The sequence below is a fragment of the Athene cunicularia genome (assembly GCF_003259725.1).
Source record: "Athene cunicularia isolate RWA chromosome 3 unlocalized genomic scaffold, athCun1 chr3_part1, whole genome shotgun sequence".
NCBI classification, from domain to species: Eukaryota; Metazoa; Chordata; class Aves; order Strigiformes; family Strigidae; genus Athene; species Athene cunicularia.
The window spans coordinates 52544332-52616420 of record NW_020799097.1 but is presented as its reverse complement, the minus strand read 5'-3'; the positions used below and the strand labels follow the sequence as shown (position 1 = coordinate 52616420).

General features: G+C 38.0%; 1 protein-coding gene across 1 annotated transcript; it reads left to right on the top strand.

Moving 5' to 3' along the window:
- Nucleotides 1-22702: 22702 nt before the first annotated feature.
- On the top strand, nt 22703-58888 carry HDAC2 (histone deacetylase 2). The gene is made up of 16 exons (XM_026845444.1): nt 22703-22708; nt 29165-29168; nt 37804-37814; nt 42726-42847; nt 43305-43422; nt 44322-44396; nt 44621-44759; nt 46786-46927; nt 50608-50700; nt 50813-50921; nt 52357-52497; nt 54311-54419; nt 56371-56501; nt 57376-57531; nt 58243-58300; nt 58512-58888. Exons 3-16 carry the CDS (start codon nt 37805-37807, stop codon nt 58540-58542), a joined length of 1434 nt encoding a protein of 477 aa, XP_026701245.1. The 5' UTR covers nt 22703-22708; nt 29165-29168; nt 37804; the 3' UTR covers nt 58543-58888.
- The last annotated feature ends 13201 nt before the right edge of the window (nt 58889-72089 follow it).

Here is a 72089-nt window from a genome sequence, read left to right as displayed (position 1 = left end):
CTCTTCAATTGCCTGCCAAACTGGGTTTATAATTAGGTCACTTTGAACTGTTACAAAGGCAGGTAGTCCTAATTCAGAAGTAATACATCTCTAATTCTAATAATAATAGCAAGAACAACAGTAGTCATGATAATGAGAATGTAAAACCTGGATTATCCAACAGAGCCAGTAGAGAGACCTCTCTGCTCATTGCTCAGAACCAGAGATGTTAGTTTTCTATTCAGAGGCCAGAGTCATAACTAAGATGAAAATCCATAAGCAACAGGACAAGCTACGGAGTGAGACAGTATAACTCACAAAACAAAAAATAAAAACGGTTAAGACTTCAAACTATGATCTTATCTTCAAACTCCACTACAGAAATGTACTGTAATGCTCTAGGATAAAGGAACATTTTTTGACCCATGACCTGCCACAGAGCTTCAGATCATTCCTAGTCATACAAACTTGAATATTTTGAAAGTTAGAATTTCAGTTAGCAACATAAATACTAATAATAGTAGTTGCAATGGGGCACTGCTGTGTATCTGCTTCAAGCCACCAAATCTACCTAGATAAAAGGATGGATGTTTCCTTAAAAATCTGTTCAAAAATTATATGGCAAAGTAGTACCACAGCTCATGATTCTGGCCAAGGGCATTTCTCCTGGAAAGCTCAACAAATTGAGCATAACTTCTGTGGTGCATTTTTTTTTAATATGATATTTTAAATACACTATTATTTAATAATTAATTACATTTTTAAACACAGAAAGTTCAATGGATCCATGATACTTAATATTTTACCAACATCAATGAGCACAAAAGTCTTTCCCCAACCATTTCCAGTTAACATAAAAATTGGTGAGAGAATAAATAATCAGGAAGTCAGCTACTGTTACCCAATGATTGTATTTTATTGTCATTTTGACCAAAAATACATCACTGGTTTATTGAACCTGACAAAAAAAAAAAAAAAAAAAAAAAAAAAAAAAAGATTAAGATCAGTTTCTATGCAGAATTTTTCCATCATTGTCAAGACCATTTACATTATGTCTCCTTCAGTATAACTCTCCCTCCTTCCAATTTTGTTACCTGATAGTAAACAAGTCCCTTTTGTGTCATCTGCAGGATGAGTTATCAGGATGAAAGGTAGTTTTCATAGCTGTCTGGGGGTTACTATATTTCTGTTCTTTTTCAAATATCTTCAGCATAAGAGATATCTTAATGTCCATGGCAGTTACACTGACAAACATCTCCAAACATTTCCAAACATCTGGTGGCTCTACTGGCTTAGGCACAACAGCTCCACCTGGCATGCTGGATATCCCAAAACCCCAACCCAATGACTAGGACCGTTAAATCATGGCTGGGTCAAAATTGCTTGTACTGGCTTGAAATTTCTAGGCCAAAAAATAGTGCACATGCTCTAGGAGAATAGCAATTTCATCTCTTTCATGAAGAAGCCTCAGAACTTATCCCACAGAGCACATGAAAAAGGTTCCTTTGACAGCTGGGTTGACTGAAAGCTGCTGTGAATAGGACCAAATAGCCAAGAGCGGTGTGAATTTCTCTATAGTTACCAGTAAGTGGAAGACAAAGCAGGACAAGAGAGACTGATCTAGTCTTCATGCCCCTTTCAGTCCTTTGCTTTTCAGCTGATTCATGTAACAGGGTCTCCTGTTCATAGAAAAGAAGACTTTAGATTCTCAAACATTTTATTTCAGTAAAATGAGCCAGGAAAAAGGGCATAAGATGTCATAGTCAAGGTTTTTAAAGGTAACAGTAGTTATTAACTGGTGAAATTTTGTGGTAGTTTTTTAAAAAAGATCACTGAATAAAAGTTCAACAGAGACCCCTGAAGACTGAAAATTGTCCAGTTTAAGGTCATAATTAAGACAAAATCCTGTGAGTATTCCAGAGATTATAGAACAGTCAGTCTAACTTCTTTTTCAGTAAAGCATTAGGTACCATTTTTTAGAGATCAGGTGGGAACACTTTAAAAAAAGGAAAATGTCTTGATTTAAGGGTAGGCAGACTTTCTGAAGAGAAGCACAATCATGTTTCATTTAGAAAGGTAATAAGAGGCAGTTGACTCCCATTAATCTTGAGTAGATCAAAAGGATACAGATAGCATAATTAAAATTTCAGCAAATGCATAATGAAGTTTCACAGTGGTTGTGAAGGCTAAGAGTTGTGAGAAAAATGGAAGAAATTTGTCTGGTATTAATATAGTACAGGCTTTTGGCAACAATGATACTTCTGTGAATATCTGTACAAGTTTGCCTATTTAAAGCTAGAAAACAAACAGTTCCACAAGATTGATATTAGTGTCAGTTTCTAAATTGCAAACCAAAACATAACAAGACTATTTTTATATAATATATTTTAAAACTTAGAGAAAACATCAACAAAAATCTCAAAAGAAGCAGCAAGTCAGCAGCTGAAGAAGCAGCTGAAAAGCAAGATATTTATGAAAGTACACACAAATACAGATTTATGTTTCTAACCTTAGGCACTGAAGATAGAAATTACTGGCTTCTAAGAAACATATATGATCTGATAAAAATGAAGGCTCATCTTACTATTAACTCTCTGCCTGAAAATGTAGGCACTATGGGTTGAATTTCTGTCTCTATCTCACTCACCCTGTATGACCTTTGGCAGGTCACTTGTGTATCAGTTTCTTCTCAACAAAGTGGGAATCATGTTTCTGTGCTGTGCAGAGGTTATACCAGGTAAATTCACTAACATCTGAGGCTGACTATGCACAACAATAAGGAGCAATAAATTAGACAAGTAGCAGAGAAGTCAGTGGCTACAAAAATCTGTTAGTGTAACAGAAAAACAATTTCACAAATAGGATTTATAATTTTTTTCCTTGAAATTTAGAGTTGCTGGACTTTTACCAAACCGCAAAACATCTTCAAGCTTCAGTAGCTTAGCTTCAGCCTGAGAAGTTAGCAGATGCCACTTGAGAGAAGGCACCTGTTCTGCACCCTTGTTGCATTAGGTTAGGTAATTATGTGCAAAACAAGTTAGATATGCAATCCCTGAAAGTCAAACCATTACCTCTATCAACATCTTGAGCTACCCATGGAGGCAGTTAGAGTGTGTTGAACAAATTTACAGTGAACTATAACTCCTTGATAAAATTTGTGTGTGTCTACAAGTGTGTGTGCATCTGTTTCTATGTGAGTCTATAGATTTTTTTTCCCTCAAGAAACTGGTGGATAAAGCAGTAACAGAAAGCTCATGTTTGTGTAAATTATTTGGAGCCAGATGGTGAAATATTATGAACTGAAAGTTCATAAGGTCAAACAGACATATGGTTGTAATGCCAAAATGTCACATAGGTCAGAAAGTGTCACCACAAAAAGAAATACACAGGAGTATTTCTGCTACTTTGCAAAAGGGATAGGAGAGAGATAATGGTCCGTCACTGATACCTTCTGCTTTCTGTTCTTACAGGTCCCAAATTACAACTGGCTCTAGTCAATAGCATTGATTTAGCTGGGGGGCGTGTGACTGACTGGAACAGTTCATAGAACAGAGATAACACTTTAATTTTTTAGCTGAGAATTCACACTCCTGATAAATTTGTAGTAATCTCAACTTTCTTTCTCATCAGCTTGTTTTACCAATGTCAACCCTTCAGTCACTTGTCTATCAAAAACATCTGGCTTCCCCAAGGCAGAATGCCATAAGCTACACAAGTGTCATGATCCCCTCTGCTTGTTGTTCTACTTCAAGAATTTAGGAACACATCCTTGTATTCTCAGTCACAGTAGTCAGTGTTTTAGAAGAATCAGATTTGAAGAGTATCAGGGTCAAGAGAGACTCCATTGGTGCTTAAGGCTTTCTTTCCCATCAGGCTTCTTTTCCATGTGTAATTGCAAATGCAATAGAGTTTCTATAGTAACTCTGCCACCCCATTGGGGACAATAAAGAACAAGATTATAAAGTTTTTGTGTTTGCAAGTAAGCACTTGAAAATTCTTTGGGATGCCAAAGGCTTTATGGCTCCTCCCAAGCAAAGATGGTTTGGTCATTATTGTGTCATCTAAAGCAGATAACTTGAAACAAAGAAATGATCAAGGTGATATCTAAAAAAAAAACCCACATGAGTGCAGGGAAATTTGGAAAACAAAATATAATTATTAGCAAAGGAACATGCAGAATGTTAAGTGTTGCTCTGATACAGTAATAATATTTTAGCAGTTGCAGTTGTGGGATCTATCCTTGTATTTTCTTTCTTAGTGATAGGATGAGGGAAAATATCTGGAGAAATTCTGGGGACCAAACTGTGGGAAATATAAGAGTAAAGGTACAAATTTCTGATAAAATGATAACAAAGACAAATGTTGATAAAAATCAAAAAAAAAAAAAAAAAAAAAAAAAAAAAAGGATTTGTCACAAACAGATTTACATTTAAGAAAACCCACAGCAGCAAAAGTCCAAAAGTCCAACCAGAAGTGTTCTAGCTTGAACTATAACGTAAGTAATCTCTGCAAAGAGGGTCTGGGAAGAAATAACTAACATACACTATCAAAGAAGTTACACATATATACTGAAAAATAAGTGAATTTTTTATTGAATGAATCCTGTATGAATATACAGACATCACCTACCTCAACCCCAACACCATATCCAGAAATATCAGGAAAATCAAGTTAATTTTCTGCTTATCTTTGAATGCTAACAGCTAAATCTGAAGACTGGCAGCAGTCATAACACATGGAAAAAAAGCTCAAATATTTTTAGAAGTCTTGTGCGATGTGACCAGTGTATATTTTCATGAGGAAAGTACTAATCCACAGAAAGAATATATGTTTATACTGAAAGTAAAAGCAAAGAAATATTTACATTTTTCATATTTGCACATTTAAATCTAATTTGTACAGTATGCCTAATAAACCATACATCTGCAGAGAAAAGGAACAATTCAGCTCTGCAGCTGCCTTTTGTTTCCATTCAATTTATGTTTGTTTGTAAGTGATACTAGATTCTCAATCGCTAGGTTTATTGTTTATTGATTTTTGCTATTATTGGGCTCTACATAAATACAGGAATTCACAGTCCAGATATTTTTACTAACTGTGCAGTGAGAACTGTACACAGGGACCTTTTTCATCAGTCAGTGAAATAGCAGGGAGGTAGGGCCAGATCCTAGGCATGCCCAGCACTATGGGAATGAAGGTGCTCAAAGGTCTCACAGGTGAGGTTATCAAGCTGTAATTATACAGAACCATGGAAATAAAGCTGAAATCTTGTCTGTGTTGCCTATGTACCACAGGATAAAAGCTCACAGATTTCTGAACGCGGTAGCCAGCCCTACTAGTGTGAGCACTTAGTCAGCATTAACACGCTATTTTATCTTCCAGCCTCCACCACAGTCAAGACAAGACTAAGTCTGGCTTTGCATTGCAAGAACTGTAATGATGTCATCACAGAATCATGATTTTACTTATAGAAAGTTGTAGGAAATTTTTTCCATTCTGTTATACCCATGGAGACAAATATCCTAGGCCTATAAAATGTATCGCCATTATAACTGCTCTGAAGGACATGGTTATCAAGATCTTTCACTAAAACTTGATACTTTTAATGGAACTCATGTTACTGTTCTAATAACCTGCACAAAATACATTCAGAATTTTGAGGATGGAGAAGACTAACTTGCCATTTTTTACAGCCTAGTAGTCAAATGAAAAGTCTCAGAGAGGTTCATGGGTGAGGAACATGAAAAGGTTTAGATTACTGATAATAAAGTTTCCAAGAGTTAGATCACACAGCTACTCAAGAAGATAGTTAAAGAGCAAGCTAGACAAGTAATTTAAAGTTGTTCATTAAGGAATAACTGATGCCAGGAAATACTCACAAATGTGGAGGAGCACCAGGTTCAACAAGATACATCCTTTAAAGGCAACATCCTATCCTTATGTGATGTAAAGGGCAGAAGTCAGAAAAGGTCATATAGGAAAAGGTGACAAACTACCAATACAGACGAAGTACCATTTAAATACAGTTTAAGGGGATAATAAACCATTATACATTTATACTTAATTTTATTTAGATTCTATAAATCTAAGAATAAGACTGGGGAAACAGAATGCCTCAATTAAATGAGGGTATTGATAGAGTAATAGGTGTATCAAGAACTCATTAGAAGGAAAACGACCTGTTGAGCACTGTGGCTACATCTTTATCAGTAAATGAATCCGGGTCGTGTCTTAGTCTAGAGCACTGCCTCACCATGGTCTGTATTGCTAGCACTCCTCATAGCAAGGCAGTGGTTTGTAGTAACGAGCACTCTGCAGACATCTTATTTATTAGTATATGTGTAGACTGTAATACCAGATTATGGAAGCATACAGAAAATCTAGAATACGCTTAAGTGAAGATGTATGTCACATATACAAATAAGGACGTTCTCAGCCTTTTTTCTCAGGTGTAAGCCAAATGGATTCTCCCTCCACTTTTGCCAACTGCAACTTTGCCACTTTACATTCCCTAACAGATGAAGTAGAGAGGGATCAGCCTTCTCCCACACTCCAGTCACAAGAGTCTGTTGGCCATACCAAAAGGGAACACCAGAAGCTTCTTTATAATTAACAGTAGTTCAACATAAAACAGATGGCAGAGCTAATGGAAGGAGCTGCTTTGGAGATGGAAAACCAAGAATCCTTTGGTGGAACCATCCTGTGATGAAAAAGAAGGATAAGTAGCAATAAGTCTACCTTCATTCAACACCAGGCATATTCACAGACCTGTGTGAGCCACTTCATCCCAGCTCATGTTCAGTGAGACACAATTAAAGCCTAGAAACATGCTGCTATTTATTATTCAGTGCAAAACATCAAGCTCAGACAGCTACAGATCAGTGTGGGGCTATAAAGTCTACACAAAGCTGTCTTCAAGGTTTTCATGTCAATTAACACAGTGCTATCCCTCTTCCTGTCAACACTGGCAACATCCACCACACTTGGAGTGTATGTTATCCCTTAGCTGCATGGGCACAACTGACAGCATTTGACCATCACCAAGCTCACCTTTAGAAAGGAAACAGCTGCATTCAAAGCACTTGCAGGACCTTGTCAGTGACCACTGTCAAAACTGCAGCAAGCAGCTGCTGATGATCTGTTCCCCTTCAGGCAGTGGCTTCTGCTCCCACTGAGCTTGGTTGGGAGGGAGCTACAGCATTGCCCAGAGGGGAAATTATTGCTGTAGCAGGATGCAGCTTGCTCCATGATGAACTTCATGAATCCAGCAGGAGCTGGGAACTGCTACCCCAGCTATACATAGTGCCTGTGAAAGGCTGCCATTGAGCAGGTGGGTGGCTTTTGATTCGTGCATAGGCAAATAAGCATTTTGCTTTTCCTTTGCTTCTCATTTTGGGTACACTTGCATAAGAAGCAAGATTCATGATGTTTGGTAGTCCTGTAAATTTGGCCTGTTTTGGCCCAGCAACCTTCCTCTGCCCCTTGTGATAAAGCCTTCCTCATGACAGTGAACCACTGTGGTTTTGCCTTTATGCTCCTCAACAGGAGAATGGTGGTAAAACACATCTTTAGACTAATGACTGACTTATCACTGCACAACTCCCTTATGTTTGTGTATGGAAAGCAAATGAAAATGGATAAAAGTGTAATACAGCATATTCAGGGGGTGGGGGGGCAGGAGGAAATCTCTCACAATAAAAGATACTGTTCCAGGAAGAAAAATTACAGCTGGGAGATTTTATCTTACTATAAGAACCTTTAAACCTGCATCTTAAAGTACTACATTCAAAAATACCAGGATTAGGATTGCATAGAGAATTTGTAGCACATTAGTACCTTTTTCTGAAAGGCTAAGACAAATAACATTCCTTAAAATATAAAAGATTTAACTGATTTCTCTTTGTGTGTCATAATTATTTTTATTTTTTTTTAAATTTAATGTACTGGAAACTTTTATTCCCTGTAGAGTAGCTGGGAGCTCACCAAAAAGTAATATATTCGCTCTGGGCTGGGAGAGGCTCATAAATTCTGTGCACACAAGGAGCACGAGCTGAGAGTACAGGAGACAGTTTGACCACTGTGCTCCCCTGAAGATGACACAGAAATCCTTGTTACAAAACTTTTACTGTGTACGAATCGAAGGGAGACAGCTGGAAAAGCAGTGTATCAGCTAGAAAATTAAGATTGTTACATATGAGTGAGAGATTTGTTCCATCAATTGGCTTATTATCATCTCTAGAAAATATTCGTTTACTTTGTAGGTTTTTTTCTTCAGTGAATTTCACCGAGTCATTTTCATTAACTGGAGCTCCCCCTCAAGGAATACAATGGGAAACTAGTTTTGCAATAAAAGACAGATTTCTCATTTTGACTAAAACAATCCTGATATCCTAACCTACAAAATCTTAGAGATTTCCTTCAGTGTATTCCCTCGCTTACACATGATATATAGTTTGCTAAGCAATTTCATGTAGAAGTGAGGCTGTTCTTAAATAAAGAAACCTAGTCCAGAAAAGATTAGAACATTGATCTGAGTGACTTTGGGGACTTAAGTATGATTTTACTCAAACTACAATTCTTGTACCATAAAATGGCTGATACCCACACTCTGCTGTAATACAAAAAGCCTGTGTTTTGACTTAGCCCTTTCCTTCACACTTCAGCAAATCTTAAATGAGACCTGCTAGATGGGTCACTGCATGCAGCTCTTAGGAGAGCACCTCTCCAACAGCCCCACTGCCCACTGTGTGCCAAGGCAGCACATGCAGACGAGATGATGGGCCAGAAAATAGCCAGTGGCAAAAAGGGAGGACACAGGAGGACAAACCGCCCACACTTTGACAGGAAACTCTAGGCCATGGTGTCCAGATATGTTCTCTAGGTTTCGTCAAAACTGTGGAAGGAATTCTTCCCAACACATGAAGACCCTCATAAATCTTACAGCCTTAAGTTTTGCATTTCTTCAGCCTTGACATTTTGCAGTGTAGGTAAAGAAACCCAAATCCTATCAAAACAACTATATATATCAAACAAAACACAGCACATCATGATTATTTTTTATGTGTGGCAGTTTGGACACTCAGGCTCTTGGCTAAATTTTGAGTGGCAAATCAAGGGGACAGCAGAAGCTATACTACTCCACAACTGATAATCTTTCCCTGCCCACCCATACTTTTCTGAGAAAAAATCAGCATTGCCAATCTTTTCTCAGTGCTATGGCCTCTAGGGTATGGCATGAGAAGTCCAAATACTTCAATCTATGCAAAGAGAGATGGAGGGAATGTTCAGCAGCAGGCATGTCTCTACTCAAAGCCACATGAAGCCATACTTCACACTTGGAAAGCAGTGCCATTGCAGTAGGAATTTTTTTTTATATGTAGATTAAACCCCTCAAGTAAAGGCATCCATGTCTGGCCTCAAAACAGTAGAAATAGCCTATATACAGCAGCACTAAATAGATATATACTTATTTTCTAGAGAATGCTTGCTCAGATTCTTCTTACTCTCTTCCTGTTAGCTAACTAAAATCTTTTCTTCCTCACCTACAGCTTTACTCCCATAGACATGCAATGTGCAGACTTTGCAAACAATTCAGTTACGCTGTCATTATATTTATACCCCATGTCCTCATTACCGCTAGCCTCTGATTTGTCACAAACAATGTACAACTAAGCAAATGCAAGATTGTAAAATCCAGGCTGCATCACAAATTTTGATTCACACAAGAAGAAATAATTCTGTGCCCTGTGTCAGCTGGCTTTGTTGTTTGCAAAGGCTGTAGTATCACGGGCTGGTTAGAGAAGAAAGGAAGAATGCAGAAAATGCAGTTGGTTTTGCTACTGGTACCCCCACCAAAGCGAGCGCTTCTCATTTGTCTCTGTAATGAGAGGGAGCCTTCCTCAGCACCAGATACATTTAGAAAGAATGTGTGCATGGGGAGTCCCCACTGTGAGGTTATCCTAATGTTTTCAGGACTCTTCAGATGGCTCACTCTGAATTAGATGCATAAAGGAAGAGCTAATCCTGCTGAATCAGGAAATGAGACAATGGGGATAGTCCATATGATTCCCATTACCTTTATATTATAGTCTGCAAAGGCTACAGCTCTGAATATATGTTACTTGTCTAATTCTCACTAAATTCAATGTGAGTTTGGGGTACAAGTTCAAACAAACTTCATGGGGAATGTGGAGGACCCTGGTGACCAGAAAAAGAACATTTTCTGAACATTTACAACCTTGTTCTCTAACGTGCTTCTGGTGGTGTACCATTAAAATTAAGAAACACAAGGAAAAAGTTCCATTATAGAGCAACAAAGTTCATTTTAACTGCAGACCATATGTTCCAATATCACCTATCTTTCCATATTGTTAACTAAACTACTGGCATCAGCTTGATTTGTTGAATACATAGATAAATTAATCTAAGAGATACATGGTATGCATCCCCATTATCTTCCATTCTGCGCCCAAAAAAAGAACAATCATGATGTGCACTTATATTAAATTTTGTCAGTAAAATATGCTTGCTTGATATTGTAGGCATTTGCATTTTATATACTTCAGTTACCATCTGCTAATGGTAATTTAATCATTCAATAAATAACACTAAAGAGAGCAACATTAATGAAGACTGGATAATTTTTTAATATAATGAATAATTTTTGGTTTATTTCTGAGAACTGCAACTGCAGCCAGCAGTAAAAAGGATAATCCATTAAAACTAGAGCACAATAATGAAAGCTGTTGTTATGGTTCTGGCATAGTGGACGACCAAAGGGGATTGTAAATTCCCAGAGTGATGACTTTCCCTACCCTTTACGAAGGAATAATGTGTGAATCATTATGCTATAGACAGATGGCACTACTCCAGAGAGGCTCTGATTGTATGCTAGCCTAGCAGACGTTCCAGGAGGCATGCGTAGCTTGGGTAAGCACAATGTCTCCAGCAGGGCAGGAGGAACCTGGGTATGACCAAAGTCTTTAAAAGAGTGCAGGCTTTAGATGCCAGCTCAAGAAAGAATGTCTCTTGGGGAGGGCACTTCAGGCCTGCTGAACAGTTAAATCAGCTTGATGAACAAATAGGTTTAAATATAAGCATTTGTTTATAAGCTTTTCTTAATAAATGTATACTGAGATATGCTTTTAGGTATTTCTTTGCTACCCAATTTTTTAATTTGATTTTTAGCTCAACACATCAAAGCATGAAAAAACTTTTGCAAAGTTTTAAATGTACATCGAATTTGATCCTGTTTCCTGAGGTAGACCCTGAATTTCTTCTTAACTGAGACTGTAAACTATTCTCTCAATAAAACGGAAGCAGGCTTAATCCCAAAATACAGTGCTCCAGTGTCCCCCAGTAAATTCCAGTCCATTAGAGCCTGTATCTCCATGCACATATCTTCTGTGCTGAACATAATTTGTAACTGTAGATGTGATTAATTAATATTGTAGCTTTTTATTGCATAGGCCCCCCTCCATTTCTACATTCAAACAGCATATACGTAACTTTCTGGCAGATCCATATCTGAGTACACTGACAATCAGCAGAAGCCCACAGTGAAGTACCTTGGATACTTTGGTGTGATATCAGATGAGTCCATGATTCAAAATCATCCTCAGAGTCACAACCAATACTATTTCCATGGCACTAGCAGAGTGATGTAAGTGGCAGTTATTCAATGCAAGGAGAGGCTGGTTTTAAAAATAAACAAACAAACAGCTCTGTTACCATGAGACCAAAGACAGCACAGGTGAATGCAGCAGCTCTCCTTTTTCTGTGACAAATTTCATTGTGTACTCAATATAGTCTGATTTGTCAAGCTTTTTAAGACATTTGGGTCTAGTTTTCAACAGAGGTTTCTGGGAAGAACAGCAAAGATAGGAAACAGAAGGATCAAAGGACTTCAGACAGGTTATATGAGTGGAAGGATTACAGTGAAGGATTCAGGAAATGTATCAGAACCACAGCAGCAGTAGTGTTGCAGTCAAGAAATAATAAGAAGAATAAATGATAAAAAACCCCACATGTCCTGTGGATCAGACCAACTGCTCATTTGCCAAGTATTTTTCCTTTGGCTATGTCAATAGGAGGTGCTACTTAGGAAGACATCATGAACATAGTGTTATCCACTACTCCCTTTGTCCACCTCCAGCATCCATAACCATCAGGGATGCTAGAGGGCACATCCCTGGCTACTTCCTTACTATTTGTTTATGGACATACCTGCAATGGATTTTTTTAATCCTTTTTTGAATTTGCTGATATGGTCCACATCCCTCAACCCCTTCAGCAACAAATTCCAGAACTGCATACTTCTCAATAATCACAGATTATTGCAGGTTGGTCAGAATCTCTGGAGGTCACCTCGTCCAACATGCTCATTGTAGGGTTAACTTCAATGTTAAATGAAGTTGCTCAGGCCCTTGTTCACCTGAGCTTTGGAAATCCCCAGTGATGGAGATTCTGCAGCCTCTCTGGGCAATGTATTCCTGGATTTAACCATGCTCATTGTGAAAAATATTTTCCTAACTGGAATTTCTCTTGTTTCCATTTCCTCAGTCCAGTTTGTCAACATTCCTCTTACATTTTTTATATCCACTATGTAAAAACTACTTCCTTTATTTGTTTTAAAGCAATCTCCTGCTAATTTTAGAGATTCCCCCTAGTTATAGTATTGTCATGTGGCGAGAGAGCTGCCATTAATCTTTTTTTTACATTATGAGTGAAATTTCCACAAAAGTGAGAGGATTTTGCTCCTTTAATGAATGTTAAATGTAGTGAAGTGGTATTTGTTTCCATTGAGCTGGAAATGTATCTCAGGTTTTGGATTATCTATAATCCAAGATGCACTATGACAGTAAAATTAAGTATGTAATCAGTGATTTATTCTTAATTGAATGTAAACGATTACTGCTAAAAAATTTATTCAAGTTTGCAGACTGAGCAATGTCTGCAGCTACAGTATTATGTAGCAAACACTTTGTATGAATGTCCTTCTTTTGTACAATTTTTGAACAACCTGTGGTTGTAGCAAGTACAAAATACTTAAAAATTACTTTGGATCTGGTTGGTATGTGGTTCAGTACTTGATGGTCAGCTGTCTCAGACAAGAGACAGTTGAGCCTAGCTCAGCATCCTACCTATGCCAGTCACATCTGCTTTATTTTGCTTGAAATGTTTTTATACGAATAAGCTTTCACCAGGGGAAGAAATTTCCTGTTATCTTTTCTCACTCACCCTGTAACTTTTTGTCTTTTAGTCAAAGACCTGCTAAGTAATTGCTTGTCAATGAAATTACTTTTTCCCATTGATTGATGCTGTCCTACTATAAACCCAGAAAATGATCTCTCATCTGTTGTGGAATCTTCAGAGGTAAATAATTTCCTGCATCAACTGCCACACTAAATAATCTATGGTTTATGAGCTTCCAGCACCTCTGGACTCAGGCACTATTTTTTCATTATAATTTTAAAATAAAACAAAATAAAATATTTTATCATTGTCTTCAGTAAACGATGACCTGTCAGGCATGTGTTTCTGAGACGCAGCAGAGAAAAGATGAAATACAGATAATAAATACAGACAATTGTAGGTAGCTGAGAGTGCAATAATAATGCAAAATGCTGTTGAAGAGAAACTTACCATTCTTTCCAGTGGCAAAGACCAAAGAAAGAAAGAAAGAGAGATGGAATTACGTGCTGCAGGAAGCGTGCTTAGATTTTGGCTCACATGTCAGACCAGAGGTGGACAAGGATAGAAGAGTAATGACAGTTATGGCCAAGAAAATCTGCCTGGGTGCCTGTAGCATGAGCAGGTGCCTGAAGGCCTGGGGATACTTAGAATTACTATGTCTGTAGTGGGTGAAGGTGGTGTGTTGAGGGAGGAGCAGCTGCAGTAATTGCAGCTCTTCAGTGGCCGTTGGTCTCTTAAGCACCAGCACAACTCACTGCAGTCTGTCCTGGCAGCAAAGTCCAAGTCCAGCCCAGACTGGGCTGACAGACATATGATGGCTGTGGTGACTTCTTAAGGCTCATTGCCATGCTGTAGTGCTGGCTTTTCCTTGGCTTCTGGTGATGTTCAGTACCTCACACCTAAAGCATCCTGCTGTAGTGTACAGACCACTGGCCAGTTCAGAGGGTCCTGTTGAACCTGCAGACCTCCAGCCTTGTCCTGCTAACCCTTTCCTTTGCATGTCTCAGCTTGCAGTCTGGCTGCTGTGCATGTGGATTTGTCGCACTAGCGTACATGGGATGAACACACACATCTCCATCCAGTGCACTTTGTCTCCTGTGCTAGCATCCAGGTGAATCCAGAGGGCTGCACTCCAGATATCCTGCACGCACTGCTGAATTCAGGCCAGAGGCATTTTGGGGGCAAAAAGAGCTTCGCAGGACAATGCCTCCCTCATCATCTGTTAGCCTATTTCGCAGTCCTTTAGCCCCCACAGAACTACTTTGGCAGTGAATGGCCTCTGCGGTTTTCACTACTTTTAAACAAAAGGGATTTAAAGTTTTTTCCAGTAGCCTGAAGGGAAGAAGGCTGTTGCCCTTAACAGGCTAATTTGCTTGAACCCAGTTGAAGGGTGAAGCCAGCTATTCATACATAGGTGAAAAGGAATAGAGACAGCTCCACTCTTTCTTACAGTCCATTTTAGTGAATTTAGTTCCAATTGGAGGCGTGAAAGTAGATGACAGCAGCTACGGTCTGCTTTGTTCTGATTATTTCTGGCTTCCTTTAAAAGTAATTTACTATAGAATAACCTGCGTTATAAGCTGCGGCTCTGCAATTTTACACAAAGCAAGTATAGCTTGACCATCCTTCTTACATTGTCCTGACAAAGAGTCCTCTCCCATGTTGAGAGTTTTGCTCTCCCTGCTCCTCCAGCACCTGATCTGTCTGCTAAAACAGCCAGTGAGGTTGCCACTGGTAACAGTGTTTTATTTTGGATAAAGAATGGTATTTTTTTCTAGGTCTAAATGTCTGGAAAGCTATTAATTGTGCCTGTTCCAGCAAGAAGTTGCAGAGATGTAATTGTAACACTTTACATCCAAATAATCCTTCATCTAAAAAAAAAAAAAAACTGAAAAATCGGTTTTAAATTTAGCATTAGAATTGTGCTTAGTTCTTTCAAATCCATTAGACTGGAGTATTGATAAAATGAGAAAATGCAATTTGGAGCTACACAGACAGCTTCAGGATAACGTAAGTATTGGACAGTTTGTCGCTTTACCATTATTTTACTAAAATCAAAGAGGCTGTGTCAGTTAAGGATGAGTCAAAGATTTGCCTCGTTGCTCTATTAGAATGCCAAGCCATAAACCAAGTAGGAAAGTATTGGTGCTTGTCTGAGATAAACAAAAAGCCACATGAAGGCTGAAGTTACCCAAAATAATCCAACAGGCTCCCTTAGACCGGTGTAGCTGAATTCAGCCACCTCAAACAGAATCCCAATGGTGCTGGAAGGCTAATCTATGCATAAACTGTCCAAACCACTTACCAGGAAGAGGGAAGGAGATATTATATTGTACCTACTTCAGGAGTTCATTTGGATGGTGAACAATCCTTGGAGAGTCAAGAGTGAACAACAAGCAGAAGTAAATGCATAACCTGAACAGCCTAAGGGACTACGTATTTGAAATTCTGAGGATAAGGTACATACTGTTGGGTGGATCTCTTCACTCTTTGAATTAAACTCTGAGACATTTTAACAGGCAGATGAATTCCTTACATTCCCAAGAGAGACAGGAAACATTTATTCCTTATGCTCTCTTCATTGCAAACTGTACAAACAAAGCAATTTTTCTAAACAGTCATTCAGACACCCAGGAGTTACCCTGCTGGCGAAAATAGCAATGTGTGGTATTTGGACTCTGCCAAGCTCATGCCCTGTGAAAAACAACAGGCAACAAACTGGGAGCTTGTGAACAATAAGGAGGCAAAGGCAAGAAAATACCACCCACTGCCATCCTCAAAAGCTGGGGAGGAAGTGTTGCCTTTACCATTTTTGCTGTCTGCGTGTCATGGTTTAAATTCAGCCAGTAGCCAAGCACCACACAGCTGCTCACCCACCCTCCCCTGTCCAGGGGATGGGGGAGAGAATTGGAGGGTAAATGTAAAGAGACTCATAGGTTGAGATAAAAACAATTTAATAATTGAAAATAAAATAGTAATAATAGAAAATGCAAATGAGTAATGCTCAATGTAATCGCTCACCACCTGCTGACAGATGCCCAGACTGTTCCTGGCTAGCAATCCCAGAGAAAAGATCCCAAAACTGCAATGTTGGAAGCAAGAGAGTGAGCTTCCCAGCCAACCCTCACTTATATACTGAGCATGATGTTATATGATACAGAATATTCCATTGGCTAGCTTGAGTCCATTGCACTGGCTATGCTCCTTCCCACCTTCTTGCATACCTATGCACTATCAGCACATGGAAAGTTGAAAAGTCCTTGATTTCTTAGCAACAACTAAAAACATTAGTGTATTATCAACATTCTTCTCATATCAAATCCCTTGCTGAATCCAAAACATAGCACTACTGAAGAAAAATTAGCTCTAGCTGAGCCAAAACCAAGACAGCATCCACCCCTTATTCCATATAATTTATGTTATGCTCAAGTTCCATGTTTTCTAACACATTTTAATTAATCGCTAGCCCTTTTACTGGTTTTTAATGTATGCATGCAAATATCATTACCTTAGTCTATGGGACATCCCTCCAAAATGTGTAGTGAGTTCATTTAGTCCATAACTATGGGCTCTATCTGTCATGACAGTCTTTCAAGGCAGGAGGGATGATGCGGAATTGGCTCGCTCAGTGGAGTGGGTGACACTGGATGCAGTAGGAGGATGGCATGTAGTTTCTGCTGCATTTGGAGCTTGTAGCTGATGTATCTGGCACAGTCCATGCTCGTGGTCTGCAGGCTGAAGATGTCGATCACAAATAAGTTGGGTGACAATTGTTCAAATTAATCTTGAATTCATCTGTTGTGGTAAGGTATTAGCTGTCTTTTTCTACCTGCCAATCCACAGAAATGTGGTGTTCAGATCACAGCTAACGCTTGCAGGAGGTTAAAACCTTCACGGAAACAAAAGCACAAACGCCAATATGGTGGTTGCTATTTGCTTGATTTATTAACTGTGCAATTGCTTTATATACGCCTTTCCGTACATCGCGAGATCTTTAGTTCCCTGTTCTTTCCGTACATCGTGAGATCTTCCGAGCGCCTCTCCTTACATTCATCAAAGTTCATTTTTCATTAACCTGGGTGATTCTTAGTATGATGTCATTAGTATAATATATATCACGCATAGCAATGATGACATGCAGTGACAGGGTTATTTAGCAACTAGCATCACACAATTTAATTCACCCACTATTTTAACCCAAAATCAAATCCCCTTGAGGTTCCCCATCTTTCTGCATTAACCCAGGTGAACCCAAGTCCTTGGGCAAAAGTGACCCCACAAATGGGTTTACCTATATGCGAGGCAGGAATAACCGAGACTGTCTTGCCCAGCATATTTTGATATGCACTACAGGGGCTTTATACCAATCTACAGTACATAGAAAGTTTGATTAAGCAGGATCAGCTTGATTGGCAGATCCTCTAGTGTTTAACCAGGTGGGTTTTGCTGAATCTGTAACCCAGTGTTTGAAAGTTCCACCACCCATTGCTCTCAGTGTAGTTTTTAGCAACCATTGTACTGCTCCATTTTCCCAGAGGTTGGTACATGATAGAGGAAGTAATACACTGACTCAATGCCATGGTCTTTGGCCCAGGTGTCTATGAGATTATTTCAGAAATAAGTCCCACTATCTGACTCAGTTATTCTAGGATCCTCTGCTGCCACAAGACTTGCTTTTCAAGGCTGAAAACAGTGTTCCAGACAGTGGCATGGGGAACAGCATACGTTTCCAACTACTTGGTGGCTGCTTCCACCATTGTGAGCACATAGCGTTTGCCATGTCAGGTTTGTGGAAGTGTGATATCATCAATCTGCCAGGCCTCCCCATATCTCTGTTTCAACCACTGTCCTCTATACTAACGGGGTTTTAAATGTTTGGCTTGCTTGATCACAGCATATGTTTCACATTCATGGATAACTTGTGCAATAGTGTCCATGGATAAGTCCACCCCTCGATCATGAGTCCATCTATATGTTGCATCTCGTCCTCGATGACCTGAGGAGTCATAAATTTTTTACCTCTATGTTGTCAGTCCAGATCCACTTGAGCCACATTAATCTTAGCAGCTTGATTTACCTGTTGATTGTTTTGATGTTCTTCAGTGGCCCAGCTCTTGGGTACATGAGCATCTACATGATGTACTTTCACAACCAGGTTCTCCACCTCAGCAGCAATAGCTTGCTGTAATTGAGCAGCTCAGATGCATTTGCCTCTGTGTTGCTCTGCTGTGACCACCCCCACAACACATTTGCCAACACCCATGAGTTGATATAGAGATAGAGCATTGGCCGCTTTTCTCGCTCAGCAATATCTAAGGCCAGCTGGATGGCTTCTACCTCTGGAAACTGACTCAATTCACCTTCTCCTTCAGCAGTTTCTGCGACTTGTCATGTGGGACTCCACATAGCAGCCGTCCACCATCAATGTTTTCCTACAATTTGGCAGGACTCATCAGTAAACAGGGCATATTACTTCTCATTATATGGTAGTTCATTATACAGAGGGGCCTCTTCAGTGTGCATTATCTCTTCTTCTGGTGACATTCTGAAATCTTTGCCAGTTTGGGTCCATTGCTCTGGTTATGCTCCTTCCCAGCTTCTTGTGCACCTGCACACTAGCAGGACATGGGAAGTTGAAAAGTCCTTGATTTCTTAAAAACAACTAAAACCATCAATGTATTATCAGCATTCTTCTCAAAACAAATCCCATACTGAATCCAAAACAGAGCACTATTCTAGTTACTAAGAAAAAAAAAATAGCCAAAGACAGGACACTGCAGTTTATGCTATCAAGAAGTTTTTGTTACTGAGTAATATAAATGCAGGGTAAGCCTAGATGGGGAAAAATATTAGGCTTAGGATTGCTGTCTCAGCCAGTGTGAATCAAATACTTGTTTCATCTTCCGAGAATAAAGTGATAGTATGTAGCAATAGGGAACCTTTTAGGGGGCAAATACAGAAATAAAGAGAGCTGCTGCATTTATTAGTGCTGCAAAAGATATAAAAAAAAAAGTCATGAAAAATAGTCATCATATAAAAAAAAAGTCATCAACTCAGACCAAGCATTTTATGTATACCTTTCATAGAAAGAAAAGGATTCAAGTATGATCAGATTAGGTTTATTACCAAGTAATGACATATTTCTGCTATGGAATTCGCTGATTATGGATATTCAGTAATTTATCCTGTTTGTTCAAGCTTTGACTCTGACAAAACTCCATTCTCATGATGGCCAACATTTCACCTTAATGCAAGCCATGTTAATTCTATTTTCCTGGCTTTACAAATGGCAACTATGTATTCTAGCATATTCATGCATTAAGACACAGAAAATTCCTAAGAGGCCTGGGGTTTTCTTTGTTTGTTTGACTGGGAGGTTGTGCTTGAAGAAATTCACAGCAAAGTCACAGGTAAGAAGAAATGACATGTCTCTTGGGAAGCATGCAGGTAAACTGAAATGCTACCCCAGTTTCCTTCATAGAAAGTCTGTTAAAATGTAATTTTATGTTCTGTAATTATCCCAAATGCTACTGGATAGGATGGCCTTTGAACGTCATCATCTCTGAAGTGTATTAATTTGACCTCCCACCCAGGAGGACTGCTAACTGCAACTGTACATAGCAGTTATCCCAGTGAATAGCTGGGTGATGATGAAAGAACATTGCACCTGAGTCACAGTCACACAACATCAGCTCATGAAGCTGAAAAGTAGCAATCTAAGGACTACATCTAAACCCTCAGGATTAAGGATCATACTTGAATCCTTTTCATCCAAGATGTATGTAAAGCACTTAGTCTGAGTTGAGGAATTACTGTTACACCTTTTAAAGCACTAATAAATATATATACTAGTAAATACATTGGTATCAGGGGGTGTCAAAATGCCTCAGCCCACTTACTCCCCTCCCTACAGTTCTCACAGGAAAAAAGCCTGGACACACAGACCTCTGATACCTGGGATCATGCTGCTGGCTACCATGAGGGGAGATGTGCCAGCAGTCTGTGCCATGCACCCACTTCTTAGGCAAAATGCAGTCACAGTGATCCCTCAGCTTCTGGTGTCTCTTCCTTCACTAAAAGCTTGAGCTATTTCTATTTCTTACTGAAATAACTCCAGTGAGGCTCACTTTTCGGTAAAAAATTGTGTATGGGAATAAAAAGTCCAAACTTGACATTAAGTCAGTGAAATTTCTCCAGACGTAGTTCGATGTAAGTGGGAGTGGAAATTGGGGTATAATAATTTGAAAACATTTTGAGGGTATCATTTTCCCTAGAACTCCTTTATCAGTGTCACTTGGTGTGTTATTTATTCACCACACATTATAGTGCAGTTTCCTGACCAGACTGTGACATTTTCCAACATCCTTTCAGCATTATTGTCAAAATTGTCTAAACTAAAAGCTAAAACTTTAAAATGATCAATTTTGCCAGTTTGTTTTAGTCCTATCTTTGCCTCTGGAATCTTTCCAAAATCTATAAGAGACTGAAATCCGTCCAAACTGCCCTCTCTGAATTCCAAAAGAAAGAGAGAATAAAAGTTTTTGGGAGAAAGCTTAGCAATTCAGTTAAAAGAAGTACAGTCTAAAGGAGTGGTTGTATGGTCTAGGGAAAAAAATCTTTAGCACAGTCTTATGGAAGACATTGACTTTAAAGTCAGAATTGACGCTAAGGAGAAGAGAATAAAAAGTAATGAAATAATATTTCTTCTTCCTAATGAAAAAGAAAGGACAGCTTTAGCATTTTTGGTTTTGAATGGCTTTCAAAATACACCACTTCGTGCCCCAATGGCATGAAACTTTTTGCTTGTGTTGTCAAGTCAATTAAAAAATATCCCTTGTAATGCATGGGCCAGAAACATAATAAAGTTTCAGTGTGACTCTTCCGAAACAAGACCTGCAAAGAGATAGACTTTATGCATGAGGGACCTTTATTTAGGCTCGGTTCTGTCCAAATTAAGCACTAACGCAGGGAGCCCAAAATACAATCAATTCTTTTCCTGTGTCTCTGCTAGTAAGTTAATCAAGCCCCAGACAGCTCTGTGGCGTTGAAGTCAACTGGAACAGTACAGCCCACATTCAGAACATAAAATTACCTTACCCTTCAAAACTGGATGGTTTCATCCAAACTGCCTATTGGAAATGGTCTGTAACCATACTAACTTCTGCCCCATGCCCAAGGCCTATGTTTGGATGACTGATGACCAGTCTGGATCAAAACCAGCGACCACTGGCAGCTGTACAGCACAGACACTGGAGATGCAGTGTCTGGGAACACACCCTGGAACTGTTTTGTTTCCTGCTGTAGACACAGACTTTGCAGACATTGATCCTACAGCAAGCACAAAAGGCTTGCCATGCAGTCTTGGTGAGTTTACAACACAGTTCAGAAGATCAAAAAAGGTTCTGAAAACCAGAACCTTGAGTAAGACTTCCTTCACTGTGAGTCAAGGAAATAAAGTAGCTGGGACTGGGATAAATATCAGGTTGTATGGTGAATTGGGACTGTCTGAAGGAAAGCAGCTTGATGGGAAGCCACCTACAGCCGGCTAATGAAACACCAGGGAGAGAGCTCTGTCTGAAATATGACCTTATGCTCAGAAGGATCTCCAAGGAAGCGCCTCTCTCTGGTTGGAACCCAAAGCTTTCTCTTGAAAGCTGGTGCTGACTGTAGTTTCTCCTGAACCTTTTCTCTAAGGCATGTCTGGAACTGCTTTTCTCCATCTGTATGATAGCTTAGCAGGTAGAATGCTTACAGGGGAGCAAATTTCTAATGGCAATGGAAATGCAAGCAGCTCTTATCCCTGGTTGCTTGTCCTACAATGTTCCCTGACAGAGTTAAGCTTTGTGATTTCTTCTTTCATCCTAGAAGTGGTGAAATTAAAACAGATTCTGCAGAGGTCGGTTATGTTTGGTGGTGAACTGTGCCACAGGGTATTAATCTCCTCGCTGGGAAGCTATAATTCACTGCATGTGGACAGGCAGAGAAGGCTCTAATGACACCAAAAGTCACTGAAGAGGGTGCCTGACTCAAATCCTGAGACATAAAACTTTTCCTATGCAAGACAGTTATACAGGTGTGTGACCAGTCCTGAAAACTGTAAAGGTAAGGGAGCACTTGGGATACTGGGGACACTGAGAAGTGAAGGAAGTAAAATCACATCTCTGGTGATCCTGATGGTCTCACTTGTGGTGACCTGCTTAGCGGCACTAACAGCTGCTTGTCTCCAGGTCTCATGGCCTCTTGTCCTCTGCCCTCCTCTTCCCTCCTTCTCTATCCCCTGATCTTCTCCATTACTCTGTTCTCAGGCTACCTGACCATGCTTCTGCCCCATTCCCAGGCACATGGCATGAGCCCATCTTTTGTGTCAATTCTGCTGCACACAAGATTCTTCTATGAGTGAATTCAATTCACATATCCAATACAAAATTACCTGCTGCCTTTGCAAGCTTACTTTTCTACTAAGTGATTTGAATCAGCTTGTGGAGGAGTCCAGTGGGAGCTAAGGACAATCAGCAGGTCCTGAGGCTGCAAGAAGGTGGCAGCTGAAGCCTTTGATAGGGGTGATCTGACTTTGGAACTGCACCTGTAGGAAGCAGAGGTTCCCTTCCTCTTCCTCAGACACTTTCCCACGTCTTCCTAGACACCAGAAGCCACCTAAATTATAGACACAGGAAGGGTCTGAAGGAGAGCAAAGCAACATTGTTCAAGTCTTTTGTTGTGGCTCTGCAGAAAAGGGACTTGGGATTTCCTGAACCTGAAAGAGCAAGTAAGGAGGAGCCCTATGCTGTGCCTATTCCTGTCTCTGTAGTCCAACCTTCCTTTTTTAGATTTAATTGCTTGTCTTCTTGGTGTGCATACCTTGCTTTGAAGGAAATAAACAGGGAGGTATTGCTCAGTGTATAACTATGAAATAAGTGTGCCTTTCCCCAGGTTCTCCTTTATCATGTCTATCCTCCTGACCCCTAACAGAGTTTCTTGGGGACTTTTATAACAGAATCCTTGATATTTGGCACTTAAATAACTGTCTGTAAACACTGTGCTGGTTTTACTCCATTGGCTGCAACACAGAATTTATTCCATTGGGATTTACTGTAGTACCAATGCTGCAAAACAGAGAACTTGTGGAGCCATTGAAAATTATTGCCTTGATAAATCAACAGCAGCAGCAGAACTTAAATATTATTTTAAATTATGATTCACAGCTCTTAGGTCCTAATTCTATATGTTCCAAGTATGTGAGGATGAGAACAATGCTACTAATAGATATATAGAAATATTTCAAAGTCATGAAAACTAATTCAACATGGTTAACAAATATATATTAAAAATGATTGAATCACTTCTGCAAAATAAATAACAAAGCACACATAACATTTCTTGTTATGAATGACCTATAACTATTCCATAATTGCAAGCAGTATTATAAAGAAATGCTGTTTCTTACTTGTTTTACTGCTTGTTTCCTTTGTTACTCTCTTTGTGAAACTGGCTATATAAGCCATGTAATGCATTTTGTCCCTGATGTTTCTCATGCAGGAGAAAAGCTATTTCCTTAGATTCCTAGCTTGCTCAGCCACATTGTTGTTGGCACACACATTTTTAGCCATTTACCCAAAATTTATTAAAATAAGTTTCTCCTGCATCACATGTGTAAATATTAATAGTTAACATATGCACAGTTTAGATTTGGCAAGTAAGCTGTAAGATATATTGGCATCTTCTAAATGTTATTTCTTTGTTCTCCAGATCCTAAAGGCTTGGGAGGTGAGGAGAAATATCTGTGTTGCTATTTCCCTCAGAATAAAATCTCCAGCTAATGTGGTTGGAAAGATGCACTCAAACATGAGAAGAGGATGTAACAGATGTAGTGGCATCTGCTTGCACTTTCAGAACCTTAACTAAAAATGTTCTGAGGAACAATTTCCTGCATCCTTCTCAGTGAGCGCCAACTTAGCTACCCATTGATAATGCTTTAAATGTCAACACTATTCTATCACTGCTTATCAGAGACAAAAGAGGAATGACTGCAATATATCATCAAATTTCCCCAACCTGCAGTCCAAAAAGAACCTTAAAAAACTTACCAATGATATTCCACTTTTGCAAGCTGAGGTTGAGCCAAGGACACATGAAGCTCAAACAGGACTGGGCTCACGAACCCCAGTATTAATTTGGAGGGTGGGAGATATATTCATGAGACTATACATGTGTCATTCACATGCTTGGTCATCTTAACATATCACACTACTGTGTCTTGGGAAATACTTTTTATGAAAGGTTTTTTTACGTCATAAATAACAAATGCTATCAGTTATTAACATAGCTACTTCTCACATAAGGACAAATTGTCTGAAGCAGAGCTGTGGAATCAAATATTTAGCAACTATTGTTATGGGTGGAAGAAAAATTACTGACGTTTGGGGTTTTTTTATTATTACTATTTTTTTAATTTGGGGCTATTTCCTACTTTCCTTCCTTTTTGCTTCCTTCTTTCTCTCTCTCTCAGAACCAGGAATCCAATAAATTTGCAACCTCAGGATTTGTATGAAATACAAACAGAAGTCCTTTGTTTCTATTCTACATGTCTGTTAACAGATAAAGTACTGCCAGAAGTGTACTTTAAAGACTCTCTTCCAATAACTTCTTTCAGAGCTTTTCTCTTCCTACTCCAAGGACATTATCTAAATCAAGAAACTATGTTAGACAGGGGAGTTGTGATGGTTAACCTAGTGATGAATTAGTTTTGTAAATGTTCCCTTATGATGGCTTCAAGACTAAATACCTAACCTCTGGAAATCTATTTAGGAATATCATAAAGTGGCTCTTTTTCATTGTCTCTATTATCTGCAGAGAGAACTTGACAGTCACCAAGTACTCACAGTGCTTCCAGAAACCCCTATATACATTCTGAAAGCATAGTCTTCTCCAGAAAGGGCTCAAATTCACTATTATACATCTCACAAGGCACTGTAATATGGTCACTGCATCTTTACACCAAGCTCCACTGAAAGCATGAGCCATTGTTCTTAAAAAAAAACACAGTTCACTTGATATTGAGCCACATGTGCAGGAAGCCTTCAGCCTGCTACTCAGACTAAAATGCTCTAACAAGATACTCTTTCTAGAGGAGATTTTTGTGAGGCCCTAGCTTTGCCAAGGTAGACCTGAGTTGGTTCATTCCTAAGTTTACTGATGCATACCCAGTCAGGTATACTTTAGTACTGCTCATAGAACAATTAAAAGGCTGTAAAGAGACTAAGGACAAAAATAACTGCTCAGGGTAAGGAAGCTTCCCTACTTTAGATGAAGCATTTCAAGAGATCCACAGCAGAGGGCAATTTGTGCAGTCTCTGGGTGAGCATGGGAGCAGGGAAGAAAAAAGAAAAAAATACAGTTATAAACTCTGGGCTGGGTGGCAGAGAAAATAATTTAGAGTATCCACAAAGTAGTTATCATCCACTCTAAACTTGTGCAGCAGGGACCTTCTGTAGCCATGACCTTGACCACAGAAACCTTAAGATCACAACAGGGAGGAAGCAGTTAGATCCCTTTCCCCAGAAAGTCCAATCCTCCAAGCTCTTCTACACGAGAGTCAGCAGGCAACACTGCCTCCTGCCACCAGCTGTCCTCCACCATCTCCTCTCACTCACTTACCAGCCAGGCTCCATCACTTAGCAGTGAGTCACGACCATCTGGAAATTAACTCTTGTTGGTCATTACACAACAAGTACTACCAGGAATGTCAAAGATGGTGAACCAAGTCTTCACAGCAAGGACTTGATTATACTCTTGTTATGTCAAAGCAGTTGACCTGAGATTATGACTGGCACCTGACAGGGTGACATGGACCTTAAAATGAGCTTAAGTAGTTTTGGTGTGAGTATACTGTTCCCTCCTTTGAGGGTTTTTAAATATTTTGTTCCTTTCTCATCTTTCCCACCATCATGTGCTACGACATATATCATATTGGTGTGCTTGCTAGAAGATATTGATGCATTGAGATTGGAGTAGGTGCTGAGGAGCTGCATGAGAGGGTGGCGTTGCATAGAGGGGTTACAGAGCATGCATGGTAAAAGAAAAAAAGGGCTGAGGAAAGTCTTTCCAGACACACTGATAGAGCTCCTCTCTCAGAATACCCTGTACACTAAGTTACTTACCCATAAATTGTTTTATATCATCCCTTGGAGCTAGAGCAGGGACACAACCAAGGTTTTATGGCCTGTAGCCCCCTCATTTGGACACACCCCAGAAGCAATTCAGCAAAGCAGTCCAAATGTGTCAGCACTTTATCCGCTCATGATGTTATGGTATTAAGTAAAAGGAAACATAATTTGTAACAACCATATCACAACTACCCCTTTTTACTCATCAGCACAGTAAGGTAGGGATTTGAAAAAATGAATTAATTCACATGGTTCCTTGGGAAAATTCCAACACTAAATAGAATTTTCCAAATCTCCCTAAATAGAAAGAGGAAGGTTAGTGGAGTGGATAATCTTCATTAAACTTACTGGATTTTCATCCTATCTTCTGACTCTGAGAAACTCTAATAGTTTCTAACAGTAGTTCCCTTCTCTCTGATTTTTCAGCTGCAGACTTGGGGGGAACATCTATCGAATCTGGTTAGTACCATCCAACTGGTGACTGCATTTTCTCTTTTTCTGGAATATTACTCAGCTACTTGTCTGTATTGTTTCAAGAGTCGGCAGGGACAGAAGACAGTGAGTTCTTCCTGTACTCCAGAATGCACACTGAACACTGAAACAGACTTTGCCATGGCTCAAACCAGCACAATAATTAAAAAACCCCAAGACTTCCAACCAAAAAAGCTTCAATCATATATATCCACTTGCTGTGAAATATAGTCCCCTGAGAAAGTCACTTCAAAGCTTAGAGTAACAGCTAAAAATAAGGCTGGACTTGTCTTCAGATGCAATGGAAGTCAATATTTTCTTCTAAAAAAGCATTGAGAAATGTGACTTGATGTTTTTCTTCTCTTGAAAAATGTCATGTTTTGGCATAAGTCTTTAACAATCTTTGGAAACTCCTTGAACATTAGACAGTGTAGAGAATCTGCCAGTTGTCCAAAACACAGCAAATGCCTTGGGTGGATTCTCCTAATTTGTAAATTCACTATCTCCTCTTTTTAAGTGCTGAATCTGAAAACAATTTTTTCCTTAGCTTTTTGCTAAACAAATCTGCATCTACTTCCTTCCCCCTCCTGGAATAGAAGGTAGGGAGATACAGCTTCATATGTTTACCCTATGATTCAAAAATATGGTACACAACATTGTGAAGGCTGCATATCAACACCTCAGGATTTTTAATCATTGCCACTTAAAAATCTGAATTAATGGACAGTATTAAATCCTGCTCTGCTTCAGAACTCCATAAAGAGTAAAGCAGTGGAGAATTAGGCCATCAGGTTATGACAGAGTAACCTCAAGTTTTCATATGGTCCATGACAGATTATTAAATGCCTGAGCTGAAAAAAAGATAGGAGATTTAGTTCTGTTATTTGCTTTTCATGTCAGAACTAGAGCTTTTGGTTTCTACTATATTTTGCTTTTAAAACCTAGGTCTCTTGGGATACTGAAGATATATTTAGAACTGTTAAAACTTTTGACATAAATACAGTAGCGGAAATAAGTACTCTTCTCTCAAAATAGGCTCGGCTATTTAAGTAAACTGCAGTGAAAGTAGGTAGTTTGGGAGTCACTTAGAATGTAATGTGTCCAGATTCTCAGTTGGTATAATTAGCTTAGGTGCTAAACCAGCTGTTTGCATAGGCATTTAAGCTTAAGTAAATCACAGTTGAAGAGAAGAATAAAAAAGAGCTTGATAGAAGCTTGCTAAAGCTTAAGAGTTTAAGAACTCATTCTCCAGCCCTGAAACAGCTTTCTCTCTCTGCATCTCTCATCAAATCAATGCATCTTTTTGACTCGCCTCATCTCTTCAGGCAGGAAGTATCATGGAAAACCTAAAATACAGAAGTAAATGCCTACCAGGAGACTTCAGGATTTGTGATGCTGGGAATAGTGAGAGACCCCACTTGGAGTTGGGGATATAAAAGAAATAGGCTACATTTAGTGTTGAGGTGTATGTCAATTAGTCACAGCCTCTCAGCTATTATCTTGCTAAAGCAGACTGCTTCCTTGTCATTCCTTCTGGTCATTTTAGAGGGTGACCCTTCTATTATACAGACTTATGCCATTATATTTAATATTTCTCTTTTTCTTAGCTTTCAGCCTAATGGACACTACATATCATTGTAATATCATATAAATACTCAGTAGATTTGACTATCGTATTGCTCTTCTCTTTGGAGAACAATGGTCTCCACTGTCTTCTCACTGGTGAAGCTCCCTGCAGCACTTCCTAATGCACCATCTGATATTTGCCCATCTGATATTTGCCCAGAATTGCATTCTGATGGATGTGCGAAGGGATCTACTGACCTGCACAGAAACCAAGGAAAGGAGTGAGGAGATGAGGATGGTGCATGAAGGAGACACTTTTCTTGGTCCAGTTGGCCTGCTGTTGGGGTGCACAGCCAAATCTGAAAACAGGCAAGTGCTATAAGGCCAGTAAGACAGATATGGCCATGCCAGCCCTCGGGCAGGCTTCTATGTCTGTTATTTAACCATCATATAGAATATGTCATGGGCTAAAACTAATTAAAAAGCAAATAAAACATCATGGACAATTTAATGGGGAATAAAACTGTAATTTTCTCTTTTTTTTTTTTTTTCTTCTGCAAGAGCCTAAAATCTCTGCTTTAGTTTGCTCCTTGATCACTTCTGTGCCAAGAAACATGCTTCAGCCTGACTTTCAAATGTTTTGATCTCCCAGACACCACCTGCATGAATGTGATACTCCTGAAGAAAACTGCTTATCAAGTGGGGTGAGGTGAGGAAACAGGAATCTTGGCAGAGAAGTGAGTGTACAGCCAGCACATCAGCATCAGTGGCTACAGGAAAAATGATGTCAGAAAGGTGTTTAAAACTTGCTTCCTTTACTGAAGTCAGTATTGCTAGTAAAAGGACAAAATACGCACAGCATATACAATGCAGTATTTTCATCTAAGTACAATGTGATACATTATTACAGACAGCTACCAATACATTACAGGTCCTAAAATGTGAAATTAATATGATTTCTAGAATGTAATATTAAGCCAAGTCAGTGGGGTAGAATGAGTATTCAGGCATTTGGGAGAGATAACGATTTTCTTTTTCAGTGACCTTCCTGAAAAAAATAATAGTTGTTTAAAAACTTCTAAATGATGAACTTTTTTGACTAGATTTATGAGAAGTAACAAGAAAATATTTTTTGGGACCCATTTTGTAAATATGTTTTTGCTCACCTTTGCTTCTGTTCTTTGATGCTGAGGTTTGCTGTGCTGCAAAGAAATGTTGTGGTACATTGCACCTGTGATATATCCACGCTAAGAACAGATGAGGAGAGAAGGAACATTCATGACTTTGCAATAATGAGATTGCTGATCCACAGCCTGCTGGTAGTTCCTGCCCAGTGGAAATAAAGCCAAAGAGAATTGCCAAGGATCTCATTTGCATGCTGACAACTGCACATCTCCTCAGACACATCCATTCTCAGGTCACACTTTTTGTTTTTTAACCTTGCACTGGTATGCCTAACCAAGTGGTAAGCAGTCTTGTCCTCCAAGCAGTGAACTGTCTACAGACTCCAGAATTCCATTTATCTTGTCTGGTTTTATTCATTGGCAATTTATTCATTGCCAAGACTCAATCAGATAGGAAATTGAAACTGATAGGTGCCAGTTATAAGAGAAGTTTACCTTAAATTGTTTTATAATTGATACAAATAACTATGTGGATGCTGCTTTATATCAGATTAGTCTCCAAAGATTAGAATCAGTTGAAATTGAAGCTACCCTGACACTCAAATTGAGATAGTGTTTATACAGAGCCTCACTACAGTATAAATTGGTTTTAAATATGATTTAAGACAAATTGGTGCATTTTCCTTATGCAGATACAGCTTTATTTTAATAACACTTCACACGGTACACCTGATATGCAAAAACTAGCACGGACAGGGTGTTTGCATAGATGGCTACTGGCTCACTGGTTTTGTTTGCTTAGAGATATCAAGGCTTAATCAAGGAATTGGGAAGGAGAGTGAATCATGGAAGGACCAGAATGCCTTATCAGCTGTGACCTGAATCAGAGTTGCTCAGCCTCTGAGACAGAGAATAAATAAGGAAGTGATTTATACATTATAGCAGTTCAGGACTTGCTCTTCAGGAGCTGCTGGAGAACGGTGGTACTCTGCACACTGCTCATCTGTGTCCTGATATGCTCCTCCTCTGGGGATTTTCTACCAGCAGACTTTTTCCCACTATCGGGGTACAAGTTTCCTACTACTTACTGAAACAAAAACTTGCCTGTGTTTGTCCATACCAATTTCTGTAAATTAGACTGCTGCTAAGAACAGAAACATTTAACCCTAGCAATTTGTAAGCATACAGAGCTCTTAAAACACCATTTATAGGTTGAGGAGACGTGTCTGCCACATTACACAAGTTTACCTTCCACCCAACTTCAATACTTAGCTCAGAAGTAGATAAGATAAAGCAAAGTACACCAGACACCTCTAAGTCACAAGTACTGTGCTTGATAGGGAGGTCTGTGGCTCTGTGAAATATACTGTGATGGATGGGGTTTTTTTAACTATATTTTTTGAATGTCATAACTCTTTGTCAGATTTCTTTTAAAAAGTTGTCTATCTTTCTTTTCTCAGGCTTTACCAGATACAGAGAATATCATTCAGTCATCTCACCGGAAGATAGCATAATTTAAACTGGTCTCTCTTTGCAAACAATGAACACTGGAAGACTCTATATTCTGGGCACTCAGCAGTCACCAGGAAACAGTATTTTAATTGCAAAAGCTAGTGAAAGCCATCTAAGTTCTTACAAAGGTGAATATAAATCATTTTCTTTAGGTCTGTCAAAGTTTTCAATACAAATAGGAAAGATTAATTACGTTAGTCTCATTATACTATACGCAGCCTTGCAGATTTCTTCCAATCCACCTTCCTACTCCTAACAACTTCTAAACAATAGGTTTTTAAAAGAAAATATTTGAATATTGATGATTATGTGCTTTAAAAACATTGTGTAGCCATTTTTTTAAAGACAAGCATTACAGCTATTGCATTATATCATGCCACTTTGCATAAAAACTGCACCTCTGTTTACGTGCTGCCCACCGAAGATAGACTTTTCCTGACTGCCAGGCAGGAAACTTCACAGGAATAGTTTCAGGCAGAGAGATTTAACAAGTGGGTACAGCTGCCCCAGGCAAAATATACTACTGATGTATTATGTTTACACACATCACATAGAGGTGAAGACACTATACAGAGAAATGACAGGCATGTAAGAGAATATACTGGCCTACCACTGAAACTGAAATCATTGCCATGTTTTACTATTTACATGAGCATTCGAGGGCAGGGCAAGTTCCCTTAGCTCCCAGACTGACAATATCAACTATTGTATAGCATTAACACAAAACCACTATGAGTCTTAGCACTTTCCAGCAATGATTAAGGAAGAATATTCAGCAGTCTACCCTTTTGAAATTCAAAAGCAATTAGTAGATAGCAATATTGCCAGTGCTTATTGCACAAATAAGCAAGGAAGAAAATCTGAACCTCACAGTTAATTTTCTATTTAGTTTTCTTTATCTATTTGTTCTTTAATGGCTTTGCATAAAGTGTTTGCATTAGCAACATATCTGCATGATGAAGCCTGTTTCATTTTCAGGAAAGCAGCCTCAAAGCCTTATTTACTCTTATGCTTTCTAGAACTCTTATAAGGTCTATGAATGCCTTGAGAAAGCTATTTGTCCATGTCAACTCTCTTCTGTGCTGTTAAGAGATTGCTAGCATTACTAGACAATAGGACAAGTCAATAGCATTATCTGTGACTTTCTTCTTACATTTATGTATGTGTGATTACAAGTTTTCAGCTGTGAATCCTGCTAATAGGTAGCACCTGAAAATGCTTACTTTCACAGATTATAAAAGGGGGGAGGCAAAGAAATAGTGTGAGTATGGTTAGGAAAAAAAAAAAAGGATCTGGGGTGGGGTAGGGAATTGGTTTGTACATAATGGTATAAGGGGCAAATAATCTATGAGAAAGTAAATTAATTAATAGAATTTTTTTAGATCTCTAGGTTAAATTAGGTTCTTTTGAGTGTATGGTCTGGAATGAGGTAACTTAAAAGGCTCTTTCTGGCTCTTGATAATGAAGATGCTCATTAATTGTTACATAAACAGTCTCCTTTTCTCTTTAAAAGCTTTTCTGGTTGGGGTTTTCATCTATTTTTTTTTTTTTGTTAACTTGATTTGTTACTGAGTTCTGCTAAAGTGAACTGAGGTGGCTTCATGTACATGAATGTGTATAGGGTTGCACAGTTTGGGCAAGTAATGAGCTAGCTGATGGCAAGCTTTCTAGCTGTATCTTTCTGCTTCTAATTATGCAAGGAGAGAGAAAGAAGGTAATCTGGTCATAATTGCTGTGGTATACGAGTAAGTCCAGTTTTCTATTACAACTGATAGGAGGAAAAAAAATAGGTGCTACAATGACTTCATTTGAGTCTTCTGATTTAAAATATCTGAAGTCTGCTTGGCTTTTACCAGCAGGGTCCTCTGGATTTGAGAATGTTATCTTGATCTTTTTGGTAAGAAAAATAAAGGTTTAAACTTTTACCTACAGAGGATCTCTCATTTACTCTTTGTATTATAAGTGTTCACTGAGCTTTCACAATAGATGTGTTTTAGGAGGGATAAGTAAGAAATAGTAATACTTTCCATTGCAATGCTGGCTGCAAATGCTGAAGCTGAAAGTTATTCTGCTTAGAAGATCCTATTGCTCCTTTTTTTCATTTCACTTACTAAATAAATACTACGTAAGGTACAACATAAATACTGTATGAAAACAAGCTAATTATTGTATAATGATGTGGAGAAAAGGTGAAATACAGCTAAAAGTTGTCCAGTAACAGCAACAAGCAATTATAGGAAGGTATAAAAATATCATGTCTGTATATAGCTATGTATTAAAATGGAATAGTTGCTTTTCCTACAGATGCTTTGTTATTTTTTTCTGTCTTGGAATCAGCCTGGGACTCTAGTAGCTGATATTTGTGTGTGCTTACCATGGGGAATGACTGCTCCAGTTTCTTCCATGTCATTAGCTTTTGCATAGCATGGCTGCCACATTGCTTCCTTAAAAAGCAGCTTTGAATATATCTGCAGAACTTGCATTTCTAGAAGTGAGACTGGGCTAGGAATTAACCCTTGTATATGTACCTTTGAAACTTAATATTTAAGCTTTACCGTCCTGTTAAATCTAACAATGTCCTTACTGTAATACTGAATTCAGTGAATGAATTCTTATCTCTTGGGCTAAAGGCTAACTTCACATGCTTGCTTGATTCAGGTATGAGTTACTACTCTAAGAGTTTCTCTAAAAAAGAGCTACACTTACGCGAATTGAGGTGCTAGAAGAAAATGTATAGTCATTTTTACCCTGAAAGCAAAGCATCTTTTGATTTAGCCAGTGTCATTTCTGCTGGCGCAGAAGTTCTGGACACAACTTATATGATCAATGTGATCAAGTTAATGCCACTTTATTAAAGGATACACAGTAATTTATAGACTACCATAAAGCACACACAGCTACTTGATTGCTAATAGGCTAAAACTACTCGTCCATGCACCCTTATGCCCTCTATGATTGGTCCTGTTGTGGTGTCCATGCGCAGTTCTTTTGTTAGGCAAACATCTTGTTTTCCACATTCCAGCTTTCTTATCTTTTTGAAGTTTCTCAGCCCCTTGGCCTTGCAGGTGTTCTTCATAACAGCTACAGCCTGATAACAGTGGGGCCACTCAGTCTGGATTGCTCATAACATGTCTGTTGTTTCCCAGCCATTCCACACATTTCACTTTCACTTGAACCAAAATAAGCTGTTTCTATATGAGGTTGAGTAAACTAATCATGTAACTCATCAATGTAATTATTAACTTTTTTTCTTTAGGTAAATTCCTGAAGATGAACTTTGACAATATGTCAGTGCTTGTGTTGAATTCCCTTCATGATGCAAGTAAAAGTATTCATCACGTTGAGATGGCTGATTTGTGCTGTTACATTGTTTGGATGTGAATATTTCAGGCAACTACAAACCACTGAGTAACTTCTCAAACACATTGAATTTCAACTTCAATACTTTATTTTGTATTAGGTAGCCAATGTATGGAGCTTCTGGAGTCTGAACAAAGTCTGTTCAAGCAGCAACAGCACTAAGCAGGCTAAGACAAAGTAAGTTAGTGGTAAGTGAATAATATCATGCCTACCATAGTTTATAATGTCATGTGGGTATTTTGCTGCAGTTTGCAGCAAGAAGCACATATCAGCTGTAAGATAAGCTGTGGAAAAATTTTGTAATTTCTGAGAGAAATTTCCAAATGGAATATGGCAAATGCTTTTTAAATATGCTACACCACTGGGCTACATGACAAAATAGTATCCTTTAGTTACAACATGAAGAGGAGAAAATCCAGAACCCATTTTTATTTCAGCATGTCCTAGGTTTATCCTCAGGGTGTTGTGTGCATATATGTGGTTAATGTAAACTTATTTTACAGTTGGTTCTCTCTAACAATGTAAAGACAATTTTTATCAGGTACAAGGACCCAGCTTCCTGCTAGGTATCTCTAGGAGTGAAAATAACTTAGTTCTGGGAACAAAGATCTAACCTGTGTTTGGGCATGTAGTGGTTTTGATGAGTGACACTGATAATACGTAGGCACTTATAATCTAATATAAAGGTATATCACAACATTCAGTGTTTCTAAGTACTTTTAGACTCCAATAAATCAAGGAACCTTGGTCAAGACTTCTACAATGAGTGTTAAACTCCCCCCCCCTCAAAAAAAAAGAAGAAAAGTTGAGACACTCCCCTTCATCCGCTAAGCACAGGGGCGTTGAAGTCGGTGCCGTGTATAGCTCCTCCCCTGCAAATAAAAAGTCTAGGCCATGTGTGGCTTCGGCACCTGGTGGTTCTTGCGCTGGGGCCTTCCCCTTCCTCTTGCTTTCCTGCGGAGGTCTGGTGTGGGGAGGGGGCAGGGAGGCTCAGCCCCCCCAAACGGACACGCATCCCAGCGGGGGTTTGGCTTCCACGAGCCTCTCTCCTAGCAAAACACGAAAGTTGCGTGCGTAGGTGTTTAATAATAGTGAAATTTGAGTTGCTCGCAGGCCTTCTAAGTTTGCACGCTTGTCTGATGGTAACTTGTGATCTGCATTGTCGGGCACGTCGAAAAAGTACACGAAGCTTGTGCTTAGTTTCACTTATTTGTAGCAACTTGTTTTGTGGTTCTCTCTGGCCATAGCAGGGAGAACTTCTCGTTTTCTTCTTGAGTTTCCGTGTGTTTTCCCTTTTTTTGTACTGGAAGGATAAGCTCGGCGGTCAGATTAGTTAAGAGATTTGCTTTTTAAAAAAAAAAAATGCCTCCCGTTGGAGCAATCCTTTAAGCTGGCATCTGAGACTGGTAGTGGTAGTACAGGAGACAGAGGTTGAGGCTCTTTGGCCGTAGCGCTTTGGTGTTTTCACCATTTTGGAAACGAAGATGAATGGCAAAACCCACTAAGGTATCAAAGGTGTCTGTTGCCGTAGCAAATCTGCCATTCTTTAGAAATGGCAGATCTTGTGGGGCCTGTCTTGGTTTTTTTACCACACTAAAGGAGGCAGAGTGGTGGTTGCCGCCCCCTTCTCTTTGTTGCTAGCTCTGGTTCTTTGTTCAGCCTAAAGGGGAAAGGAGGCCCCTGTTAGGGATAATTTTGGTGAGGCTGGGATCTTACTTTTCCTAGGGAAGAGGAATAACTTTTCGCCTTGTTGAAAGGAACACTGCAGTGATAGTTTAGAAGCTTTCTCTCTGCAAATGTTTGCATGGTTTCATTTTTTTAAATCAATATGTGTTGTTTGTTGTTTTTTTTTTTTTTTTTAATTAAGTCAGGTGACTGTAGTTTGCTAGATATTGATATCTTCAGTTTTTCTGTGATGCCTGGTTCAAGTACTTGTATCAGACTCCTTTTACAGCCAAAAAGCTATTCTAGTGAAGAGGGGGGAGAAACTGGAGAAGAAAGAATTTCGGAGGTGACAGGATAATGGCGACTTAAAAGGAGTTATAGCTCATATCTTGCTTGAATTTGTAGACTAGGATAAATGCAGTTAACAATAATGTAGAGAAAGGACTATCCTTTGTAAAAGTGATTTTAAAAATGCTTTCTTCTGTGACAGAAATGAACAGCTTTGGAATGTTTTTGATGTCTTATTTTTTTAATGCCAGAGCCAACAGTTATTTTACACTTCTGGAAATAGAGTTATTAGAAGAAATTTTAGGGTTCATACCTGCAGTAAATATTTTTAATGCTAATTTGTGGTTCATTTGGCAATTCTGAGTATTTTGTAACTGTGTTCTACCAGCAAAGTCTTGAATCAAAGCAAGGGGAGTGTTCAAAGACTTAAATAACCCAAAACCAAAAAATGCAGAGATATTTCATCCGAGGTAGTGGTATATTTCCAAGGATATTATAACTGAAGTTAATGACAACTTTTTGTCATAATTGTCCCTCCACACAGACTTTCACTCCATTTGTCTAAAACTATACACTAAAAAGTTAAAAAGTACTAGAAGCATATATGTGTATCTTCAGAGATGCATTAAATTTCTACATGTTTTTTATGAAACTCAGTGTGATTGTCATCTAAAGTTGATTTTTTTAATTAGCCTGTCACCAAGGTTTCTCAGAGTGTACTGCTTTTAACGTTTTCTGATAATAGTTTTAATAGCCTTCACACTGTACTCAAAACCAGTAACTTTGGATAGACGAATCTTGATTTAATTTTCTGCAGTTTGTTTGTAATAGACTGTCAGCCACATCCAGTTCACCAAATTTGCATTGCTTATGATAGTGCACAGATCAGAATTTTGTTTAAAATTTGAGCCGGTATACCATGGCAAGAATAAAACCATACAAATTAAAATAATTTAGTCATCTTATCTGAAATATGTTTAAGAAATGCTTCTAGTCTTAATATATATATATATATATATATATATGGCCATAGCTTAGTGAAAGCTGTTCCTATACTGCTATCCGTTATAGATATGAAAGGATATTGTAGCTTTTATTTTAGCCTCTTGACATGGGTCTTCAGGTTGTTGCAACATTCTTGCAGTGTGTTGCTCAGGTAGTTCAGTGGCCTCCTCCAAAATAGGTATGTGTTGTACTGTTGCCCGTAGCAATGAGGACAGGACCCAGATGGTTTTTCAAACTCTGTCCCTATACAGCAAAGCACAGTTCTAGAGAATCACGCAGCAACTATCATGGTTACAGTTAATAAGTGTATTTATTCCATGCCGGTGCGCTAGCGGTGTTGTTTAGATTGTTGTTTGTGCGTAATTTAATGTGGGTGTTCAAAAGGCTCTACCTTCATGAAAAATTGGAGAGATCTGCGTCAGAATGTGGTTGGTTCCACCCATAGAGACGAGAATAAACCTGTTTTAATAGGGCAGTATGCTACTATATTCAGACATTAAATACATTAGCACTTCTAGTTTAAGTTCATCTTATCTGCAGATGTAAGCTTTAACTGAAGTGTTTAATGGAAATTCATCAGTGCTTTGCACAGTGGCTTCCCAATGTGGTGGTGGTGACCAACCACTGCTCGGGGCTGGAAAGTCATAACTTTGCTAGTTTTCTGCTGTCTGGTTAATATTTAAAATCAGAACAAAGCCCCCAACTCTTCAGATGCCAGCGCACTAATTTTAGGCCTGTTTGAATAGCTGTTTGTTGGACTGATCAGGCATTGTTGATCTTTTTTACATTCATCTTTACATGAGTTCACCCATTAGTATTGTAGAAGTCAATCTAATGTAACTACCACTATTAAGTTTGGGTTGGTTTTTTTTTTCATGTGGTTTCCATTGTAGTGGTTAGATTTCTGCATTGCCTGCAGTTCTGAAATATCGCATGATTTCATGGTAACTACTTAAAATAAGGAGAGATGCAATCATTGTACATAAGAATTTCTCTGTATCAAAGTTACATAATGGAATTTATAAGTTATAAAGTATCAAAAAAAAAAAGTAAATGTCACCTCTTGCAGAGCTCTATGTTCAGGCTGTTAAGAAATTTTTAAGGGTTTAATTTAAAGCTGTTACTTTTCTATATATTTTAGTAACTAAAGAGACTAATGTACTTTTTGGGAGACATAGCAGGTTTTGTTGGTTGTGTGTTTGTCAAACAGAAGTGAAGTTCCTTTAGGGCATGTAGCCTCTTACATATTTCTATGCATTAGAATATTTAATAGCCATAGACCTTGCTCAAGTGTCAGAGAGAGAAGTGAGTGTCTAAAACTTATGTTCATCAAAAGAATCATGGGTTTATTTTTATTTGATAGCTCTTCAGAATTTAGGTGAGTAGCTTCTGTGAATTGAGAAGTAATAGGGTTTTTTATATATATTTGAACCTAGAACGTGACAGTGTATGTAAAAATTTTCTGGTGGTCTGTTTCTTGTTATGTGTTGGTATCACATTTTGTATTGTGTGGTGAACAGCGTAGGACAGTAAACTCATGCTAGCATTAAATTGGTGCTTGGTTCATCTCTTTTTAGTTAAGGATTCAACTTTTCATTGATTATGTTGTTACTTCTCAATGAGAGCCATTTAAGTGATACTTTTACTGGTGTAAAACAGTAAACTTCAGTCTTTTAAGCCTTGCTCTGAAAGATTAGTAATTTGCTAACTTTCTGCATATACTACTTTGCATTTTCTCTCTGCTTCCTCTTTCAGTTATGTTCTTTTCTTTTACACTTTCCATGTGCAGCCACACTGGTGAGTGATCTAAAATATGCTCATAAAACTTCTGTATGATTTTTACCTTTGTATTGACAAGTTAAGGATCAAGTACTCATACTACTGCAATGCTAGTCTTGTGCAGTTGGCCTCGCTGTACCCATTTCTCATATGTATACACATACTCTAGTCCGAGCTAGTCTGGCACTATGCGCAGAGCATTTTAACTCCGTCAATGAGGGAGGTGTCCCATCCTTGCACACACTAGCTCTTGGTACACCTTGCTTTTCTTTCCAGAGTACTCCAGTAAGACTGTGATATATGAAGAGATATATAGGCTTCAGGATCAGTGGATGAAGTATTTGTACCAGGAAGGGCACCTTTTCTTTCAGTGAGTAAAGGAGGAGACACTTTTGATACCTTTGTCTTCACCACAAGATGATGTCTTCAAGGTGGGTCCCCTTTGTGATGTGATGCTGGCTGGAAATCAAGGTGCTAACGAAGAAAGAGGAACATCTTGCATACCTTTTCCTTCCCCACCCCTGCCAACGTACACATCTCAACAGTCCCTTGAAACTTAATGGTCTTTTTTTTGCCCATATGTTTGAATTTATTTTTTTATGAGGCTAATGCTAAAACTTTTTTGTTAGTGGCGCTAAGACCTGAAAGATGTAAATGATATAGTCTGTTGCTAAAGCGTATTGATATGTATTGTTAGTCATTACTGCTGACCTCTAATATTGAAGGATCAATATGCTTCTGCCAGATACTCACCCACAGATCTTCTGTTTGATTAAATAAGCTCCCATTAAATTTACCAACTTGCCAGTTCTTTTAAAAGTTCTCCTTTCTCGTCAAAAAGAAAAAGTTAAAAGGTATGCTTAATTGATTGGTTGATTTTTTTAAAAAAAGTGTACACTGCAGTGTATGGTATGTAGAATATGCTTTCATTTTGGATCTGTTTAATAGATTAATTGCAATACATCAAAGGATATGTTGCAAGTATATTTGGGAAGCTTGTTAATGTGGTTTTTTTTCTCTTACATAAGGGAAAATAGATCTTATATTTTACATGAGATAGAAAGTCATTATTAATTGTCTGCTTCCTCATCCATCAGCTTTCTGAGTAAAATGTCAGTGATGACTATACAACTTTAAAAAAAAAAAAAAAAAAGAGGTATGACATAGATACATGTTCTTTAAGCCACAAATGCATTTGGAATGAAGTTTCCTCAAAAGCTATTGAAAGTTACTATTGTCTTAATGTAAAAATTTTAAGTTCTTCCTAGCTTCAAACTTTGTAAATCTGGGACTTAATGTTAAGATCACAAAACAAAATAGGTAATAAATGGTGGGTAAATGATTGGTTTCCATCTTCTAGTCATTAGTTTCAAATAGCTGTGATAGATCTTTCCTAAACACCAAATTTGTAAGGTTATGCTTTGTAAAATACTTGAAAATGGTTTTGCTGTGGAGAAGGAGTATGGGTATACTCTCTTAATACCTTTTGCTCTAGATCGGCATGTGACTAAAACTGTGCAGGCTTGCAGTAAGTGTCTGCAAGACTCCAGGTCTTAGTAACTGACAAGAATTGCTAATCTTCCATTTAAACACCTAAATTAGGAGTAGGTCCAAGTTCTTCAAAGTTTTTAACGCTAAAACTTGGTATTTCCATAGTTACGGGATGACTAAGAGCTAGGTGTTGAGCAGCTGTTTTTCTAAATAACTTCATCTTGCATCCCATCAGGTCATATCTGTTTTCCTAAGTGTCCTTACTCACCTTGTCACTTTGAAAACTGAAAGCTGGATTTTAGAATGCTTTGAGACTTAGAATCTTACTGTAATGCTTGCTTTTCTTGGTAGTTGAGGTTGCTACTTCAAGCTGAACTTTTCCCTTCCTCCTGAGCTGAAGCTCGTGTTGAAAAGGTGAAACTGTTTTGAAGTGCTGCTGCTTCTTGCCTCTGACTAACAAAATTTGTAAACAGTATGACGTTGTGAAAATAGTGTTTCTTTCGTTCCCAGTGGGCAAGGCAGAACACATTGGAGGATGTGAAAGAAAAGTAAAAATTTCAAGAAGGTAAATCCTACAAGGAAATTTGGTCTAAAAGAAAAGAGGTGCTATTGCGAAGAGTTGTTATGGAATTGTCCAACTGAAGGCCACTGACAACTGGACATACCTTTTAGGCTTGTCTTCATTTCCGGAAACATACGGACTTCTAGTTCTTTTAAAATGGTTTGTGTCTTGGGAATGTCAGTGTTCAAAGTGGAGGCATGTATGTTCTAACTTTACTCAAGCTGCGGGGAAAACTTACTAGCCCATGAGAGCAGCCATTATTTTCTTGGAAATGAGTTGAGTGTCAAATTTGTTATTTTAATCATGTGTCTTGTTGCTCTCCCAATTTGACACAGTTGGGCTAATCTGGATTACAGGGTTCTGTTGAAGTACTGTGGATCTCTAGCAGCAGGTGTCTGGGCAATGTTTGCACATGTGGTTGCAGCAGTGAATCTGGAGCTAACTTATGGAATGTAACTGCTAGTGTTAAGTAGTTAAGGACAGGCTGAGGATGGTATTTTAAAATTAGCTTCTGCAAAATGGTAGGTTTTACTGCAGCCTCTGTTGTGGCATAATGTGACTATGTCATCAGTAGTTTCTACTCCCCTCTTAATTCCAGTTCAGTTTCCCGTTATTTTTTCTTCAGTTCCAGCCCACAATTTTCTTGAGTCTTGATTTGAAACCACATCTTGTAGGCATCTTTGCTACCCCACTACTGTCTGTTTGCCAAATTGAACACCTTTACTACATTCTTTTTGCCCCCTGCTTATGACATACAATCTTTTATGGGCAGTTTTTCTGATACAGAGAAGTGACCACTTTCCTTGCAAATTATTTACTTACAGCAACATATGATGGATTTCTGAACGTTGCCTAAGAATCTCGCTTGTCCAGACTGTTTTGTGGATTCAGTGTAGTTTACCAGATAGCTTGGGGATTGACTATGATAAGAAAGTAGCCCTGGGGTATGAATAAAAAGGATAAATCACTGATAGCAGACTCAAAGCCCTCAATGGGCACTTAGGCAAACTTAAACTTGAACAAAAGGACTCTATCTAGGGAGGGTGATCTTGCCGATTTAGGAAGAAGACACCTGGACTTCACAGCGCATGCCCTGGAAAGAGCGGATACCGTGAAGACCACCACGTACTTCTCCACTTGACCACCAAAGACCCTCACCCTGTTCCTACTATGCTTGCTCAGACTATGCAAATTACTTATGAGAAATAATTATAATCACACCTATTCCCCAAACTAATTGTCATAACGTGGCCTTTCCTAATGAATATGTATGCTTTGGTGTAATAAATATTTGGCTACTTGCCAGAGACGCTGTGCAAGCTTTGTGGAGAAATCCCCTTGCACCCCTGCTGGAATAAACATACCTGCTTTATAACTGTCGGAGTTGTAGTTTGTTTCCGCTCATCATTTCCTCATGGCCTTTTTGAAATAGACAGTAGGCCCTTTATCGGGTTTTTTGTTTGTTTTTTACTGGAATCATATCGGCTTGCTTGTTTTCTAAGACTGATTCTTTTAAGTAGCAATGAAAAGTTGGTTTGTATTATGATTGGCTATTCATTTGTGTAATATTGACAGGTGATATCGGAAACTATTACTATGGACAAGGGCATCCAATGAAACCTCACAGGATCCGAATGACCCACAACTTGCTGCTAAATTATGGCTTATACAGAAAAATGGAAATTTATGTGAGTATAAGCAATAGAATGTCCACTGAAGCATTTTAAGGTATTTTTAAAGGGCTTCAAGTTTTCTCACACGAATAAACGGAGAGAAGTGGAAACAGAAAATACTTAAATAGTGTTTTCAGAACTCTCTCAGAAGTGAAGCAGTATTTAATGACTGGTGAGGATTGCAGAGTGTTGTCCATGTCTGAAAGAAGTGAGGTAGAACCCCAGTAGAGAATTTTCGTCAGTATTTTTATGACTGGGGGTGTGAGCTGTTGGAGGGACATTGGGGTAACTGCAAAGAATTAATCAAGTTGGATACTAACAACAGAAAATAGACCTTGCTCTATATAAAACAGCTCTGCTATCAGTTTAACTGTTCTCCCTTCAAAGTAGATTAGATTTCGAGTTGTCTTAGCAAATGGTTAGCTGATTTTGCAGAGCACTGATTATTTCTATAACTTGTTTTTGTTATCAGCGACCCCACAAAGCTACTGCAGAGGAAATGACCAAGTACCATAGTGATGAATACATCAAATTTCTCCGATCAATAAGGCCTGACAATATGTCTGAGTACAGCAAGCAAATGCAGAGATGTAAGTGTCAACATTAGGCTAAATCTGTGTGTATGTGCTTTGATGGTTAGCATCAGAGGTATGAACATGGCTTAATGATTTGGGTGGGTTAGAGAAATACTGTTAACAAGAGTAACATATCCCTGCCTTTAGCTACGCTAATTTTGAGACTTTTCTATTAAAAACAGCCATCTTGGAAAAAATTCTTTAAGTTTATGGAAGGATTTTTGCCTCCCCTTTCACAGGGTGTGTTCTTGATGTGAAATAATGCTTTCTGTAGGCTTAATGCACAGGTTAAACTTCACTTGTGAGCTGTTTGAAAAAGTGTGTTGAAATCTGTTCTAATGCAAAATCTTTCTGACAAAGAATGGCTTTTAGAATAAAAGAAGTAAAAATATGTGAAAATGTGTTTAAGTCAAGAAAGAGAGTTACTCATTCCTGTTGGAGATTTTTAAAATTGTACATTATTCACAGGTCATTCTTTCTGTTATTTTTTTTCTTTAATTATAAGAATAGGCTCAAACTACTGCTAAGAATGCAGTTTGACAACTATTATATCAATTTAAAAGGCAGTATTGTAGCCTCTTTATGATGCCTCATTCTCAGCAAATTATTTTTCCAGGTAACTGTGCATTTCTTAACATGACCTATGTTAATCAGCGCTTCTTCAAAAATCTATAAGTTATCTAACTTCTTGTTAACGAGGAGGCAAAGCTTCCTGTGGAAACTAAAAAGAAAAAAAAAGAAGATAGTTGGAGTCATCTTGGATTGTAAAGACTTTACATTGTTTTCAGTGTTTAAAGTTTAGCCTGAAAAATGGTGTGGGGGGAGTTAAAATGCTGAATGAACTATGCATTGCATCTGTGTTATCCATGCATGTTGGAATGGTGTTTTTGAAAAGTAATACATTTCTTACACAGTTAATGTTGGAGAAGATTGTCCTGTATTTGATGGCCTGTTTGAGTTTTGTCAGCTGTCGACTGGTGGCTCTGTTGGTAAGTATAGGTTGTTTGCCAGCTATTTTGTAGCTTCATTATGTTTCTGTCAGCAACTTAAAACTTTGATAGTATATTTAAAACTGAAGCAAATATAAGTTGCTTTTATATAAAGAAATAATCAAATATCAGTTACTTGTTATAGTTCATATTTGACAGCCATTTAAAAGGCCTTGAAGTTTCTGACTGCACTTCCTTTAATTTTTGTGTATGTCTTTTTACAGCTGGGGCAGTAAAATTGAACAGACAGCAAACAGACATGGCTGTTAATTGGGCTGGAGGACTTCACCATGCCAAGAAATCAGAGGCATCTGGTTTCTGTTATGTCAATGATATTGTGCTTGCCATCCTTGAGTTACTGAAGTAAGTTTATGATGGGAACAAGATAAAATTACAGAAAGTGTCAAGTTCAGTTATTTAAGTGTTTGAAGATATGGATTGCAATTATTATTTCAGTGACTTGTTCAGTTTCAATTAAGAAAACTCCAAGCTCTGACCAGTTTGACTTCAGCAAGAAATTTAAAGTAAAATACAGGCAAGCTAGTAAGGTAACTTATAGGAGGTAGGTTTAAAACAGGTATTTAGAAGTATTTCTTTACACAGAGGATAGTGAACCTTTGGAACTTGCTGCTACAGAAAGCTGAAGGAAGAAGATGGCAACAGTAGATTCCAAAAAGAGATTAGACATAATCAGGAACAAGAGATCTGTGAAGGGATGTTAAAGATCCTAGCAACGATGCACAATCCATACGCTGTAATTCTAGATGGTGGGGAAGTACTAGGGTAGTAGACTTCAGAAAATGCACAGGCTTACATACTTTCTGTAAATGTTAATCTCCTGTTGCTACTCATGGGGACTGAATAGTGGGCTAGATGGATCACTGCCCTGACCCCCTTAGGGCAGTCATGCTCACAATCATACACCCATTTGGCTTCTCAGTATGCCTGCTTGTTTCCTATCATTTGAGTCTTTACTAAACTAAACAGGCATATTCAGGGGAGATCATGCACTGAGCTTTTTTGGATTGTTACATGAATTACTGTGGCTGACAGGAATAAATAATGAAATAACAGCTGTGCTGCTGTGACTGCAAAATAAAAAATGAGAGGGCTACTGAAAAAGTGATCATATAATTAACTTCAAGCAGTAATGCTTCACTAAAATTTAAAATCCTGAGTGTTACTTGTACTGTTTTAGGGGACTCTGTCCTTTTTAATAACAAAAATCTTATTTTTTACAAAAAATATTTTAGGTATTTGACTCTTGCGAATGGAGCAGCTGAGTGCTGGTGAGGGATGGGGAAAGCAGCTGTAATCTAGAAGTGTTATTTAAAGATGGATAAAGTTTCTAAAGACACTAACAAATAGTTAATATTAACATTAAGACATTCATTTTAATGTACAGCATGTATTCAGGATCTGTCTCTGCAGTCTTAAGAAAAGTGATATGAATTTCTGTGGTCCAGTCTTTATGCATGTGAAGGAAGGCAACTTTCAAATAGTTACGGGGTATGTAACCGTAGGAAATTGTTCCATTCAGTGTCTTGTTGAGGTAAAAATTTTAGCCCACCTGAAATTATGGCTGCTCAGACTCATATTCTGTAGCACTATGCAAAGCATGATGAAAATGCATCTTGTATTGTTGATAGACTTTGTTCTTTACTGAACAACATAGAATTTAAGGGATACTTACTGTTGTTTCTAATGCTCTGAGGCTTCAAACAAACTGGTTTCTTTATCCATCTCAAAGATAGAGTGATCTAAAACTTACAGTATTTAAGGAAATACTAAGCAGTAGTGTAATAATTTCATGCTAATAGTAAGTGTGATACACTTGGAAACAAGAACATGCCTATCTTTACAAGTTTACAAGAGATAAAGAAGAAAAGTTGATGGAAAATAAGTATTTAAACTTTTTTTTGTGGGCTTATGGAACATTGATTATTCCTGCTGTTTGAAGTGTGCACTAAGAGATGTTTTAGTGCAGACTGTGTTGGTAATTACTGAGAAGGCAGAAAGAAAGGCCCTGTGAAAGGAGCGAATTCAGCAGATGTGAACAACAGAAAGTGTGAACAGAAACACAAGATATAGCTTCAACAAAGTGATACAACTTGGGGTAAATTCTAAATACGATACATACTTAAGTTACTTATTTTGATGAAGATAAACTTATTTTCATTATTATCCAAACGGTATTGAAAACTAAGAGAGTATGGTCATTTCAACCAAAATCATCAAAATGGTCATGATACTGGATTTTAGTGTTTCGGGGTTTTTGGTTAGGTGTTTAGTGATTAGGGGTTTTTTGTTAGGTTTTTCCTTGTTGGATATCGGTATATTATGAACGTAACAGATAATGATGATTTCTCATACATTATTTTCTTTCTAGGTATCACCAAAGAGTGTTGTATATTGATATTGATATCCATCATGGTGATGGCGTTGAAGAAGCATTTTATACCACAGATCGTGTCATGACAGTATCATTCCATAAATATGGTGAATATTTTCCGGGCACAGGGGACCTTAGGGTAAGGTCAAACATGACATTTCATTAGGGGATAAATTCCGTTTTACTCTCTGACTTGTAGATACTGTTTTAGTACTAGGTTACAATAACTACATCTATAGTTAAATGTCTATAAGCAGTAAGTTTTCAGAAAATATGTTGATCTAGACTGATTTGTTGAACCACCTTAGGAAAAAAAATGCAGAATATTGAGGAAGTAAATTAATTCACTTCTACACAAAATCAACACCTTCATCTCTCGATAAATGTTCTGATTTTTATGTCAAATATATGATTAGTTCACTCAGATTTTGGAAATGTCTCTAGGACGACAGTGTGGTATATTTATTGTGGTATATGATTATCTGTATGTTTCAATTCTGCACATACGGTGAAAAGTAGCTGTTTCGAGGTCACATGGCTTCAAAACTTACTTCAGATCTTAGGATAACTTTGTGCCAGAGCTTTATAGTCACAAAGCTTTGCTTGCAACTTAAATTTACAGTGTTCTATTTGCCTAGTAATAGAGTTGGCTCAGTTTTAGAATATTTCTTGTGTCATAAAGCGTGTTTTCGAGTTCTCATAATGCTCACTGCAAGAACTTTAGCATGCCCCACAGGCAGTTGTGTACTAAGCCTTATAGCCAGCTTGAGGGCGGGAGCATTGGGCTGTGAAGAATTACCATTTAAGCTGTTGTAGACTGGCAAAGCTGAGAATGGAAATCAATTTTCCTGGCCCTTCATATTAAGTCAGTCATTACTCATGTTAGCCTCTTGTCTGTTAGCACAGGAAATTGTTTCACTTCACAATTTGGAAGAATATTTCCAGTATTAGGATTAATATATTCCTAGCTCAAACTCTTAAATTAAACATCTTTTTATTGGAGGCACTCCTAGGATAAGTCACTCCTCTGGTATTAGCAGCTTTGTACATTAGTTTGTACTTACGGTTAGTAATTTTTTTTTAAATTGTAAACACTTCTAAGAAGTTGACCTACAAAAATGCTGCTTGAGAAAGAATTCAGTATTATCCTACTATCTTTAAATTGGTTGAAGAGGTGCAGGTATTTGTGTTTCTGCTAATATTCCCAGAATTTGTGCTCCCTGGTGTGCTGATGATACCCAGAGGACACAGAAGTAGATGAAAGTTGAGTTTTAAATCAGTAAAGTGCTAAGTGTTCGTTTCAGTGTTGTTGAAGCTGAATGCTATTACAGTTGTTAAATTGTGTTCTAAATTGATTTAGGTAGAAATCAAATCAGGCATTGTTTTTTAATCCATGTGATTTAACTCGACTGGCCACAAGGTGGTAGTGGTGCTTCAAACAAAAAGCAAGTCAGACCAGAATGTTTTATCATGACATGCTGTTGTTGCTGAATTTGGCTAGAAATTTTTTTTGAAGGGTTAGATATCTTGGCGTTTTAGAAACAGCACTTCTTATTGACAGAGAAGTCTGTGTGTGGACTCTTCACCTCACCACACCCAGGACAAAGAATTTAAAGATAATGCAGTTTAAATAAATAGCAGAATATTGTATGTTACTGGGTTGGGTTTTTTAGCAGTGTCAGTGACAAACTACCTCGGGCATCGTAACTTTTATTCTGTGCTGTTAGCTAGTATTTTGAAATGAGCATTGTGTGCATACAGACTTCAGTAGACTTTATGGCAATTTTTACATCCCCATAGGAAAAAACCCACTAGATTTTTCCTATCCCCAGAGCTTGCAAAGCTAAGTGAGCTAATGGGAGAACTAATTCTCCAAAAAGTCAGTGTTCCTTCTGGAGGCCAGTATTGTGCTGCTTGCTTCCGCTCAACTTGATCTGCCATTGCTGGTTATTTACATCAAATTTAACAGCCAAATCTTATCTTGGTTTTTGTCATTGGGCTCCATTCAGGCTTTGTTTCTGTAATTCTTTAGTTAGTTGTCTAGTTTGCTGATCAGGTTACGCTTACTTGATGCAGGAACAAATCGTGCATCAGCTGATGATTTTGTGGTTGCAGCTCCATCAGTGTAGCTGAATCTCATGGAGGTTACATAGTTCGGTTGCATTCATCCATTTTATGCTCAAAGCTATTAGGCAGTCTGAACTTCCAGTGTCCTTAGTAGGTTATTTTGCTTTCTACACATCTTAGATAATAGCACTCATCTTACATATATATCAGTAGATCAGTTGAGACTGCAGTGCTACTTCGAGGCCCAGGTTCTGTGAATAAATTTGATCTGTTGATGAATTGGCAACTACCAGAATACTATGTTGTTTCTTTAGTGTTTATAACCAATGCAAGTATCAGTTAGGAAAAACATCCATTGAGTAGCTCAGGCTAAAAGTAATTACCCTGTTTAGTGGGAAATAGTGTAACATTTGGCTTTGCTATATTTTAGGATGAAATCAACTTAATGATTGATTTCTTTTTTCTTTTTCCTTTAAATCTGGAAAGCAAGGCATTGTCACCTCAGAAAAATCAGCATCTCAAAGCCAAAGTGGTTCACTTTGGGAGATTTTGGATAACTGTCATGCTCCAAATCAGCCAGAGCTGAGTTCAGCAGGGGACTTCAGTGTCACTAATCTTGCAAAACTGTGAGATGTTGTTAATGTGCTGGAAGTGGGGGAAAAAAGTCAACTTTTAACACTGTGCCAATGCTGCATTGGCCATTCATCCCTGTCCCCATGTCTGTCTGTTCCCTCTCCTCCCCTCAAAAAAGATAGTTACTGGAAGTGACACATTACTGTTGCATTCGCTGCTAAGGAGATTTTGGGAAGAGGAAAAAGTCCATGACTTTCTGTAGCTAGTGTCAAGAAGTTTAGTGTTTGTATTGCTGAGCCATCCTACTTGTGACTTGCAGTTTTTCAAGCGTGCTGGACCTGAAGTGTGCTCTTTTGGCAGAGCTGCTGCTTGATAATAGTTTACAACCAAACTGAACAGGTTAAATATTCTTGCACTTTTATTAGTGTCAGAGAACTGCTCTGTAAACTGGATCAGTTTCTGTGTGTCTTGGTGATGAGCTAATAGGAGGAAATTGGAATGTGTGGCAAGTAGGGATCTTTAGGTTTTAAGCTGATCATCAAACAGAAGTGGATGGATTCAGGGTTTATTCACTTTCTTACAAAAAGTTTTTTCTTTTAATACATATGTTGTCTAAAAAAGCTGGTAAAATAGACTACTACAGTTCCTGCCTTGTCACCTGATGGAACTGAGAATAATCTGCAGTGTTTTTTCTTTGAAAAGTGAATTTCTTCAAGGGCACCTATAAATAGTCTCTGTTTGATTTTCTTCTCTCCCTTGTTCTGCAGCTAGTTCTTCATCCTATGTTTGGAGCAAAGAATACACTTTTAAAAACATTAAGTCCACATCTTCTATATAGCAATGAAAACATGCATATCACCTTGCTCCTTTTGGTTTTCTTGCATATTTTTCCCTAACTATTTTTACTGGGGTAAACTGATCAGTTATGTTTTGTCTTTTTGCCTTAAACCTTCGAATTAAAAGTCAAGTGTGCTTACTGCGAATTTAGTCTTGGTGTACAATTCTTACACTTCAAAATTACTTTATGAGAGAATGGGAACCAACTAAGGTACTTCACCTCTTTTCTCTCGCATACATGAATATGGTAAAAAATAGCTCAGGAGACTTGTAGACTTTTTTCCATGATACTGTTATGTGTTTCTATATTTGTAATAAAGCATTTGACATCTTTGCTTATAGGACATTGGTGCTGGAAAAGGCAAATACTATGCTGTCAACTTTCCAATGAGGGATGGTATAGACGATGAATCGTACGGACAGATATTCAAACCAGTGAGTACTTTTTTTTTTTTTTTTTTAAGCTCCCTGGAAAGATGATAGTTTCATTATGTGAGTTTTGTTTCATAACATGTATTAATGACTTGCTGTTTTATATTGATTACAGATTATATCCAAAGTAATGGAGATGTACCAGCCCAGTGCTGTGGTATTACAGTGTGGAGCAGATTCACTGTCTGGTGACAGGCTGGGATGCTTTAATCTTACTGTTAAAGGTAAACATAAAAGCGTGTGTTTGTTGTCTGTAACTTTTTATTTAGTAGAAACCTATACCCTTCATACTATTTTTCAAGACACTTGCATGATGAGGACTGGAGTCAGAAAGGTTTTGTTCATTACTGTGATTAATCACATCTTTCTTTGCTGTACAGGGATGTCTAAAAGAAACCCAGAAGTTGCCTCTTTCTTTCAGTCCATCTAAAAACGTTGAGAAGTTTGGTTTTCCATGTTCCTCCTAGCAACTCAAGTCATTCCCTTTCTTCTATGCATAGATTTCCATAGCTTTAAAGCAACATCTGGAATGACAGGAGTTGTCCTACTGCAATGCTTACTATCATGGGCAAATAACAAAACTAGTGGTTCACTTAGTAGGACTACAGATACTAAACATCAAACACCTCGTTGGGTGTAAAATAGGTACTACCGAAATGAGAATACTTACTGCATCATTAAATTTATAGTGTTGTTTGTTATACTGAACCTTATGTTAACACTTATTAACGTTATAGAATTAATTTATTTTACTAATACATTTTTACCCAAAAGCGTGATTGTCAAAATTAGGATGAGATGTTAAGTTAGCAAACAACAGAAATATTACTATTATTAATAATAATAAAAATAAATAATAACAATTTTAATAATTATTATTTAAGTGATAAAATGTCAAAGGTATGTTGAACTTTTGCTAAACCTTGAATCCAACCTGTTTGAATCATTCACTTTCTGGGTTTTCTTGGCTTTGTGTTTTCTTAATGAGGCAATTAGAGTTCTGTAGGCAACAAAATGCAGTATAGTATCTGTCGGGTCTGCAGTGTTTCAGGGTTCTTTTCTTGATTTGCACCAGGTGGCAAAGCTACTTCAGTTGCCCATACAGCTCAGATTTTTTTCCATCTTACATATCTTGGAAACCAAGAGAGCTGCTGCCTCCTACAGATGCCTTTCAGTATGCTGTATCTCCCTGGAGTGTCTGGGCACCAGTTCACTCTGTAAGCAAGACTTAGCAACCTCTAATACAGGTTCAAATTTAGAAGTAGAAAGGACCAAGTACTGTTTAGCTGTTTTCCCTTCTTCCCCCATTGCATTGACTGAGAAATTGTCCCTAGATTTGTCACTGTATATTGACATTGTTTATGAAAAGTCAGAACGCTAAGTGTTCTAAGAGAATTTCAGAACAGCAGCAATAGATCATCATGCAAAGTCTCTGAATACTGGGGGTGGATAATGTATTTTGTATATGTCTTATCTGTAGGTCTTGACTTCTTGTGAGGTTGTGCTTAGCTCTAGGGGGAGGCAGTTCTGTTTTGCTTGAATCAATTCAGTTCTCACTTGATAAGTGTGACTGCATATGTCTGATTAAATATTTCATTATATATTTTTTTGTTTAATAGATATTTTGCCTATATTGTCAACTCATTTTGTGTTTGACAGGTCATGCTAAATGTGTGGAAGTTGTAAAGACTTTTAACTTGCCATTGCTGATGTTAGGAGGAGGAGGATATACAATTCGTAATGTTGCTCGATGCTGGACTTATGAAACTGCTGTTGCCTTAGATTGTGAAATTCCTAATGGTAAATATTAATACTCAAAACTAATATTAAATAATCATGGGTGGGTTTAAGTAAACAGATATCAAATATTTCTATCACTAACTATAATGCATCAGTTTAGAATAAGCTGTGTAGAAAGCTATTGTTAGGATGTAGCCAATACATTTTCAGTAGCTTATGCACTAAATAAACTTAAGCTTTTGTACCTTAGCAGAAGCTTCAAATGCTTGAATCATTTTTGGAAAATTCAAAACATGTAAAACTTACAGAACCTTACTTACAATGATTTGTAATATGGACATCATCAGTATGATAGAATATATACTGTGTTTCAATTGTAACGGTGTAGACCTGTGTAAGTTGGGCACCACGGACATGGTATTCACAAGGAATTAATGAGTATGCAAGTTTCTTCGTTGTATCTGTGACTTAAAAGTAACTGTGAAAGTGTATCGACTTCCACACTTCCATTTGACTCAATCTTGGCTATACAAGCATTCTTAAAAAAAAATTTAAATCAAAAAAAGCAATAATAGACTTCTTTTGAATAATTGGATAGTGAAGTAATTTCTCTGAGGAAGATCCCCAAAGATCCTTCACTCCCTTTACTTCTGGCCAAATATGCTTCTGGACATGTTTTTGGAATGCCTTTTTATTAAATTATTTGGACTGTTTTGTTGCAGATCGGTCACTGGCAGTCTTCACGTTGGACTGCAGTTTTGCTGATAACCTTTTGCTATTCATGTATCCCTTGCCAGATTCATAGTGTTTCGGTCTGACTTCAGTAGAATGCTGTGGTCAGTGAGAAAAGAATATTTGGACAGTACCTTTCAAGATGTATATTTTCCATTTTGCACGTCAATATATATTCTTTGTCAGACAAAGCTTTTGAAGAGACAGAAGTATTTCCTTATCTTGAAACTCTTTTTTCATCAGCGTGTCCCATTCAGTGAATATATCTAAAGTTTTTTGGATTTTTTTTTTATATTCCTCATAACTTTGTGTATGTCTGTCATCTTTCATCTGTTCTGAGAAATAACAGTGCATTTCTAAATGTTGCAATAGCAACTTAATCTTCCTGTGTCCTTTCTATCCACCTAACAAGATCGCTCATCTTGTAGTAATCATAAAAAGATAAAGGGTTCAATTAGAAGTGGATTTCAGTGTCTTATTTCTTCAGAGTTCTATGTTTTTTAGATTTCTGTTATTTTATCTGGGAAGATACAGTCCTATTCCATATAAAATGCTACTGTTTTCCTGGATATGAAGTCTTCGTTCGTCGACTTCACTTTGGTGATGAGATGTTCCAGTCAGGGAACCACCATTTGTGAAGATATAAAAAGCAGGGGAAAGGGAAGGGGAAACAAAAAGACGTTGGCATCACTGAACCACCGTATAGCGCTTACCATGGATATTGAACTTGCTATGATCTTCAGCCTAATAATACATATTATATGTTTTACTGAAGGAATATTTTGAATGACTCACTTAAACCTTTCAAACTGGACTAACTTTGAAAACAGCTATTATAAATAATCAGCTGATCTTTTCTGCAGAAGTAGGATTTTTTATTATTATATCACATTTGTTACTTATGTTGTTCCAGTGTATGTCCTAACATGATTACAGTAGAACTTGCTCTTGTTCTTTGTATTTTGCCAACAAATTTAAGTTTGTCTATTGAATAATTTAGAGGAAAAACACTGAAAAGTTCAGGCAGTACTTATTGCTTACCTAAATGTTTAACTAAAATCTTGTCAAAAGTAGTGATGTATTTAAAATGTTTTAAATCTTTTTTGGGTCACAAAGTTGTCTTTTGTGTTTTGGTTTATAGAGTTGCCGTACAATGACTACTTTGAGTATTTTGGACCAGACTTCAAGCTTCATATTAGTCCTTCAAATATGACTAATCAGAATACACCAGAATATATGGAGAAGATCAAGTAAGTAGTGATTAACTTTCTATCAAGTAGGTCATGTGGATGACGTTTCTCCAGAGGTTTAATTGTTAGGCAGTTTTGAAAACTGTATGCCTTTCTGTTACACACTAAAAATAAGTACTCGATAGATTTGACATATTTTTCATTTCTGTCAGAAGGACTTTTTAGAAGTCTGTTTCTATCACAGTATGTATGTTTATGAAGTCCTATGACTATAAATATGAAAATTTAAGACTTGAGTTTGGATTTTTACTTTTTCCAGCAACTAGAGATTACTGTTTTACTTGGCTACCCATTCTAATTTTGTAGAAAGTTTATCCTGCCAGGAAAGAAGCTGGTATGCGGTGATGATTAGGATTTCTAATTCTCAGTTCCACGTCTAAACATGAACTGAGATTGTCGTTCTTTGTAGCTGTCAGCTGGAAAAATAAATAAGTCACATGTGAGCTCGGACATTCACAACTGTGGAAAGATAGCATATGTGTTCAGGCAATTGACTGTGGTTAAGTGCTCGTTGCCAAGCTGTAGCGGGTATGTGTTTTTAGCCTGTGCCTCTTTTGATACTTAGTTTATTCCTCCTCACATCCTGAAGCTTTGATTGTGAACAAATACTATACTTCAGGGATGGAGTAATGCATACATACAATCAATTCTGTACTCGACTGGTAAGACATAATTGGTTAACCAGAAGTACTCTTTGCTGAAGTGGCTCTTGTCCCTGCTCTGGGTTTAAAAGAGTAAGTCCCCACCCCTACCCCGAGTTTAATGGGCTGTTAACAGTGCACAGGAATTGGTTTGGTTACTAAAAATAGCCGAATAAAGATGTGAAACTAGCTGTATACATTTGCCATTACTGCTATAATCTGTAAAAGTGTCAAATTGCAAAAGTCACCAAAGCAGTTAAAATACTAATTTTTGCAGTAGCTGGTGTATAGACAGTGATTGGTGTTTTTAACACAAGTATACAAATCACCCTCAAATGGAAGGTTTTAATTTTTAATAATGTGCAAGGGGGGGCGGGATAAAACACCTATTTTTCATGGATGCAATTCTATCAAATTTCTTGTAGCAGTATAGTGTTCCAGCAGGTGATCTGCCAGGCTGCTTGCTGTATATTGTGTATTGTTGAGTTGTGATGGTTCGAATAGGCTGCAAAACTTGCTTGCTGTTTAACATCCTTGGGCACAGATTGTTTGTTTTCTGTTGACAGAGATACAATCTCACATCCTCATATTGGCACCCACAAGAGCAGTGACCCGTCATTTCAGAGACTCCTCCTTCAGTTAGTTGTATGCTTTCCCAGAGACCTGGCTTTAGGGGATTCCTTGAATTGGCAAAACTGTTTTGCCAGGTCATGTGATTTGAACAGAGGCAAAGACTGTAAGGATTCTAGAAAAGCACCAGTTGCTCTTCAGACTGTGCAGAAGGATGCTAAATTAGTTATTACAAATGCTTGTCAAACCTTTCTCTGTACTTGTACGTCTTTGGAATGATGGGTTTGAGTCCCAAGGGAAGCCCAGTGTCCTTCCTGTTTCTGTGCTTGGTGCTTTGGAGTGTGGGATTCATCACATCAGGTTGCTTAGACAGGAGAGAACTTACCTCTGTTTTCCTTGAAACAGCCAGTAAGGAATTTTATCCAGATGGATCGCTTTTGGGCTTAATGCTTTAAGTGTATGACTTTCTTTCTAAGAAACTAGAGGATAGTTTATTATTGAACTTGATACTCTAGCTTATTACAGAGTAATACTGTCACTTGGAAGTACACTGTGGGTACTGATGATCTGTTAGGGATGGAAAACTTTCTGAACTTGGCACGCCTTTTTTTGTTTTTATCTTTCAAAAATAATGACTCTAAAGGAAAGCAGGTTAACTTTGAGTGCAGACTGTTCAGAATTTAATACAAAATCCAAGGATGCGATACTTCTGTGTAGTAATAACTTTCCTTGTCTTGCAGGCAGCGCTTATTTGAAAACTTGCGCATGTTACCTCATGCACCTGGTGTACAGATGCAGGCCATTCCTGAAGATGCTGTTCATGAAGACAGTGGAGACGAGGATGGAGAAGATCCAGACAAACGCATTTCTAGTAAGAAATATCTTTTCATGATGCAGCATGAGTAGAGTCTTTTTTAGATTTTAATTGTTCAGAAACTTAGTTCTAGTAGTGCAGTATTGGAAGACTGGCAGTTTTGTTTCCCGAGTGGAACGTTTTGCCACTGGTCTGCCAGTTCTGCTGTTATTAAAGTGGAATCTTCACACAAATCTGAACCTGTCAAAGAGACCTAAAGAAGTGCTGAAGTAACTTGGGGTTTTGTGTCTTAGGAAATATTCTGGCTATTTCATATCTAAAATAGATACTTCAGAAGTGTCAGGTGAATTTTAACTAAAGAAATACAGGACTTAGCTTCTGGCTTTTGCTATATACAAAAAAGTAATGTTCCTCCTTGATGTAAAGTGAGATACTGTGTTTTCAAAAAGATTCTTTTATTTGCTTTTTTTGTTGTGAGAGAGGTTTCCACACTTGCAACACTACCCTTCACTTTATTACAGTTAGCCTTTGTATGCACAATAAGTTGTTCTTCAGATATAGCTAAGAGTTTCCTGCTTACATTTAACCTTTTTGATGGTGATTGGAGTAATTCTATAACCTTCTGTTGGTGCACTGTCCATTTTCTCAACTGTTGAAAGCATAATGTTTTCTTCCATGATTAGTTTTCAATATTTGAAATTTATTTGCTACATGTTAAAATACTCCCACCCTTTCCCTGTGTCTCTGTAAAGCCATTTTGGAAGCCACTGTGAGAGTCCCAGAGTATCTTGAAAGATAGTATTATCTATCATTTAGTTCATTGGCATTAATTTATTATCTTACTACTCATTCTTGGTTTGATAATTCTTTTTGATTAGATTTATTGTAGTTGGTCTTTCAGCTCCGTTAATTTCATAACTCTGAATCCTAGTTCGAGCATCTGATAAGCGCATAGCCTGTGATGAAGAATTTTCAGATTCTGAAGATGAAGGGGAAGGCGGACGACGAAATGTTGCAGATCATAAGAAAGGAGCAAAGAAAGCCAGGATAGAGGAAGACAAAAAAGAGACGGAGGACAAAAAAGCAGGTAGGACTCTGGTGTGATTTCATCCTATATTTTAGAACTGCAAATGTCAGTTCTGTCAGGAGAAAGATGCATTTTTCTGTTAACAGTTAATTAGCTGTTGAGATGATGATTTGTTTTTTCCATCATATTTTAAGCATCTATTTTAAATTAATCCGATTCAAGATAGAGCTGTTCACACTAGAATAGTATTTTTCAGCCAAGGGTTATTGTGGCTTCCCCACAAGCTTGAAATCTTAGAGCCAGGGATCTGTATAGCTTAATGAAAATAGGGATAAAAATATGTTAAATGAAGAGTTTGTTCCTATTTGCTTTTGTGGGGTAAGCCACCTAGTTTTCTCTGAAACAGAAGCTGAGTAGGGTTCTGGGGATAGTGTAATTCCAAGGACTTTTTCAAGAACGGGCTACATTTTAGGGCTGCAAGGAGCTCAGGGGAAATCCAGGTCTCATTTACTACATGCCATCATTATGGCCAGTGAGAGAGACTTGCCTTGAGGTATTTTGAATCGCGTGGCATTGTGCCCAGATCACTCCTTTGAATGGATGTATTTAACACTGTACCTTAATACATAAACCAGTGACTTTTAAAAGAAGCTATTTCCCCCGGCTAAAAGTATATACAAAAAAATATAACTTGGTTATGCCTTTTTCTTCGGAAGTATTTTAAGGGTTTCTTGACTCTTTTGGTATATTTAAAACCTTGTTATTTTTCAGATGTTAAGGAGGAGGATAAATCCAAGGACAGCAGTGGTGAAAAGACAGATGCCAAAGGGTAAACACTAACTAATGAATAATTAATGTCACCTTTTTGAAGAGTTTATTAAATCAGTACTTTTATAATATTTTAAATTCTGTAGAGATCACTTTCAATTCCTCATAATACTAAAAGTATTTTATACTTAATGATAGTAGTAATTCAAAATTACATTTCTAAAGCAGTTAATAGAAAAAAATGAAATAACTTTATTTTTGCCTTTGTACAGAGCAAAATCAGAGCAGCTCAGCAATCCTTGAACAAAAAATAGCCTCTCATCAGTTGCAGAACATAATACTAGAGTTGGAGAATACCTAAAAGAAGAAAAGTTTTCGTATTGAGAGAGACTGCTGATTTCATTTTGTACTATTTGGCATGGACCGTATTTATTTTCAAACGGCTTTGTTCTGGTTTTTGGCAAGTTGTATTGTGAGTTTTCTAAATATGAGGCAGAAACTCCTTTCTTCACCATGCTTTATGTAATAGTATTTAAAAATGGATGTGAGTTATTATGTTAAATGTCTAAACTGATCTATTAAAGTAATTTGCCTTTCCTGAGCTGATTTTACCTTTTTTGTAATTTTATCTTTATTAAAAAAAAAAGAATCTTACTTGGTTGTCTTTTGTCCATCATTGAACTAGAAAGAAGAACTCCATATAAATTAAGCAGGCTTATCTATGAGTAGCTACTGGATTTAAATGGATAGCTGGCAAATGCACAAGTTGAGCTATGTTGCTTTCATCGACTCCACACATTTCAGTGGCTTCTGCATGGCACCATGCACCACATGGGGTGCAAGCAAATGCCCAGGAATACGAGGGCATGAGATTTGAACAGATTGAATTAATGGGTGAAGAGATTTTGGAGTAAAGTGGTTGTATGAACTCATATTTTAATGTAAAGGTTTAAAACTCTGCAATCACATACCTTGTACTGTCCAAGAACCTTTCCCACCATTAGGATCTACCCAAAAGACTTACTCATTTGCTGTTCATGAAATTTGTATATGGTCATCTTTCAAAGCTTGGAAGTGAAAGTTTGGGTTTAATTTAGAACCCATTCTGATTTTTTACAATTGTGAGCAACATAAAACTTTGTTCCCCTTAAAATGAAAATCTTTTAGAGCCTGTCTTGTTCTTTGATTCATTTAGTTAGTTCTGGTGCCTGAATTGAAACAGAAACATGAGTGCACGCATTCCATTCTTTTCTTTATCTACAACAGTTGTCTTACAGGTTGACATTCAGTTAAATGCACAAGCTTTGGTAACAAAATTTCAGAGCAGTGGGCACAGAAGTTTGCTGAACTGCTTTGCTAACCAATCTTTCCTTTTTTAATAAAAATTAAATCTTACTAATTTTTTACATATTATTTCTCCTTTTCATAAAATTCTGGGATTGTGGTCTGTAGCCTAATTAATTCATTTGTGTTAAAATTCCAATCCACTGCTTTGAATTATTTGTGCATTTGTTCCGTCCAAAGGGTATGTGCACTGAAGGCTCTTCTGAAGGCATATCATGTGTTGACTAATTTGACTTCTTTTTCCAGTCAGAAAGAATAGCTTTCACTAGGACTATTTTGAGTACATAGGAGGGGGGAAAAGTTCTGTTTTCTTAATGCCTTTTTAGTATATGGTTGGGTTTTAGGTTTTTTCTTTTAATCTTACTTTAATCTTCCTGAACATTTAATCTTGGGAGCCTTCTCTTCCATTTGGACTCTTGGGTAAACTTAATAAGGGTTAGATTCTTAAACGTGTAGGGAGAGATATAGTAGGATTTTTCGACACCTGTGTAGAAGCACTGTGTTCCTCGTTCCAGGAAAGTACCCGTAAGACTCCCATTAGGGTTTGTATTGAAAAATCAGATTTAATTTTTTTACTGCAGTTCAGTCGAGCTGACCAGTGCTTCCCTGATATTTGCATAACAATTATTTTGCTATTGAATTTGCCCAGTGATTTAAATATGCTACCTTGTTTCTGTATATGACTGCAGAAAAGCCTCATGATTCAGTTTTACAGAGATTAGTATGAACTCTTAATTGCCTGCTTTCAAGGCTTTGTTACCTTATAGACTGAAGTTTAGCAAGGATATGATAATTGTAGTTTAAGATGCTGTTAATTTTTAATAGCTTGTGGATTGATTGCTGATTCTGTTGGGAATGAATACTAAGTATGCACATAGAATCAGTGGACTGAAATATAGTATTTAATGGGATAAAATAGTGAAGGTTTTTTATATGAATTAGACTGTTGCTGTCAGTGTGATTCTGCTAGACTGAGAACCTCTTCAATCCAGTAGGACCTGTGTCATGAAATACAACTTTTTTTTTTGTTTAACTGAGTAGAAGATAATTCAGGTACAAATGCTCTAGGACCATGCTCTGGCCAAATGGTCTGTTTGCCCTTCTCTAGTCTTATGTGACCTCTCCCTGATTTTTTTTTTTTTTTTTTTTTATTTCCAAAAAAACCCAGAAAAACAAGAAGAAAGCTGTTTCGCTTAATGTTTCTAACAAGAGCAGGTGCCCCCTCTGCAGCCGTTGTGTGCTGTAAAAGGATCTTGGTCTGCACCTGACTTCTTTGAGGATGGGGGAAGATTATTTGGGGGGGAAGTTATGATTGCTGTGACAACTAGTTTAATCTTTCAGAGGATCATATGTGTTCTCTGGACACCGTAGTGCAGCTGGAATTTCAGAGATGCTTTTTGTGACCTGAACAGACATTTTTCTTTTCTTGATTGAACATGGATTTGGAGACGTGTTCTGGGAGCAGGTGTGTGCAGTCTCCCATGTGAATCTAACACCTGCCAGCTCTCTAGGGCAGAGGTTAAAAGTTGGATTTGGGGAAGGGGTAGAAAAGCTGTGGTAGGACTGTACCAAGAATGTGGAGAGAGGTCAGTGACTCCATATGTGCACTGATATTTGTAAGGAGCTTGGGACTCTAAATTTTGTTACAGAAGTTGTCACTTCATAGAACTGAAGGTAACATACGTCTATATTTGCAGTGTATATACTATTTGGTATCTTTTTAAAGTTATATACCTTGTTCATGTCTATTACAGGGTTCTTGCTCAAGTAGCCTGTAATCTCTGTAGATCAAGAACTATTCATTAGTTGGATTTGCCAGGTAAAGGCATTGAAAAGATCATGTCACTTCAGCACAAAGCAGCAAAATGTAGAGACGTTAATAGAGGAATAAAGTCCAGGAATATGTGTGACACTAACCCTCAACTCAAAATAAGCAAAAAGGTTATCTCTTTTACCTCATCCTCAGTCATTTATTGAAAATGACAATGCTACTCATCCTGCTGAGGATTGATTAATATATTTTATTATTAAGGGAGATGTAATATTAAAATACATAACTATGTATGTGGCCTTGCTACTTAGGCAACTTGAATTAACTATGCAAGTTCTCCGGACACAAGCATTTGATTCTTTCTCCCCCCTCTTAAGAAAAGCTGTTGCTCACCCTTGTACAGCTTGTGCAGACTTACTCCTCAAGATTTGACAGTCTCTAGTGTCTTGTGCAAAGTTACTTTATGCTTGGTGATTATGTCTGGAGGAGGGATCTGGTCTATATTTCAAGCATAATTTTCTTTTGGCTTTACCTATCCAAGAAAAGATTTTTTGCTTATTGCAAACACTGACAGTCACCATCCAATTTTTAAAAACCTGAAAGCTAAGAATAACAATAGATTTTTTTTTAATGTTCATGATGGCAATTTTTTGTTCTTGTATTTAATTTATTATTACCATCTCCATTCTTTAATGAAGGATCTTGTAAAACATTTGATAATTGTTATCACTTCATAAGGGGCTTGTGAATGATTTCTCTTAGGAATTTGCTCAGGATACCAAGCATTTCCAAAATGGAGTGTTTAGATATTTTGCAGGCTGGTTTTTGGTGTAAATAACTACTTTCTGCCCAGGTAGAAATATGAGATATTCCTGTTTCATGAGCTGCAGTACCTGTACCAAGACATTCTTTGAAATTATTTTTGTCTTGTTAATTTCTTTGTACAACAGGAATATAAATATGAATGAATATCAGCAGCTATTTCTTGGGGAGGGAGAAGGTTCAGGATTTTTTTCTTCTAATTTGGATTCCTTCTTTGGTTCTGTTCCCCAAGTCTGGAACTGGTCTTTCAGGGAGGAGAGAAGTAACCAGAGGGAAGTAGCCCTCTCCTTTTAGCAGAAAAGCTACTTCAAAATGGGCTTGAAATTGTGACCAAAAACTTGAATTTATAAGATGGTTTATGAATTTGCAAGCTCCACTGAAAATACATTTCATGTACTTGCAGTTTCCCATTCTTTCAGTAAGTAGTGTTTTGGGAACATGGGTTTGTATGTGGGGAGAAAAAAAAAATCTGAAAGGCAATTCAGAGTTGAGAATTTCTTATGCTCAGAGCCTAGAACTGACTGCTTCAATTCATGTGCAAACCATGCTAGTGGTTTAAGATGGATTATGTGGCTCTTTTTAGCCAAATTTTAAGTGGGATTTAGAAATCTGTAAATTGAACCACATTAGAAAGGATTATTATATATGGTTAATAGATGTTGCAAACATACAGACTGTAAGATATTGTTCAGAATGTGGCAGCAGAAGTAGTACATATTTTCAATGCAGTTACCAATCATGGGGTGTATTTTTAAAAAATGTGATAGTTTGAAATAATTGCCTATTTGTGAGGTGAAGATGTCAAAAATGGAGACTAATATGTGGCCATATTTGGTCATATTCACTCCAAATAATAGAAAACTGACTTCAATAAATATATTCAGTAAATATATTGTTATTGGGTATGGCTGAAGCACAGGCAAGAATGACGAATTTGCAGAGGGAAGGGATTGGGTAAACTACAGCCATCACCCTTTTACCCTCTGCTGCTCTTTTCTCAGCACCACCAAATAATGTTATTTGTTCCCAATCCCACATCAAGTGAGTAGCTGCATTCTCTTCCCATCTATGGCTGTATCTTCATTTAACCAGCTCTCTGTTAATCTTTTTTTTTTTTTTTTTTTTTAGTGAGATAGTTTCACTTCTGAAAATAGTTCTTTAGCTGAATAAAATTATGAATGGATGCCACCATTTGAATACATTATCTTCTAAGTGACAGGTTTGTCACTTTATTGCTAGTAAAAGAATCTTTCAAAATCTTTACCTTTTTTTCTGGTTCACTTGTGTCATTCTGTTTAGTCATATCACTTTTGTAAAAGTACAGGAAAATGGAACAGGGAATTATATGAGGTTATTTAAAAACAATTTCTATACCACAGTCAGCAGTAAATTTAGTGAGGTGTTTAATGCTTTTCAACTTACCTTAGAGAATACCGTATCTTTTTGAAATTACATTCGTTGTAAACAGATGACCTAGCAAAACTAGCTATTGAAGCCGCATAGCAGCAGGCAGAAATAAAGAATAACTTCCTAGGTTAGAAACTTGTATTAATAATAGTCTAGGCCTAATGTTTTCCATGATCATGCTGCCAGAAGTAGGAAAAAAAAAAAAAAAAAAAAAAAAAAGCTTGGGCGAGCTTTAAGTAATTCCATGTTGCAGTTGCCAAACCAGCTCCACACGGATAATGCATATGCTGAATTACTTTCTTTATGTGATGCTGCGTTTAACAATATTTGATTCCATAAAATGCCCCAGAGACTTAGCTGGCGGAGGAAAAAATTCTGTATCGTTGCAGATTGTATCATCCTGCTGTATTAAGCCTAGAACAAAATTGACTCAATATTTTAAAATCAATTGCACTTTTTCAGGCTAGCAAGCAATTGAACACAGATAAATCAGCATTTGGGCTTGAACTGAAGGGAAGATCAGAGTGAGTGAGAAGGGTTATGAGTCAGAAAACCACACTTGTGTGGCTGACTGAGACCTCAATTGGCTGGGAAGGTTTTTAAACACAACAGCAACTTTTCTTTAAGTTTCTACTTAGTACCTTTCTGTGGGAGATTTCTGACAGCTCAGACTGGAAGAAAAAAAAGACTTGAACACCACAGACTTTTAAATGGAATTTTTTTCTTTGCTAACAGTCTTCACATTAACCTTTTCACTATGCAAATGAAAGGGGCATGCTTCCATACTTGCATCACTGTGCAGGGTTTTTGGGTTGTTTCCCTTCCCTCCTTTTTTTTCCTGTTGTTTGGCAGTGTTTGTTCATTCCATGATCAGTGATTGGTAACACACTAAAGGAATTCATGAATAAACAGTGCTGCTGTAACTGCAGATACATGTTACCAATCTAAAAAATTACACTATGCACCTGAACATCAAAAACCTAGACACACTTTTTTTTTAAAAAAAAGAAGAAAAAACCTTGGATATTGCTAGAATTGTCCTGCAGAATCTGACATGCTTCTTCCATATAATGGGGAACATTAAAACTAGTAAAGGTGGCCCCTTCTCATCAGACCAAGTGTTGGTCTAAACCATTAGCAACACGGGAATGATATGTAAATACCTGTTCCCTCTACCCACAACCAGCAGGAGCCCGTGACTCTGTGTGCACACAGAGCATGAGAAAAGTAGTGCCTTGGACACCGGTGCTGAGATCACAGATTTGTGTTTTGCAGAAGTATGTACCTGTGCTGTGTTTGACTTGCGGGATGTGCTGCCCTGCAAACCCTAGTGAAGGTATCTTGTATGTGGTACATTTAAAAGAGTTCGCTTAGCTTTCAGCAGCAGTTCAAAGGGGGGACAATATGGGTCTCTGTTTAGCCTAATTTAAACTTTGTTTTGTTTACCCCTCACAAGCTGGTGTTTCTTAGCCTGGAATGCATGCAGGAAACAATTCTAAGACTCCCATAAGCCCCTCAACTGATTTTGTTGAAAACCCACTTCATTCTTCATGCCTCTGCCTAAAGCTATGTTTGTAGTACCAGAGGAAAGCAGGCTTGGAGGAAGAAAAAAATCCAACCTCTAGTATCTTTAAAGTTTGACAAAAGTGTTTTATATTCTGTTTACATTACTAGATGTTTCCTATTCCCAGATGGATGGTGCCTTAAAATGATGGGTTAAATTTAAGATACAAGCTATTTTGGGTACCTAATCTGAAAGAGCCATTTGGGATTTGATGTTGAGAGGCAGATAAACAGCAGTTCTGCAAATCAGCACCTCTATACTAAAGTTGCTATGGAGAGCCTGAACATCTTGTAGTTTCTAAATTGATGAACTGAAGTTTTGGAACATGAGTTAAGTCTTTCTGTGACAGCAACAATGATTACTTATTGTATACATGCCTTTTCTGGTTTCTCTGTACGACATGATGACATGAAAAATCCTTTGCAAAATTCTATTTTTAATATTAAAAATATTTCCAGTACTGTTACAAATCCACTTTGGTATGAGTTCATTGTTTCCTTTTCTCAGACTGCTAAATTGTCTTCTGGAAGCAGGCTTGGAGAATTGTAACACAGGTCTTGGCATGTCCCTATTGCGTTCATTGTTCGTGTGTGGTAAGCATGTTTAGGCATGCTACAAAAGAGCAACAGTGCGTGATAGCATGACTGGTTTGGCCCTTTGAAGTCCAGAGTGATACAAACCTTGACAAATGGTTGGGGTATCTCCTGCAGGGGCAAGTGCTGAGAGAGATGACAACTAAAGGTGTGTCTCTTTGGCTGACTGACTTAAAACGACTTTGCTCAGCTTTCCTATCAGTTTTGCCAGCACAGAGTTCAGCTCAGGTTAATTTAAAATGAGGTCTCGGGATAGGCTGAGGTTGTGTATAAATGAAACAATGCTTTTGAGGTGCTGGCAGAATGTATCCCAGTAGTGGGAGTTGGACTCTAATGTTAAGACTGAAACTAAGATGAGCGATAGGAGATTAGGTAGATAGATAGATAGATAGATAGATAGATAGATAGATAGATAGATAGATAGATAGATAGATAGATAGATAGATAGGAAACTTGTTGCACCCTCTAACATGACCAGCAACAACAGGGCTCTGTTAGTCCTGGAGACATTGCTTCACCAGAGCCTCCTTCTCCCTGACAAGTCTCATCTGTCCCTTGTTTAAAGACAAGGAGGTCTTGCCTGTGCAGTCCAAAGCGTGGCATTTCCTACTTGAGCTCTCCAACAAGAGGATATGGGAATTACCAGGAGTACTGAGCCCTGCGAGAAGGACCTTTGGGTAAGGTATTTACAGAGTTTCAGAGGTTGCAAGGTTAGCTAGGGTGCACGCCTCTCTTCCCTTTCTTTCAGTGGATCACTTCTGTTTGTGGGGCGGCGTGCAGCTTAGTTCTGCATGCACTTCGTGTGCTGTCCAAGCTGGTGGGCACGACCAGTCTGCTGTGCCTGACCAGAACCTGGCATCATTTCTGGGAAGCACGAATCTGTGGTTCTGAGGGGGTGGAAGCCAGCAAAAGGGGAACTGGGGGCTCCACCTCTTCCCTTCTCCCTGCGCAGGAAGTTATGTGGGAGTTGTTGGGCTGTCACCCTCCAGGACAAACAGAGGAGGTATGACCTCACTCAGCTCTGCTCCTTGCAATGAAACGCCGTAAACAAGGGCTGCCTGCATGTGATAGTTCTTGTTAATCTAAACACAGCGAGCACAAAAGATGTGCGAGGCCCTCGAGAAACCGTTCAGCAAAACTTCAGAGCCGAAAGCCTCATTAGCAAGCACTTGACTAACATGCTTCAGATTCCTTTGAAAAGAAGCTCAGAAAATAGCCAGTGAAATCCTGCAGCCTTTTTCCTGAACTCCTGAATCACTGTTGCCCCGTTTCAGGAATTTGAAGTGTGTTTCTTAAGGCTGAAATGTGTTGAGGGTATCCCCATATCACCCGCGTGGAATAATTCTCTGAGAGCACTGGATGAGCTTTGCACTACACAGTGTCCGCTCAAGCATTGTTTGCTTTACTTCTCCTCTTCCTCCTGCCCTCACACCTCCTCAGCCTGTGCCAGTAACCCAGGCAAAGGTGACATAACAGACTGGGTTGGGGAATTGATCTGGGACTTGGAATAACCCAGCAAAAAGGTTCTGAGCATTCATTCTCTCGAGGGCTGGCACTGCCTAAGTGCAGCGGTGACAGTATGTGGGAAAAGGCTGAGGTCACTTAATGTGGTACTAGTACTGGGAGAAAGGCTTATCAGTTTTTCTTTGGTGTTCTTTCTCCTTGATACTTAAAGGGCTATTTTTGTGGGGTACAAATTACATCAATTTAAAAGCATTATTATTGAAGTATTCCATATTGAAGGTGCCCAGTCTTTTCAGTATTAACGTTCAAGCAGTGAGTAAACTAGTACTTGCTTAATAAGACAACTGGAAAACATTACCTGTTTTTTAAAAGGAGAACAGTTCCCCATTTAAAGCAGCCTTGAGCGTTTGATGCTTAACTCGTCTTGAATTCCTAGGCTGCTGCTCTAGCAAGTACGTCTTGTTATGTTGCTGATAAAAAAGTTGACTACTTTTTCAGGGTAAAACCTTACATGCTACCTTAAAAACAAATAACGTGAAGTATCTGCAAAATACTTCGTCTTGTTTGATCTTTTCACTGTTTCAGCTCTCTCCTCCTGTCCACGTTTTCCAACCCCAGGTGCTGAGGCCGGTGAAAAGCACTGAAGCGCTGTTACAAAACTGACGTTGTGGTCCTGCTACTATGCATAGTCTTATTTATTGTTTCACTTCTGTCTGAAGTTTTGGATGGAGGGTTTGTTTGTAAATTCCTTTGAAGTTTCTCAGCTTGGTGAGGTCTGTAGTGCTTGGGGGTTCAGTGTTACTTCTCTCCTGAAAATACTCGGATGCATCCTTCAAATGTTCTGTTGTCTTAGGCTTCTTGCAGCTGCTTTATATATATATATATATTACTATCCCTACTTTCACTGCTGAATTTTTTTCTGATTCGTCATGAAATCCCAATTTAAGAGTCATGGAGTCTAATGCAGTATTATTTACTTACCAACGTAAAGTTCCTTCTTGAACTGTTGCTTTATAAAACTTGACGGGATGACCTAGCACTGTGTACTTTTGAGAGCCCTTGTGAGTTAGGTGAGTTCTATTGCTTCCTTCTGTTGATAGAAACAGGGAGGCAACCATTAGCAAGTCCTAACCCTGGGCAAATTACAGTCTTTTATTGATTTCCCCCCCCTCCCATCTCTAAGTTTTCATACCACCACTGAGTCTCCTTTTTATGGCCTGAAGCAGACAACAGGTAAAGATCTTAGTGAAAATAGCTGCGGACATGGCAAATGCCAGATATTGAAAGAGCATGTATAGGGCAGGGCAAAATATTAGCAACTCATACATTCATGTTAACCTTTGTCCTTTTAATGCCTGAATGCTTTGAGGTACTTGAAAGCAGCATATTTAGAAACAAATCACTTATTAACCGCACCCTCACAAAACAAATAAGACAGTTGTAGTACACTGTCACTGTCCTGAAACAGAAGAAAAAGCCCTTGTTATATGCATGGGTAGGAATGCGTTTTGGTGATTTTAAAAGGCCTGGTTTAGACAGTCTGAACCCTTCTTCCCAAGCCCCTAAAATCACTAGTCTTCTGGAAAAGTCCTATTGCAATAGCAGGCCATATGACCTGAAGAGGAATGGCGATCTATTTATGTGGTTTGGATCCATCATTTTGAACGCTTTAGTGAAAAATTAATGCTATTTAAAAAAAAAAAAAAAAGATTTTTCTCTTTTAATTATGTAAACTTTCATCAGGTAAACTTTTTCTTTTTGCTCAGCAGCCAACTCCTCTGAGTAGGGTAGCCAAGGGTTACATGAGTAAATTGGATATGTGTTGTGAATTTTAGCATCACTGTACCTAAATTTTGATTGTCTAGAAGAATACAGATTCTTTAGTGTTGTTCCTAAATTTTCTGTGACCTAAGTGAGGCAATTACATGGAAAGCCTACTGAACAGATAGCTTCTTAAAGTGGTCCTTAATAAAAGTTGATGTATGTTTTTAAACCACCTCTCAAGAACCTCTTGGTAGAGGTACACCGAGAGGTGCTCCATTTCCCTCCATTTTCTCTATTCTGGACCTCCTGAAAATAGGTACCTGTGTTGAATTTAAAAAATGGTAAAAAAAAAAAAAAAAAAAGTAGTACTTATCTTCCCTCTCTGCAAATCACAGTTGGTCAAAGGTTAGTGCTTCTTCCCACACATGTCATTTTGGCTTTGGAGCTGTGATTAAATTATGCTTTCTTTGGGGCTACCTCATCTGCAAGTCAGAAACTGTGGGGTTGAATTCTCTCAGGAGGAAGATAAGAGCTAAAGTTTTTTGCATCTTGGGCATTTCCTAACAGCTGACCTGTAAAAGGAAAAATACTGTGTAGGTGTCCTCATGTGATGCAGAAGGCTCAAGGCTCTCATAAGAGAAGCACAGGAACACCAGGCAGGCTCCTGGGTTCTTAACCTTCCTTGAAAGTGTTCCAGAGATCTGAATTCTGAATGGATAGATGCTCATGGTGTTCTCCAGCATCTTCAGGCATTGCATATAAAGCAAACATGCTGGCCATGCTGCATTTCAGGCAATAAATCAGTCTAAAAGTTGAGAAGAGATAGGACTGAAATCATGGAAATCCTTGAAGGGTCTCTAGTTCAAGAAAAAAGTTTAGGGTATGTCAGCAGCTCATCCTCAAGTGAGGATGAGGATGTTCCTAAGCTGTCTTTAGAACTAGATGCAGCATAAACACAGTGGATGGTGTTCCCATCTGGTGTTCCCCAGATGGTGTTCTGTTGATAAAGTCCATAATCCCCTTTTCTCATCCTGGAAATGGCCATGCAAAAAAAAAAAAAAAAAAACCCACTTTTTTTTTTTGTAAGATTCTAAACATTGTGTAGGATCAAGATAGAGAAACCAGATAATTAAATTATCTGCGCCAATCTGACACTGAGGTTAAATCCACCCAAAGGGCACGTATATTTATTATTTTAGTATACAGGATGTTCTGCATTAACTGATCACACTGTTTCCAGGTAACTATCTATAAAAAAGGAACAAATCATTCAAAATTAAGTAGCTGGGTAATGCAGAAACTACAGCAAAACATCTTTTAGAAGGTCAACCACATAGAGTGGGAAGCACTTCATTCAGGAAGTGGTGGTAAAAGCTCACTGAACGAAAGACATTGGGGAGAATTCTCATCTGATGCGTATAAACTCAGCTATACTGACAACAGGCCTCTTGAATCCTTGGTATTACTTTTCAGCATTCACAAAACAAGAAAACATATTGACACATTTTCTCACTAAATACTTATGTACTACCTTCAAATATACAGGCCTCTGCCACTTGGATAGCAATTTGGATGCATTATTTTCCAGAGAAGACAGCAAAGCTGCATTGTTCAAGATTGTCAATAGGCAGAGAATATTCTGCCAAATACGTGTTTCAAAGTTGGATTGAAGGTTTAGTTTGTTTTTTTTTTTCCCCCAATGCATTATGCACTAATTCTGCTCTATTAGTGAACAGATGCATTTGATTCTAGGTATCAGTTCTGGTGTCTGTGTATTAGCTCAGGATTGTTTTATTAAGACTTTTTCTTCCATTGTGAAAAGCGTGTGGGTGTCTGAGCCCACTTAATCTTTAATTCACTAAAACTGTGCTCACTGTTTCTTTGAAAGACTACTGGAGGTCAGAGTTTCAAAGGCTTGGATAAAATCTTTAATTATCTTATCAATCCATCCACCAACGGTCTGGTTTAGCAGAATGTACAATAAGCTGCAGTTTTTCTGGCATGCTTGAGAATTTTTTTTTTCCTTGTAAGGCCATAGAAGGCCATTAATTTTTTTGAGAAAAAAAAAATGCTTTTTCTTAACACAAGACTGCACTTAGACGCAAAAATCTTTTGGGATGCTCTCATGGGACTGACGTTTTTTCCAAGAAACACTCAGTACCTGGAACAGCTTGTAACAGGTAAACCTTTTCCTGCTCTACCAAAATAAGGCCATGAGAGTGCATATGTGTGTGTTGGTCACAAAGAGTACCTCCCAATTATCTTTATTCTGTTTTACACACAGGCTTGACCTAAGTAGGTCCTGAAGAAATACTCACCAGTCTAGGGAACAATCATATCCTGTTTTAAGGAAGACATCCATATGTGATTTTACCCTAATGGTTAACACGGAAACCACTGCATCTGTGGACAGCATCATTCTTTCCATCTCTGGTGCTACTGATGGGTTCCCTTCTCACTCTGGGAGTCTTTGCAAATAACTCAAGGCTTTGAAAATGCCAAAGTCACACTTCTAGGTTTCCCCACCACTTGCAAAACATGTTTCCCCCTCTTCAAAACCAGTTTACATTTGTAACTCGTAAGGTCTTGGCACAATACTGAAAAACATCACTTTCCTTCTTTTTTTTTTTTTTTTTTTTTTTTTTGGTCTTTTGGCTGGAGGCTGTAATTCTTTAAACCTTTGGCATTCAGTGCTTTACCAATCTGAGGCACTCTGTTCTCTGCCAAACAAAACACAATATCCTTCTTTACAGCCTGGTGACTTAGCACATACCATATATTACTTTCTGCATCCTTGTATGGGATTTGTACGTTTTTTGAAAACTCAAAGTTTTCTGTATGTATGTGTGTATATATATATATATATATATATATATATAATACATACATATATAGGTATGTCCTGATAATCATGCTGTCCTAATAATCATGCTGTGGCATTACTGAAACAGCACATCCTCACCAAGTCCATTCACTGAGTTTGAAATTAGAGAGTTAGCGGAGAAGTTACACAGTTGTCTATAAATTAATCTGTATTAGCAGGAGGAAGTTTGTTTCTATGAAATTTTCAGGTAGGGGCTTTAAAATGATCGCTTTACATTTTGGGCCAACTTGAACACCA

What these genes read in the sequence shown, in the direction of transcription:
- HDAC2 (XM_026845444.1), top strand. An exon ending in CTTTAATCTTACTGTTAAAG is followed by an intron (nt 50,922 to 52,356) that starts GTAAACATAAAA and finishes TGTGTTTGACAG; the next exon opens with GTCATGCTAAATGTGTGGAA. An exon ending in AGATTGTGAAATTCCTAATG is followed by an intron (nt 52,498 to 54,310) that starts GTAAATATTAAT and finishes TTTGGTTTATAG; the next exon opens with AGTTGCCGTACAATGACTAC.